This window comes from Mustela putorius, unplaced genomic scaffold (assembly GCF_011764305.1).
Source record: "Mustela putorius furo isolate JIRA1106 unplaced genomic scaffold, ASM1176430v1.1 tig00003867_pilon_pilon_pilon, whole genome shotgun sequence".
Taxonomy (NCBI): Eukaryota; Metazoa; Chordata; class Mammalia; order Carnivora; family Mustelidae; genus Mustela; species Mustela putorius.
In genome coordinates, this window is record NW_025422019.1 from 10388836 (window position 1) to 10460924 (window position 72089).

A 72089-nucleotide genomic window follows, 5' to 3' on the forward strand; every position below is an offset into this window, starting at 1 on the left:
TCCCCTGGCTGCCCCCAGAGCCAACCAGAGCATTCATGCAGGCCCATTCCTACAGACATCAGAGCCTAATAATACATTCAGCTCTAGGATTCCTCATTGGTCTGGTTGAGACTTTCTGAGGATGGCCCTGGGGCCTGACACTCTTCCTACCCACTCTCCCTTCCTCCTACCTCGTTTCAGGGCTGTCAGACCTGCATCTCTGTCTGAAGACTCTGGCTTCCTGCCTTTTCTTTTCCTTCACAGGCATCCCCCCCAATCCCCAGTAAATCCCTTTCATGCATGTGTAATACTGTGTAGTGTCTACTTCATAGAGGACCTGAACCAACATAAGAGCTGAATCTTGAGTAGTATCTCAGAGATGTGGGAACACATAGAAACAATTCAAGGCAGAGCTCAGTAACATGGACAGCTCTCAGATACATATTTTTTGGCAGGCCAGTCAAGGCTCAAAAGATTAGTGAATAAACTTCCCAACCTGCTTAAAATCATCTGTCCTTTCACAGTGGTTAGCCCTGAAAACTGAACTCTTCACCCCAGTATCCATTGCTAACATGCTCTGACCATTTCAGTAAAAGCCAGTGCCTTGGCCATGGTCCACAGCCTTGCCACGTATCTTCCTCATGATTGGATAGGGTGAGCAGCTCCTGACTGAGGTCAATGAGACTGGTACTCTGTGGAGGGCCAGATTTTGAGGAGAAGAAATGAATATTTTGAATGAGAAGAAATGAATATTTTTGAATACAAGGCACTGATCTTGCCTTGTATTCAATACCAATAACTACCATTGAGTTTAGGGTATACACTTATATGAAGGCTCAAAAAGTGGCCTTTAAAAAGGGAAAAACAAGTGTCCTTTTCCTTTTTTTTTTTCCTCCCGGGAAGATACTGAGATGGATGGTTAGTGGCCCTTGCCTCTAGAGAGCACACAGAGTAGAGGAGATGCCAGACAAAGGGAGAAACACTGAGAGAAGTGCCACATGGTGGCATAGAGATGAGGTGTCCCAAGAGGGCCAGCGAGGCTCCTCAGGGGCAGTGACTTTGCGTCTGCGAGTTAAGTACAAGCAGGAGTTTGCCAGACAAAATCTGGATGAACAGAAGATGCTGACCCAGTCTCAGTGACTGAAGTCCCCAAATTCCAAACGCATGCTTACTGACGTCGGACTGGCTGGTCTGAATACTATCTGTAAGGTTTGGTTCCCCAACAGACTGGACCATTCCAGCACTCTCTGTGTCTCAGCCCCTTCGCCCATGAGATGGGGCTAGTTGCAGGTATTCAACAGCCCGGTGCTGAGGACTAAATGAGATGCGGTATGTGTAGACATTTTCTAGGCTGTAGGCAGTGCTGTCTCTACAAACAGTCATTCCTCTGCTCATTGAGGTTAGTGCTATTATTATTCATTAATTCAGTGCCAGGGGCTCAGCAGGTGAATGAAAAAGAGCCCTGTCCTTAAGGTGATCTAATAATAATTCATGCTCATACAGGCCTTATAATGTGCCACCTCCATTCCCAGCACTCTGTGTGTGTGAATTGTTTTACCCTCACGACAACCTGAGAAGCAGGTGCCATGGTTCCTTCTCAGTTTGCAGGTGGAAGACTGAAGCACGGAGTGTGTGGTGGGGGGGGGGTGAAAAATTGTGCAAGACCCCACAGCTGATGGGTGGGAGTTCCCAGATGTGAACCCAGGTGAGTGGACTCCAGATGACCCACTCTTCAGCACCGTCCCCTACAGGGAGATGGACAGGTGTCAGGCAACCATGCTATGATGTCAGTACTGTGAATTTAAGTCGAGTGAGGACAGGGGATTGTCAGCGAAGGCTTCTTGGAGGAGATGGTGCCAGAGCTGAGTCCTGGGTTGGAGGTGGGGGAAGGTGTGCCCGGCAAGAGACATGTTCAGTGTGGGCCAGGACAGGGGTGGAGAGGTGGGCAGAGACAGGGCCTGAAGGCTTTGGGCACCATGCTAAGGAGACAGACTGTCCACAGGGCAGCAGTGACTGCACTGGAAGGCTTGCTCTGACTGCAAGGGAAGACATAACTGGGAGAGGTGAGTGTGGGCAACCACTGAGGGCAGAGAGGCCACCACCAAGGTCCAACTGCCATTCCTGGTGACTACACACCAAGCATGCCAGCGGGGATGGAAAACTCAAGGATCATTCACATACAGCAAACAAACAATGACTAAGCAGAAGAGAAAGTAGAAGAGAAATCAAGAGCAACTATAGAGTCCTGGTCTGCACAAAAGCGTGGGTCATGATGACACACAACAGGACCTGAGGAGGAAGACCCAGGACCTCCTCTGTAGGGAAGAGGACAGGAAGCAGAGCCCAGGGCAGAGGGAGGCGGGGTGGGGAATAGACAAAAAGTGAACCGAAGGGGCAGAGGGAAAGAAGTGAGCATCTGCCCAAGAATCCAGGAAAGCTGAGGGGCAAAGGAGTTAGGTCAGACACCAAGAATCTACCTCTGCAGTGTTCTGGGTATTTAAACCCAGGTTTTACTATATCTAAAGACCATGCTTGTCCCTGTGGTTCGAAAAGTCTTGTTTTCAGTCTTATTTGTCCCCTTGCCAAGATTTCACAATTCACTGCCCCACTCACGTAGAACTGTTTAATGACTTTCTCAATATCTTCGTCTGCTCGTCACTGTTCCCTGCACACACACGCATAATAGGATAAGGAGCAGGCTCTGCTGATGGGTATTTGTGATGTGCCAGGTGGATAAATAAACCGATAAACCCACAGTTGCCGTCACCAATAATAATAGCCACTGTTCTCTGCTCCCGTTTGTTGAGAATCTATTGTGTCCCGGGTGTTCCACTGAGAGTTTCACAAACATGGCCAATGAACAGAGTAGGAATAACATTTCTCTTTTACAGGGGGAGAAACTAGGACTAGAAGTTAGGTGAGCAGCTGAGGGTCACACACTAAACAATAAGGAGCAGCAGGACGTCTGTGTATCACCCACAGGGGGCACAGCCCTTAGGCAGCCCTTTAAAGTGTATCTGTTTCTAACTGACATGATATCCTTGCTAAGATCCTGGGGAGAGAGGAGCTGTGCATTGGAAGTAGAAGGAGGAGTGCAGAGCACAGGGAACAGGGTTAAGTGGACTCAGGTCAAGGGATACTGTTTCCAAGTCCAGTATTACCAGCTGTCACCGGACCCTCAGTCGGTCAGTACCAGCAGCTCTTTCAGAAAAGAACAAGCACATGAATGGGTTTTCATGTTTGTCATAGAGGTTTACCCAGAGAAATGAATGGCTCAGTCAGTTAGGCGTCTCCCTTTGGCTCAGGTCATGATCTCCAGGTCCTGGGATGGAGCCCCACATCCGGCTCCCTGCTGAGTGGGGAGTCTGCTTCTCCCTCTGCCTCTCCCCTGTGCTGCTGCTCTCACTCTCGCTCTCTCTCTCAAATGAATAAATAAAATATTAAAAAAAATAATAATAAAGAAATGGAACACATGACACAAAAATTCCTGGCCAGCTTTCCTTCAGGAACACAGCTTAGGAACCCTTTGCTTACTTGCCAAGTCTAGACCAAGCACCTATGGCACGCCAAGCATAAGCTAGTCCTCGGGGTACACTAGCAAGCATGATCAGCCACACCGGGTTGAGACGGAGGGCAACAGAGGGTGTCCTTGCCCCAGCTGTCTCTGTGGGGGTGCCTGGAACCATTGAGAGTGGTCCGAGGAGGAGACAGATGGTCTTTCCGGCTGAAGGGTGGTTTAAGCAAAGGTCTCTTGGCTCCATGCTGTTTTCACCACCTCTTGGGCACCTCTGTGTCTTGCAAACTCTGACACACCCCTGAAAACTTGGGCAGGCTTGCCTGGCCTGAAGGCCCCGGCTGGGTGACCGAGCTTCCGGTGGGCATCCTCTGAACCTGTCGCACATGCCTGGAGAAGCAGGTCCTAACGGGTGGCCCCAGCTCGTGTGTCCCTCTGCAGTCTGAGCCCTCTGGAAACGAGTGGGGAGATGTTGAGTTCTGTGTCCTGGAAGCTGGCACAGGGCAGGTCCTCAGTAAACGCAGCAGAGTCGATGTCTTAGGATGATGTCAGGATTCTTTCAGTAGTCCTGGCAGACGCTGCCCATGTAACCACTCCACTGCCACGGCCCAAGCTCTGCCGCCGTGACTGGAGCGTATCACTTCCGGTTTGCTTTCCTCCCATATCAAATGATGAAGTCCCATCAGCCCTGTGGGCTCGGGTTGTAATTTACAACTTATCAAAGTCCATAAGTAGGGTTGTTTGTGCTGGAGCAAGTCTGGGGTTTCCCTCCACCCTTTAGTCAAGGTGGAGCAAAGAGAGCTCTTCTAGAAGGGATGTAACCAGCACATTTGGTTTTTATTTTAGTGAACTCACTCATGATCATGTGACACAATGTTGCCCTTGTCTGTAATTCGCTTGAAGCTTAATTTTTTCAACAAGAGCACAGTTCAAAGTGCCTGGCACAGAATACAATGACAGCTAAATAATAATATTTAACATTCATGGAGAATTTTACTTTTTGAACAGGTAAAAGGATCACATGGTCTGAAAATGAAAAGGATATAAAAAGATGTACATTGAGAACCCTATCCCTGACTCACGCTTGTATCTGCCCCAATTTCTACCCCTATTCTCTGCCCCATGAGCCACCAATTTTAACAATTTCTGATCTTTCCAATGTTTTTTATGTCAACTTGGATTCTCAAAAATGCATCTTCAAGCATCTATAAAAATGATCACATAATTTTTCTTCTTAAACCCATTTTGGTGAACTGTCCTTGCATTTTTGGAATAAGCTACACTTGGTAGTGAAGAATTATTCTTTTCATATGCTGCTGAGTTCTGATTGTTAATATTTTATTTAGAATTTATGCATCAATATTCATGTATGAGATTCATTTATTGTTATTGTTGTTGTTTTTCTACAGCCTTTGTTATTGATGTTATCCTAGCAGGGTTAAAAAAAAGTTGCCCTTCCTTGTCTCTGCTCTGGAATAGTTTAAATGGTCTTGGAACTATCCATCCTTTAAAGGTTTGGCTAAATTTGCCAAGGAAACTTCTAGCTCTGGTGCTTTTTAAATATTAAGTTCTTTATAATACTACCTAACTTTTTCTATGAAAATTGGCTTATAGATGTTCTAGAGTTGGTTTCAGTAAATCATATTCTCCTGGAAAAGGATCCATTTCTTTTAAATTCACAAGTTTAGAAAAGTTGTATAAAATTGTTTTTAAAATTTTCTTGCTTTCTGCACTATTTTTACTTGCCCTTTTTGCGGGGGGCTCTCTTTGTTTGTTTTGCCTTTGTTTTTTCTTCCTTGATGTCTGAGAAGGTTTATCTGTTTTACTGATTTTCCCCCCAATGACCCAGCATATTCACTTATTCACTTAGTTCTCCCCCATTATCTACCTCATTAATTTTTCTTACTTTAATTCTTCTGCTTTCCTCTGGTTTATTTTGTTGTCATTTTTTTTTTTCTGACTTGTTTGAGTTGATTCTTAAATCCTTCTATTTCATCTCTTCTGTGTTTAAATAAATGTTCCTTTTTTAGGCTATGACATCTCCCATGTAATTCAATCCTTTAGATTCAAATTCTAGTAAGTAGTCATATTTTCATTATTACTGGTTTTTAGAAATTCTGTAGTTTGAATCTGTACTTTTCCTTTAACTCAAAATTTATTAAAATTACAATGTTCTTAAAACTCTGATTTTTGATCAATTTTAAATTTTACTGCATTGTAATGTCCACATTACCTCTACTTTTTGAAACTTACTCTGAATTCATTTGTGGTGATCAGTGGGTGTGGCCAATTATTGTGTCTGCCCCACAGACATGGTGGCAAAAATATGTTCTCTACCTTCAGGGCACGTAGTTTGATATATATTTATTATATCCACAGTTATGATTCTGTTACTTTGTATCTTTATTCATTTTTGGTCCAACTGATCTGAGACAATGTTGCTATTCCTGAGATGTGGAAAGGCTGGGGAGGAGCCAGTTCCAAGGGAAGAGTGGATATGGAAAAATCGTAAGGTCTGTCAGAGATGTCTGTTAGATCATCTCCAACCAAAAATCATTCTGTATACATATATCATATATATGCCTGACATAAACACACACACATATAATGGAATATTAGCCATAAAAAAGAATGAGATCTTGCCATTTACAATAACGTGGTTGGAGCTAGAGGGTATTCTACTAAGTGAAATAAGTCACACAGGGAAAGGTAAATACCACATAATTTCACTTATATGTGGAATCTTAAAAATAAAACAATGAACAAACAAACAAAAGCAGAAAAAGACCCATAAAGACAGAGAAACTGATGGTTTCCAGAGGGGAGAAGAAAAAATTCACTCTTGCCATAAAGAAAAGGGCCCTGCAAGACTGACCAAAGTCCATACTTCCTAATTTTTTTTCTTTAAGATTTTATTTATTTATTTGAGAGAGACAGAGAGAGCAGGAGTGAGGGGGAGGGTTAGAGGGAGAAGTAGACTCCCTGATGAGCAAGGAGCCTGATGCGGAGCTCAATCCCAGGACCGTGGGATCATGAGCTAAGCAGACAGACGCTCAACTGACTGAGCCACTCAGGTGCCCCTGTATTTCCTTTTATTGGTACTACTTGACAGGACAGTCAATCTTTCATTTAATCAGATAATTTTGTACTGTTTCCTAATTTCTTTTAAGCCCTACTTAAAAAAATGCAGGGCTTGAACTCATGACTATGAGATCAAGACCTGAGTCAAGATCAAGAGTCAGACACATGGGGCACCTGGATGGCTCAGTCGGTTAAGCATCTCTCTATTTCAGCTTAGGTCATGATCTCAGGGTCATGTGATGGAGCCCCTCGACCAGCTCCATGCTCAGTGGATTCTCTCCCTCACCCTATGCTCATGTTCTCTCTAAATAAATAAATAAAATATTAAAAAAAAAAAAAGAATTGGAAACTCAACTGAGCCACTCAGGCGCCCCTCCTTATTTTTTCATATATAGACTTTTCTTTCCCTACATCAAGTTAAAAAAATCAAATCCTCTTTTGCATTTCTATGGTGGGTAGGACAAGGTCCTATTGGTGGCTTGAAGGGATTTTAGATGGTGATGTACCTGATAATACCATTTGAGCACTGACTCTGAGCCAAGCTCTCTTCTAGGCACTGTGTATGTCTGAGGCTAATTAATCTTCACATCAATTCAAGGCATCCATGTTTTACAGATTCAACAAGGCAAGTGGAGGTAAAATAACTTCCTCAAATTGAAACCATGAGTGAGGGCAGAGCCAGGACCCCAATACCAGTCACTCTATTGTGTTGCCTCTTTCAGAGACCAGCTCACCCAGTGGCTTCATTCTATTGGTGAGGAAACAGATTCAAAGTTGTTGTGTCAGACAACAAACTATTAGCAGAGCTAAAACTAGATCCATGAGGTTTGGACCCTCATCCAGAGCCTTCCAACCATGCAGCACTAACCCTCACATACAGAGAAGCAGTATTTCATCATAGAAAGAAGATTCAATTTGCTAATCCTTCAAAAGAAGACTAATCCTTCAAAAGCAACTCCTGCCTGCCTCACGTCATGGAACTGCAGAGGCAAAGAAAGAGGTTTTCAATTGAAAGCTACTGAATGATGTACACTTTTGCTTTTTGTACAAGTAATTCAGTATGAAATAAATTCACTTTTAAGATGATAAGGATATGTAAAATAGCAGAAAGCTAAGGTTCTACAAGCTATAGATTATCTAGGTGAGAGGACTTGTGTTTTTGATAGGCATCTCTTGCACTCTGCAACTCCCATGCACGTGACCTTCCTTCTTCATTTATGGGTTGTGGGGATGAGGCTTGGAAACAGGTACTTTCCCAGGACAAGAACTAAAGACAGCCCTTGAAAAGACACACTAATCAACCCATTGGGGAGAGGAGGATCATTAAAAAAACAACACAGAAACGGTGAGCTTCTTGTGTTACCTTTGAGTCCACCTCTCAGTTGCCAAGAGTAACCTAACATTTCCCTAAATAGCTTGGTTTCAGAGGGCAAGATTTGTTTGTTTTGTTTTGCTCCATTCTATACTTAATCCAATAATAATGAAGAGAGAAAGGGGTTTAGGACATGTGGGGAGCGGAGACTGACCCAGCATATCAACTTTATTAAGAAAAGGACATAATGGTTTGGCAAAATAAGATAATTTCATTTGGAATGTGTAAAGACATCCTATACTAGTGGAATTATTTAAAAATCAAAGTAGTTTAGCTGAATATGGCAGGGACCTAAGCCAAATGACTACAGGTGGTACCCCTGTACAACTCCATAGAGTGTTCTAGAGATAGGCTAGGGAACTTAATTCCAGTGCTGGAGCTGGTGGTATTCCACTTTCATGGTGAGCCAGCAAGATGGGATGGACAACAAGCCCGAGAAACCTGTCCTCTACTAGCACAGAATCTCTGGGAAACTGTGATCTTTCTCTTGAATCATGACATCATGAAAAGATTTGTCCAAAGGTAGTCCCACAACCTGCCTGCTTTGGGGCTTGCAGCAGAAACTGAATAAATGCATTCCTCTCTTCTGCAAGTGCAGATCAATCTCTCAAGCCTTGTAACCTCACATTTGGTAGATGCCAAATGAAGAGGTGAGCAGCTAAAAATGTAGGATGGATTCCTTGGGAGAGGTTTTGGACTCTCTTTTCTCAGTTTGCCTTTCAGACAAGAGACTGAAATGGTTGAGTTGTGGTCTGACTCAGATTCTAGTCACTAGAATCTCTTCAGTGGGGGTCTCCAGCCTCACTGACCTAAACGTCCTTGTTTGCAAAAGAACACCCCTATCTAAAGGAAGTAAAAAGTAAACTAATTCATGATTTACCACGTGGATTACCAGGAGTCTTCCTCTCTTGCTCCAAGTGAGAAAGCTGAGCTGGGAACTTTCTCAGTTGCTTCAAATTCAGGTCATAAATTAAGATGTATCTGGCAAAAGCGGGAAAGGGTTTGGAAAAGGGTAGTTTTGCATGAACTGAGTGTAGGTGTTTTCTGAGTACCTCAGAACTTCAGGTTCCATGGCGGGGCGGGGGGGGGGGCGGTCCAAGTTCATTTAGCTCAAACCATACCTCTGATGGTTTCCAGTAATCTGGGTAATGTTTGGTGGGTGCTCTTCTCTTCCCACGAAGGACACAAGTTCTCTGCAGGGCATCTACAGTTTATGTATTACCTGGAATCCAGCCTTTATCAGTGAAGGAAACAGTAGCAAACTATCTTAGTCATGGTCACTTGGTTACAAAGAACAGAAAACCACTCAATTGAAATTCTTTTTGTTTATTGGAAGGAACATGTAAGTTTCATGAGGTGTAGAAAGTTAGCAAATGGTTTTCCTCTCTTCTCTTTTCTCATTTCCTATTGTCTTTTTCTCTTGACAACTAGCTCCTTTCTCTTGCTTTTCCAGCTTCTTGCTTCATTATGACTTTTTGGCTCTGATACAGGATACCCATTTTTGGTTTTGGTTATTGCTGGTTTTTGGGGTTTTGTCTTTGTTTTTGTTCTTGTTTTTTTACATTTACCTTATTTTTATCATCATGTCCTATTTTTTTTCTGTGGAGAGCCAGCTGTAGGAATTAGTCTGGCAGTGGACGCTTGACTTGACCAGAGCCAACAAGATATGTTGAGACCTCTGCTGAGGTTCCTGAGAGATGGCTTGTGAGCAGGAGAGGAAACAAGACTGGCACTGCAAACACCATCCCGCCTCTGGGAAGTCCAAGACTAATGGCGACACAGCAGATCGAAGGGATAGAAGCAGCTGCATCCTGATGCCAGTTTTGGAAAGCTTAATCTCAATTATATGTGAAGCCAGTTTCATGAGCCAATAACTATTTTGCTTGCTTAAGTCATTCTGGATCACGTATTCTGTCAAGAATAACCCCCAAAGTCCCAAATGATATAGCCATCAACCCTGGATCCCCACCCAGCCAACCCCATTCATCACCATGACCTTGCAGTTCTAGCTTCCTCATTGGCTTAGTTGGGAAAGGCATGATCAGGAAGGAGTAGTTTAATGTGGTATGTAGGGCTATCCTTTGCAAAGCTAAAGGTGGGGTCGAGGGAGAGGAAGTAATTACCTTCTTGCATTTAAAGTAATTAGAGTCCTTGATCTGACAATTAGCCTCATCATATTTTTTTTCCCTGTCTTCATTAAGGTCAGAAATATCAAAATATAGGGGATAATGTGCAAAAAATCACTTCCAACTTCACAAATAAAGCTTGTAATGCTTTTTCATATGCAAGTCTGATGGAAATTTAGATGATGGGTCCATTTTGTCATTGTTCTCTTGTGGATATGCCAGCAACTTCGAAAATGTTTTCAATATGTCAACTTTAATTTTAAAATTGAAGACAATTGAGTAGCTTGGAAGCTCAGATTTAAGTCATAAATGAAAATGTATCTGGTAAGAAGTGCATTACATTCTATTTCTTCATTATGAGACTATTTAACCTAATTCTTTGACTTAAAAATATCTCCATTTTACAGGTCATGATCCCAGGGTTCTGGGATCGAGCTCCCCATGTAGGGCTCTCTGCTCAGCAGGGATCCTGCTTCCCCACCTCTCTCTGTCTGCCTCTCTGCCTACTTGTGATCTCTGTCTGTCAATAATAAATAAAATAAATAAAATCTTTTTAAAAATCTCCACTTTAACACGTCAAGATTCAAATAATCTTTTCCCATACCTCTTAAGACATCTAACTTATTTCATCAAAAAATAATAAGTCACAGGCTCAGATATAATTTCTTAGCCAAGAACTATACCAGTGACGTTGTTCATTGTTCCAACTAAAATTTAAATTTCTTTAGGAAGGGCAAGGACGTGACTTCCATATACATGTCTAAGTTCCACATATAACCATTTCATTTTCACCAACATATATACACCTGCGATTGTATACACACAAGCAGTCCAGACACAGCCTGAGAAGAATGAGCACTTGGGCTCTATCTCCGGACATTGAGTCTACTTGAGCGACGTGGGCAGATTATGACCTCTGTAAGCCTCTATTGCTTCCTGTAAAGGACTGAGCTTACCTCTTTATAGAAAATACTACCAACCTCATAGTTTTAATGGAGTAAAGGTAGAGCATATACTTGATACTTGGTCTTATTTACCAGCTATTACTTAAGGTAACAAATACTTGCCCTTCATAATGAAAACACTCACAATTCATGAATGCCCACTTCCTACCAGCTGTCAACACCACCATAAATCTCCAGAGTTATAGAATCCTATCTCCGCTTCTCATGAATTAAATGTTACTGCCTTCTTAATGCTACTGAAATGTCTCATTCTGTTACTAGCTGGCCTTGTGACCTGGGACAAGCACTTAGGCAATGTGAGTTGTGCTTCTGTGTTTGCAAAACGCCAAGAGCAGACTGTCCTACTCATATTTGTCCTAGATGAATGTTAGGGTCCCCTCCCACTATACCATTCTTCCCTGTGCCTCTTAGAATTCAGTTCAGCGGCCACGTGATGTACCTGAGTCATCATGGGACAATTACATCCTGATTTCAAGTGAATCCATATTATTCTTAGAGGAAAAGCCACTACCATTTAAACCTAGTCTCCCAGACAAATATCAGCATCAGGATAAAGGGAAAGAGAGAGGGAGGTGATATAATGGTATGATAATTCACAGTCTCAGAGTTTGTCATTTTGGAAATCTCTAAAACTTATTTCTCAAAATTTGAGGATGAATTTTGAGACAGAGGTCATCAAAGAGAGGTGTGCCACAGAGCATGAAGGATACCTCTCCATGGGCTTTCAGTCTACTGTTCCACATAACAGCCCCAAACCCAAGCTGCCTTACTTATTGGAAATGCTAACCTCTTAAATCCTTGTATTTTTCTGAAACTGCAAAATAGAACTGTCTAATTAGCCATTCCTTTGGTATTTACTTCGAAACCAACTGTGCATTTCTTGGCCTCTTCACATAGAATTGATGCCAACTGCCACGCAATTCCACAGAGTTCTTGTACAATTTTCACTTGCTCTGCCCTTTTTTTTTTTTCTTTTTTTGGTCTTAGCCTCCCCTCTATTACCTCACAAAAATGGTGAATATTTCAGAAATTTCAATGCCTTTAGAAGGTCTCTACACATGTGTCTAGAAGACATTCAGGGAAAAATGCAAAGGATGCCTTCTCACGGAAGTGGGGAAGAGAGCATAAATTAAATTTCTAATGGACATCGCCAGGGAAGAAAGTGCTACATGTGAAAAGCCCGGATTCTCTCTGACAGATGGCACGCAGTGAATGCTGTTAACTGGGCAGTGCTCAAGGGCTTGTGCCATTGCAAACACAGAAACAATAAAACTGCTTATTGATTTTAAAGAGATCTGTAATTAAGTATGACATCCTAACAGATAAAGGTTTACCACGGCAGAACAGCCAGGATTTAAGGGGTCTTAAAGTGAGATACTATTTAATGGATTTAAATGTCACTCCTAGGATGGCAAAACTTTAAGAACTGCAGTGTGTGTGTGTGTGTGTGTGTGTGTGTGTGTGTGTCTGTGTGAGTGTTTATGTCTGAGGGCAACAGCATGCATACAATTCAAGTTTGAAGTGGTGCATATGCCCATTTGAAATTTTCTTGAGGTTAGAAAAGCAAAGGTTGCAACCCTTATGTTCAGTTGCCTTGGGCAAGCAAAAAATAAAAAAATAAAAAAATAAATCTGTCAAGCCCCAGGTCTTTCTGTTAAGGCTGGAGTTGAGAAATGCCCTCCAAATGCCTTCAAGTCAACATTAGCTATGACAGAAGCAAGACTATTATTTAACAGTAGCAGCAAATGTCAAAAACAAACTGTGCCTGGCGTTTTGACAAGACTCTGTTGAAAGAGAACCACTTTTTCAGCACTTGTGTAACCGTGGGGGAGAACTCGACAATTAATATCCTGAGGTCTGGTAATAGGATTTCCAGGCTGCTTGGTGGTTTCCTTCTGATACGCATAAAAGGAGTAGCAAGTGGTGGACATGAGCAAAAAGAACCCGAAACAGGGAGGCCTGGAGAAAAGGACTGATGAATCAGAAATCGGGTACCTAGAGCTAATTAAAATGTAACTTCTTCTTGGGGAAACTGCAGTCTCACCGTGGTGACACTGTAAAGTATGAGGACAGAGCCATCATCCCTAGGCAAAAATAAGATGCTGACAAAACCTATCTCCGATTTCCCACATTCTTCCTTCCCTTTGGTGCCCTCATGCCGTCCTGTGACACCTGCTCTGAGCTTCTTTCCATGGATGACACGGTCTGGCCTAAGCCGGCCAGACCTCCAGCCCAACAATCAATTACTCAGTATAATCACAATGAGCCAGGTCCCTGAAAAGTGACCTAACAAGTGAAGCTGTAGCTGGTGGTCGGTTGGCATAGTGGATTTGTGCATTCTGTGCCCTTTCATTTTGACAGAAACATTAGAGAGTGTCTTGATGCACAGGAAATGCCCATGTGCTGGCTCAGTACCCAAACTCAGAAGTGGGAACAAGAAGAAAAGAGAAAGGAACAAATATTTAACTGGTTGACTGTTCACATTACCTATCATTGCTTTGATGTTCAGAGGCCTCAAAAGAAGATGGCAGTGTATCTCCATTTCACAGATGAGGAAACTGAGGTTTAGAAAGCTCAGGGGACTCGCCCGGGGTCCCAGTCTATAAGGAAGTCATGCGGCGTTCCAGCTTAGCAGTTTGTCAGATTCCCAAGGCTGGCTCTTTCCCCAATTCACTCTGCCAAACCTCAGGATCACACCTGGATCAGCCTCAGAATGTTCTTTTCCAAGAAAAACCTGATAACAATAGTGACTGATCAATAATGCGGATGCTATGAACTGTGACAGATGGGGCAGTGTCAACTTGTAAGCCTTCTAGAATAACCCCCACAGGCAGCTGTGGACTCTTCCCAAGAAGCATGCCCAGCTTGAGGCTCTACAGGAGTCATTTAAGCCCTCAAAGAGAAGTCAGTCCCCATGTTTGACGTCCTCCCCCACCACTTCTTCTACCTGCCATCTTCACTGCTTTGGATTCCCCAGAGTACACTCGCCGGTCTGCTCATATTGTTTTCCTGCCCATCCCATGCCACCAAAAATTGTCCTCCCTTCCTCGAGCTGAGTTCGGTCCTTCCTTCACACCTCATCAGTACCTGTGTCCCCACCCTTCGGAGGCCTTTCCTGACCAGCAGACTAACATCAGGTTCTTACTCTCACAGAACATATCCTCTGTACAACCCATTTGTGTGGATGCCCCAAGGCATGGACTCACGTATTATGGGGCACATAAAAAATGATACCACCCAGCATTAATAATTCACATAGATGTCTCCCAAACTGAGCTTTTTAAAAGGTCAGAAGTCAAAACCTGTTAAAAAAAAATTTCATCATCTTTCTATTCTGTCAGAAGGAGAATAGATGAAATGAAAGCAGTAGAACATCTATTATCAAGAGAGGCTCAAGGTCTACTTCTAAGCATTCATGGAGAGCTGAAGCTGTTAGGCTCTCTAAGAATTGCTCTATTAGCTTTATAAATAAAATAAGCCAGGCTCTGGAGCCAAGTACTGTATTAAACACGAGCTGTGTCTGTGACAAGGCTGCACCTGAGTCAGAAATGATGACGAAGCCAAGTCACTCACTCTAAGGGGACAGCCAGAGAAATCTGCTGGAAATACTTAGGGGAAACCACTTGCAGGGACTGGTAGGGACAGCACCATGTGGTGATGAGGAGGACCCTTGGTCACTAGAGCTAAGTCACACCAGAGTTGGAAACCCTGCTCTGCCTTTAGGAAACACATAGATGTTGGCAGCTGTCTGTATATCCGGAGGGGGGGGCAGGGATGTTTAGAGGAGTCACAAAGCAAACACCTGATTCATTTTCTTCCCTTCCCTTCACTTTTTTTTTTTTTTTTTTAGGATTTTATTTATTTATTTGAGAGAAAAAGCATGATACAGAGTTGAGAACACAAGCACAGATGGGGGGAAAGAGGCAGAGGGAGGGGAAGAAGCAGACTCCCCACTGAGCAGGGAGCCCGATGTGGGGCTTGATTCCAGGATGTCTGCATCATGACCTCAGCAGACGCCAAACCGACTGAGCAGGTCCCCCCCCGCCAACCAAGCCCTGGACGTTCTTCTTTTAGATGACAGGAAAAGGCAAAGGTGAGCCCCTTCCTTCTTTCCCACCATTCTAGAACTTGGATACTAAGTTTATATATTATGTATTTTAAAGATAATAATTTTAATTTTACCACCAAAAAAAGTATTTTATTTTCTCCTAGTTGTGTTCACTATGAATCACTTAGGACAGAAAATATGCTAGCAGGCAGAGAGTGTCACAAAATGCTTTATGCCAACAGTAGCAGACACTATTAGTGATCACCCATATGTAGTTCTTCTCTCCTCCGGGGGAGGGATTACACATCCCAGTTCCTTTATAGTTAGTTGGGACCCAGAACCAGAACTAATACTATCAAACATTGAAGGATCACAGACTTATTCTTTCAGGGCGGGGGGGAGCTGAACTTGACTCAACCTTATTATGAATTTTACCATATATTCTGGAAAGATGTGCTTCAAGGTAGACTGACTTGCTTTCTCTTAGACAGGCATGACACGGACATACACTGGGTCTGAGGCATAGGAAATTCCAAACATCTTTAAGTGACATGGTCAAATTGTCAGTCTACGGGCTCCCCAAGCCAATATGCGGAGATGCCACACGGCAGCTGCATCTGGCTGATCCCAAAATGATGGGGTAGCACTTCGTTTTTCTGTAATGTCCTGCTGGAAAATCACAGACTTTTGTAAAAGCAGAAAGGATTTTTTTCAAAACAGAACTGCCACTGTCATACTTTGGTTGGATAGACATTCCCAGAAGATCTAGGAGTGACATGTGATGACTACAAAGGGAATAGAAATGAGTTTCATTCAGTGGCAGAAATTCCCAGGAAATGCATTTTAGAAACTTTTCTTCTAAAACAAACAGATTCAGCACTTGGGTTCTTTCTTCCCTTTGTTTCCTCAATTGCTCATCACAATGAATTGGTCCATGATCACATCCCGTACAAGTATCCTCAAAAAGTGTTTCCAAGAAAGAGACAAATCTTGCAAAGGCAACAGTCATATGGAAACACAGTAGCTCGGAGTGGATTTATTGTTTTCAAAGCAGTGATGAAAAAAAAAAGCTTATTTTAAGTGGCAGTATATTTCCTAAGTGCTCATTACTTTCAAAGCCCACCTCTGGGAATACCATAGGAATTAGCAATTGCAAACCCTGCCATGAAAAGAACAGAAGGACACCAGGGCATGGTTTCGATTTGGAATCAAAACTGCCCCTTGTTCATGAAATCCTCATGGAGACCGCAGCCAGGGAAATGGTGAAAGGGAAAAATTGCCCATATATGGCAATCCGTTCTGACACAAGGCTCATCAATAGCCCATTCTTTCCAAGGCACATCATTATCTATCTGATCTGCCAAATCTGATACTTAACAACATTGTCTTCAGAACAGCTGACAAACCCTGGAAAAGTCTGTCTTGTAAATCACAAAGAAAGATGACAGGTTTCACAGGTTTCATCAGTGGTAAAAAGAAGGGAGGCATAAAGGAAGAGATACTGGTATACTTAACCCTCTGGCACAATGAACTCAATGAACTGAATGTATTTTGAAAGGAAAAAAATAATCTCCATACCTCAATTTTTATTGAGGCCAAAAAAGAAGCCATTGACTTAACCTATTTTTCTCAGCTCCTAACTAAATGGAGTTTTTGAAACATAAAGACAAATGGACAGGCAGAAGGCATGATTTCATGGTATCAAAAAGGAGTGGAGAAAGTTGAATCAGGAAAACAGACTACTTAAGCTATAGCTTCTCTCTCCTACCTCAGGTCGATAGAAACAACAAAAAATTAAAAAGAAAAGAAATCCACAACTATACTGCCAAATGAGATGTATCCTTCATGGACCAGATACTACAAGGAACTCCAGAAAGTGAGAAAACAACTGAGACCAGATAGATGGAGAGAAACCACAGCTCACAAACCCTAAAGGAGGGGACTTGCTAAAAATGAAACCACAGATTCTAAGCTCAGAGGTGGCTGACGCTCAGAGATGAAAACACCCAACCGACCTGATGGGTTCAAATAGGCTCTTGTGGAAGCAGCCATTGGGCTGATGCAACACTTCAACTCCCCCATCTTGGACTGGGATGGAGACAACACGGTATCCACCCCAGATGAAAGTGGTAAGAGTGAGGACTATGTTCAGAGAGGCGTGGTAGTACTCCCAAAGCCAACAAGGGAGCACTCATATCTACAGATAGGCTCATCCTGCCCTTCCCTACATTGGCTATGTAGAAAAGTTATGACCTTTAAAAGTAGAAAAATTAATATCCCCAGAAGATACAAGAATGACAACACACTTCCATAAAATACAATACATACAATGCAATGCAATACAATACAATACAATAAAGATCTTAGAAAACTCAATATGTGATCACTGAAATTAAAAACCCAGTGACGAGTGGATATAGCTAAGTGGATATAGCTGAAGAGCAGCTCATTGAGCTGGAAGATCCAGTTAACTAACTGAATGAGTGCAGCACAGCAGAGAAAAGCTAAGGGATATCCAGAAAACAGAAACAAAAGGTCAAAGATCTTTTGGATAGAAGCATTTGAGAAGGAAAGGAGAGAAGAAAAACAGAGAACAAATAATAAGAACAAAGACCAAAAAGAAAAGAAAAAAAAAAAAACCCTAGAGTAAAGAGGAAATGTCTCTGACTGCTGAGCAGGATTTACTACAACCTGTGCTGAAATTTCAGATGATGTGGCGGGAGGTAGGGGTACTAAACTACAAAATAAGTAAAAGAAGGGAGAAGGGACTCTAATTAAAACCCCAATCCAGTCAAGGCATCTGGTAAGTATTTCCTTCAAATGGTTGGGAGGATTACAGATAAGACCGTCCTTTGCACCTGACCTCTGAGATCATTCCAGGTAACACCACTACTGCTCTAATAGCTGGTTACGCGGGCCTTGAGTCCACTCCACTGCGGTGTGTCTCCACCTACGTTGGTGAACTATGTAAACAAAGTTGTTTAGATCACACCTTGGACCTCTCAACCTGGAAATGTTCCACTAAATTCTTGACTACAAACCCTAAGCCTATCACCCTTTTTGTGGAAAAGGGCTTTTTACCTCAGGGCATTCAGTCCTTTTAGCGCAACTCATTCTTTCTTTCTTTCTTTCTTTTTAATATTTTATTTATTTATTTGACAGAGAGATCACACGCAGACAGAGAGGTAGGCAGAGAGAGGGAGGAAGCAGGCTCTCTGCCGAGCAGAGAACCCAATGCGGGGCTCAATTCCAGGACTCTGAGACCATGACCTGAACGGAAGGCAGAGGCTTTAACCCACTGAGCCACTCAGGCGCCCCCCACTTTTTTTTAAATTAACATATAATGTATTGTTTCTTTCAGGGGTACAGGTCTGTGAATCACCAGGCTTTCATAATTTACAGCACACACTGTAGCACAAACCCTCCCCAATGTCCATCACCCAGCCAACCCATCCCTACCCTCCACCCCCCAGCAACACTCAGTTTGTTTCCTGAGAATAAGAGCCTCTTACCGTTTGTCTCCCTCCCCCATCCCATCTTGTTTCATTTTTCCCTCCCTTCTCCCCAGTGACCCCCCCCCATCCTGCCTTTCAAATTTCTTATATCAGGGAGATCATATAATTGTCTTCCTCTGAGTGACTTGTTTCGCATAATACCCTGTTAGGTCAGCACTGCTGATTCAACTTCCCTTCCCAATTTGCCTGGATCCCGTGATAAAAGATCCCTTGATCTTTTGTTAGAAGCCTCCACTCATTTTTCACATAGCCTTTGTGCCATGTCTTCCAATAAATTCCCAATGAGAATCAATCTATCCCATCACAATTGCCCTAAACTCCTGGACTACTGAGCCCCCCTAGACATGGCACTACCATGTTGACTGGCTCCGCTGTAAGAATCTTATCTCTGGCCTTGAGTCCTTGATGGCCTCAAATGATCTAGAAACTCTTTCTTTATCTCCAGTCAGTCCCTGTGTCTATTCTTTGTAGAGGCTGTCCAAATCTCCACCATTCCCTCAAAGTTCTCTAGCTAATCCCAGCTGCCCTCACTTGTAATATACACCTCAGTATATGATCAGACTTGTCCCAAATATGTTTTGTAAGCTATTGGTATACAATGAAAGACTTCAAATGTTAAGATAAAAAGGTTAGGAAAAGCACTTTCCAACATAAAACAGTCACATCCCCTTTACCTATAAGGTTAATACTTCCTTCCAACTGCACTTCAAACTTCTAGCTCCCTTCTGCCAGGAACTGCCTTCTGCTCTGGTTTCAAGCACATCGCTCTTTTATTTCTTCTCCCACTTCTGACCACAGCCCCTCCACCTCCTTCACCAGCTCTTCTGCACACACCACTAGGCCTCAGATCTCATCTCTGTTTGTTCTAACATGCTCCTTGGAGATCTCATCCACCTCCACAGTGTCAAAGATCATGGACACATGCCAACGACAAGCTCCCTCACTTCCATCCAATAACCCAGACTGCTATATCCAATTGCTTATGATGCATCTTTACCAGATGTTCCAGACATAGCTGAGCTGATCAAACTCATTAACTTTACCCACCCACCTGCTTCTCTGCATTCCTCTTTGGTTTATAGGAATACCATCCACCTAGTTTCCCAAGAAAGAAATGTTAAGTCCCACTTCTCTTCCTTATCCTTCACACTCAAGTCATCAGGTTCAGATGTTAGTCTAAAATGTATCTCAATGTGTCCCTCACTCTTCGTTCCCAAAGTTAGGATTTCTCTCTCGCCTCAAACATTCCCCTCATCTTACATGCATCTACACCAACCAATAGCAATCTGGGCTGCACATCAAAACTGGCTGGGGAATTTATGAAAATCTTCATGTTCAGCGCACACCCCAGGCCAATTATTTTAGAGTCTCTGGGAGTGGGAACAAGGCATCAGCATACTTACAAGTTCCCATATGATTCCAATATGCAGCCAGCTTGAAAATTTTCCCAGAATTGAAGACATGAGCACACAGAATGAAAGTGCATACTGAATAACAAGCAAGAAAAGTAAAAACAAATCTAAAGCTAAACAGGTCAAAGTGAAACTGAGTTAACTGTGAAGATAAAGAAAATTCTGTGTAAAAGCTCCTGGAGAGAAAAACCAAAATTACCTACAAAGGAAAGAAAATCACACTAATAGATTTATCATCTCCAACACTAGATGGCATAAACAATGAGTTAAAAGTCTTCAACATAATGGGAGTGATGGGGCAGGGGGCAGTGGGTTAGCCTATGAACCTAGAATTCTAAGGCCTGCTAAATGTTCTAGGAGAGTGAAGCACATTCTTCCACATGCGCAAACCTAGGACTTTACACACACAGACCATTAATAGAATTGAATTGAATTACCTTACAAACAACACACAGTTGACCTTTGAACAACCTGGGTTTGAACCACACAGGTCCACTTATATGTGGATTTTTTTCGATAAATGTGGTACAGTACTGTAAATGTATTTTCTCTTCCTTATGATTTTCTTAAGAACACTTTTTCTCCATCTTTATTATAAGAATACAAAATACAATACATACACAAAATATGTTATCAGTAAGGCTACAAGTAGTTAAGTTTTGGGGAGAGTCAAAAGTTGTATGCAGACCTTGGACTGTGCAGGAGTCAGTGCCTGTTGTTCAAGGGTTAGCTGTACTTCACTGTGCAGACAAGTGAGCCAAGAAAATTAGAGAACTATTTAATAATGACCAAGTCCGGATTCCACCTAGAAAATACAAGACGTGTGAATGTATGTGCCACTAAGAGGTTCCACCGCCCTTGATCAACGTAAAATGGCTCAGTGCAAACAAATAAATTTTATAACAAAAGTATCAGCAGGATTCTGGATAGTTAATTTCAATTGTTTTCCTGTGCTTTTGTAGAATTAAGTTTCAGTTTTCAAGTGTTTGCTTTCCAGAACTTTAATAAGAGGAAGTGCTGCCAATGTAGCAATGTTGAAAGATGTCTACTTTCTTTCACTGCAAAAAACTGGATGTAATATATTTACATGTTTATCAAAATATCAAAACAATTTTATTTTTGCCACTAATATCTTGTTTTCTAAATGATCTGAAAATAATCTTGAGAATTCCCAAGTGATAACCATTCAATTCCTGTAATATTAGACTTGGTTTCCTTTCATTATTTCTTAGGAAATTCAATCATACATGTTAATTTTATTAAATTAACTCTCAGTATTAGATTCTAAGATTTAGCACGAGGAAGAAAAAAATGACTCTTAACCAAGATGATAATTATGTATTTAATACATCTTGCTTTTAACAGCAATTTTCAAAGTAAACACATCATAGACCTTATAACTTATTAAAGATTTATAGTGCTTACAAAGTTGATTCTAAAAATATACCTTATTTGTTCTAAATGAATAACATTATCTGGAAGATAGAATAATAAATTATAGTAGTATGTTTACCACCACTATAGTTAAGATTGTATACATATATTCAATATGAAATCCTTTTAGGATCTTCATACTTTCAGCCATAAAATGTAAAAGCAGATTAAAGTTTGGCATATGAGATCTCAGTCTGACAGCAATGGTTTTAAACCCCAAAATTACAGTATCTAGTTGACACATTACGAGAGCATGGGCACATGCACATACATTTCTACATGTACATTCTCTCTCACTCACTCAATCACACACACACACACACACACACACACACACGGACACACACACAAACCCAAAGTAGGGAGAAAGTTCCACCCCTGTGTATCAGACAATTGTCATCAATTTCAAAAATAAAAACTGAGGAAAAAGTTAACTAAAAATATGTTTAAACCACACTTAAATGGTTCCCATTGTTGGAAAGATATGCACAAAACTGCTATTGAAATCTTTAACATGCATGGTATATGCCATCTCAGGACATTCTGGAACAGGCTTGAACTGTTCACTCATGGACATATGAATATAAAAAAAGTGATATGCTCATCCATTCCCCAGATGGCATTCCACTGACCGTCAGTCATGTGACCCAGACAGGCTAATGTGGTTTGCTTCACAGAACCCAACAGATTACAGAACCCAAGAGAATTAGAAACTTCATTTTGATCTGTTTAGGGTTTCTTAGGTGTTCCATGTGCAAAAGCAGTGAGTTACTGTACTGCAAAAGACAACATCATTTCACACTTTGTGGCACTGCAAAAGGTCATTTTGGTATTTCTATAACATATTTATTCTAGCTAAATTTCCCAATGGTGCCTTCTTTTAATTACATATAGCCTTGCAGACTTAGACTTAAAACAATTTAATGCTGATAACCCTCTCCTGCTCATCACTTTTACCTCCAGCAGAATTCCTTTTTGGATGCTCTCCAGTAATGCAGGTTTTAAAATGTTCTATGGAAGTTCATTTTCATTACCAATTAAAACACCCAAGCTCTCTGAGACAACATTAAAATAGAAACTAACCATTCGTCAGGGCACCCATAACTCATACTGCTGCGATTAGAAAAATGAAAAGGCACAACATAAGCAGAAGAGAATATACCAGCTTTCCATTTTTCTTTTTCTTTCTCTTTTTTTGGCTTTCCTCTTATTTTATTTCACTAAGTTTATAAACTGTTCAAGCATTCTTATACTCTGCATGACAATAACAGAATATTTTGGCACATCAACATTGTGATACAATATATGGTATGTTTAAAAAATTAATTAAAAAATTTCATCTATTAATGAACACGCTGTTTAACGTAGTGCATATATTTTATAGTTATTTAAGTCAAATACATCAAGGTTTGTAACTGATTTACAGATGAAGCAATCACAGATTGCAGAAATACATGCGTATGTGCATGTATATGTGTGGAAGTGTGTGTATGTGTGTGTGTAGATATATACATATCTACACACACACACACACACACATACACACATACACACAAATATATACACCAATCAAGGGAAAAACTGCATCCTGGCAATTTTACAGTCCGAAGCTTTGTTGATATAGCGATCATTTACGTGCCCTTTTCATCCTGTTTTTCTGTATAGAAGATATTTTTGCCTTCTTCATTCCTGATGAGATTTTTCTGCAATAACTTTACATTCATACTGTAAAAATTAAAAGGTTAACAGATTAAGGTGTATTTTGAATAGCAATTTCCATACAGACTAGAAATTAATACTTTATTAACATATGCCCACTTTATTTGTCAAAGAATCTGAGAGTTATGCAAGGATTAGAAGCAAATGACAAATGTGATGGGAAAAAGAAAGCTCACAGTCAAGAAGTGAAAGAGACATAGCAAACACAGGCAAAAAACAAGGTTTCTGCATCATACGTAAATGATAACAGTATGATTCAGATCAATCCTATAACACGAAGGGAGGCAAACGGGTTTCTCTGAGTGCTTGGTAAGGCGAATCAGCAAAGGAAGGTCATGAACTTAAGAGCAGGACTATACAGTGAATTCAGGTAATATTTTTTTCAAATCACTTTATAAAATCAAGGGGGAGAAGACTATTACATTAGCAAAATCTTCTGGTCAAGACAGTATTTTAGAAGTACAGCTACAAATGTTCACCCACAATTCAAGATAAAGGAAACTAATGGGCTTGAGATAATTGGATGGCCAGACTATCAAAAAGACAGCCACCCAAGCCACTCAGTTCTCCTAGCAGCTACAATGACAGAGCACTTATCTAACTACTCTGGCCTCCAAATGCAGCTCCCTGACTCCTCCCATTCACGACAGGCATGACCAACAGCGTCCTTTTTCTTTTTAACTAAAATGTTCAAACATCTTGATTTGCCAGAGATAGTCCTAATCTATATCTATTGAAGCAACATAGTTATTAGTAAGGATGCTTTTCACTTTTAAAAACTGTCTCTCTGTGATAGACTATAGACTAGTTAAAAAAAAATTAGAGGTTAAATCCTATCACCTTATCCATAACACCTTTTAGCCTTTCTATCCAGGGGTTCCTTTGACTCTCAGTATGCTTGGCTTGGAGAAAACTTGTTTTACAACTCAATAACGGATGAAATAATAAGCATCAGCTTACCATTGCCAGTTGTCGACCAATGTTTCCCATTGTTATGCCTCCAGCAAAAAATATACATGGTAACCAAGAACGAACATAGAGAAAATCTGGAGATGTATATCTAGAATAACAGAAATGTTTTTAACAACCCAACCAGGAAGTACAATGATACATATAAAGAAAATTACAATGGAAATAAGTTACTCTGTACATTAAAATGGCTAACCCAATTCCAAAATCTCAATTCTGAAATCAATTGTTTATTTCTTTTAGCAAACAAGCACCAAAAAGAATACTTACTGATAAACACCATTATAGACTAGCAGTTGAGTGACCAAGGTTGCCAAGAAAGCAATTCCTACTCCAAGGCCAAAACCACTTCTAGATCTATCAAACGTCCACCATAGTCCAATGGAGAGTGCAGCCAGTGTGAGAGACAACTGTATGTTGTTATCAAAATCCACTTTCTGAGATCAGTGTTAAAGAGTCATCTTCTTAAAACTTGTCACCAAATAATACCAACTGTTCATTTTTCTAAAATAAGATGTTACTGCTGAGACAGGAACTGATTGCTTATTCGAGAGTGAGTTCAGTCTTTCCATACAATGCAGGACAACGGGTGAGATTAAAATTGTCTGCGATATTTACTAAAGATACACAGAGAGCATGATATTTCATTAACAGATCCCACCTACTTGTATTTCCCCCACAACCCACCCCAAAAAAAACTTCTGTCTACATTCACAATTATAAGATCAGACCCATTACATGAGAAATGCTTTCTTTGCTAAAAATGTAACCAGAGGTCTCGGAACACAAGTACTGCTAAAGGAACACATTTTTGCTAAAAAAGAAACCAATATTACTTCTCAAACAGGTTCAGAATTACTTGTGAATCATACAAGAACTTGAAAATAGAAGAGTTGACAGCTATTTAACAGGGTACCACATTCTTTATATGATTTACTGACAGACACATTTTATAATAATGCAGTTCAGAAACAAGAGGACCAAGGACACAGTATCCCTTTCTATTATGTCAACTGTTCTAGTTTTAATTTGTTGAGGATAAAGCCTTGAAGTGAACATTATCTTGCAACCTGCCAAGCTATTTTGGTGCCTGAGACTTTCTGGTATAGGACAGTTTGCTCAAATGATATTTTATTTCCGTCACTTACTTAAGCATCTATTCACAAATGTGCAGCCCTTTTCTACTCCAAAATCTCTGGGCAAAACGAAGCTTTACAAATTCAATTTTCTCATTTCTTTGCTAGAGGATTACACTAAAGGAATTAATTTCAAGTATCATTAAAAGGGCATTATCTATGTCCCAAAGGCCACATCTTGGCTCTATATCCGGCTCCCCAGGGGGGGCTAGATAGCTCAACCAAACTAACTGGCCATGCTGCCACTACAGAGAAGAGAGGAGAAGTTCAAAAAATGCATATAAAACTACTTCCCACTTCCTTTAACATCCTGTACTTACCACCCACCCCCACCCCTACTACACCGGCTGGTATCTCCAACACCCACTTCATGTACTTCTTAGCATCTGAGGGCCATCTTTGGCCATTTTCTCAAAGTCATTTCCTGATTAGGTTGATTTACCAAAATAAAAAAATAAAAAAACCCTACAGTTTATGGTATGCTTTCTGCAAAAGCTTTTCTTATTCTTTTGCAGGCATTATACCTAACACTCCAAAGGAAAGGTTATATGCTCTGATTTTTCTATGCAATAAACATTCTTATAAAGAGTGGAATTTGATATTCACTGAGTTCTATCTTTGATAACTAAACAAACTTTATTAAGAATCAAAGGAAAATAAGGGTAAATAGGTAAAATACTTCTACCTGGAAAATAGTACCATGGGATTTTCTCTAGTCTAAGGAACCTAATATTATTAAGTCTATGTGATAAATTTTGCAGACATTTTGGATTTTGCTTCAATGGTGAACAGAACAGTAAAAAAGAAATCACTATATTCAAGTATTTCATTGCCAGAGAAAAAAAGAATGACCTAAGCAAAAAACTTAAATTAGATATATAAAGGTTTTTAAATTCCAGAAAAGACTATCTAAACTTGTCTATTTAAAAACACCTGAAACATCTGTGATAGAATGGTCTAATCCACCAGTTGGGAGGGATTTACATGCTTAGGGGGCTCCTGAATGAGGGAAGGAGCCCTTTCTAGACTCAAGCCAGGATCTCTGTGGTCTGATCTCACCTCTGTCCCAGCCTTGCAGGACGAGCACCTTGGCAAAGTACCTAACTCTTAGCTTTCATTTGTCTTGTTATCTTTATAAAGAAAATGTATAACTGGGTGATTTCTAAGTTTTCCTTTAGATACAGTATTTTATGAGTCTATCTTTTTAAGCACTCCCCACCACTAGATCTGTTTGTTATAAAATCCTAAATCTCAAAGATTCCTCCAAGCAAAACTTGTTGGGAAATTCTTTAATACAAATGGAAATGGAAAACCAAACTAGTAACCACCACTGAGGGGCTTCCAAATTTACAAATCCCCAAGGGCTAGCACAACTGGAGAAAAGAAAGGCAAATGTGTTTGCAGAATGGAGGACCTTGCCACCTGCCCTTGTTCCCCTTCTCAAGCTTCTCCAAAACAGCTCAGTATTTCCTATGAAAGACACAGGAATCCATCCACCGTGTACCCCACCCTCTCACCAGCTAACCACCAGCCGCCAGCCCAGTGCAGAGCCACACAAGGGAACCCTAGGCAGCCTGACCTGCACTGCATGCTCTTCCCAGCATCAAAGCTCCTGCCCCTTCCACTCTCTAAGCCACATCTTCTAGAAGAGGGAAGACTGCACTAGCCAGTCCCAGGCTCTCTTCTTCCACAAAGGAAAGTCAGGGGCGGGAGAGGAGAGGAGAGGCAGTCGGGAGGATGACAGGATGAAAGTCTTATAAGAGCAAAAACTTTTATTCTGGGGTGGACTTTTTTTTCTCTGTGCTATCAGGGAAAAGATGGGGAAGAAGGGAAATAGAGGCTACTTTACCTTTCCAGCTGGGATTCTCAAAAAAACACTCTGATCATGAAATAAAATGTCAGAATCCATAAATGATCAGACTTTAAATATATGTACCTTAGGGACAAATGTTTTTTTGGCCAGTATCTAAGCTAAACATTTCCACTTACTACACCTTTAAGAACATTTATGTGGTTTGCTGGCATTGATTAAAACCAGTGGATGAATCTTTTCTTGGAAAAAATTACAGATTCCATACATTAAAAACAAATTAAAAAACCAGCCAGCATCCTGAAGCCACCACACGTCCTCACTGGCAAGTCTTAAACGAAAAGAGAGAGGGAAGAAATCCTTTGAAAATGTATTTGTTTCAATCAAAGAGTTAGCAAAACTACACAGAATTATGTAACCTAGTTCAAGAAGAACACGCAAAATGTTTAAACGTGCCAAGTTGTTCAGTGGTCCTGAAACACGGGGGTTTAAATAAAAGGCCATACCCAAAGCATTAACTGCACGGCTGCTACCGTGATATTTCAACAACATAGCACATGTTCTTTTTATGACAAAGGGGACATATCACAACTTGACAATGGTGAAGTTGCAAGGGACTGTTTAACCTTTGGTTTGTTGGAACTGCTTTGTGATTATGCATTTCGTTACAGCGGAAAGGATACAGCGCTGGCATGATTTATACCAACAAAGACGGCTACGCACCGCATCACACTGGACCACTCTCTTTTAAATTTATGTGGTTCTCCTAGATGTCTGTCAATGCAGGGGTATAATAACCCAATCACAGCTGTGGAAAGAAGGAGAAAAAAATTAAGTCATCTCCAATGCTATACTGGCAAAACTTAAGCTAAAAGAGTCACTACAACCCCCACAAGCATTTGAAAGATTGTTTCAAAAGCTCTCCAAGTTGCTTAACATCAATCACTGATATTTTTAAACTTACCTCCCCAAAGGGGGGTTGGGAGATAACACCACTGCAGAAAGCACTGTAAATGATTACAACAGTATTCCAAATTATAATTGCAGAGCACTACTTCACTGTATGAGTCATGATTTAGCAGTTTGCACTAGATGCTGCATGCTTCTTCTCTACTACTCCTATCTCTGAGATCTGAAAACATCAGACCAGCTGGCAGCTAAGCAATGTTCTCTCTGAAGTACATAACCATGAAGCATGTTATAAAATGCCGCATAAACTGTCCAAAGAAAAGCTGGAAGCATAAATGAATACAGTAAGGTCACCCCACACATAGTGTTTGTTCCAATGGCTACGGATGTCCTGGTCTACAGATTACTCTAGTGCCTCCAGCTTGTCTCCTGTGCCCAGGGCTGTGTCCTGATGTTCCCCTCTATAGAGTTCTCTATAAGAACTGTACATTTTCAGTTAAAATTTAAATTCCTTCTTAAAAGTGAGAAGTCATTTTAGTACATTTCTCAGTTTTGGAAAGAACATCTTGAAGGTTAACCATATAATTATGAAAAACTGTATACAAAATGTCTATGATTGAGACTCCAAATATTCACGCCCAATTTTTAAATAAAGTACTTGTCAAACGTCAACATTTTATTCATTTATGGAAAGAGATTTTAAATGTATAGTTAGTCACTAAAAAAAGGCCTTAATGAACCAAAACATTCTTCAACAAGTTATAAGGAAAATGTACTTCTACAGATTAAATTTAATGGGAAATAGCTAATCAGCCTTGACTTGCTCATTTCCCTAAAAACAGAATAGTCATGTTGCCATCAAGTAATAAAGACACAACTGATGTCCAGTGCTACCTATGATGTATCTTGAAATTACTGTACCAAAATCTTAAGTGCCTGAGGATCAGGAACCGCCCCCCCTGCCTGGCCTGGTATTGGCTAGATCTTACAAAAGACACATTCAATCTTTATGGAAAAAGAGAAATCAATTAATATCAAAAACCACAGGCTATCAGACCAATGGAGCAGTATTAAAAAGAGGTCACACAGTCACCCCTCCATCTGGGGGTGAGCAGCTGCAATGGTATATGTGTGCTCTAATCCACAAATCTGAAAGTGCTCTTCTGAGTTAGGCTTTTGCTGAGTAGAGATGGTTCATAGACCATCAAGAGATTAACAACAAATTTCAGCAATGTGGACCTCCAACAACTATTAGTAAATTTAAAACTTTCAAATCATATTCCTATTTAAAAGGCTTGACTCTAAAATCCTGGGAGATTAACTGACAGCATTTCCAAATTTCTACAAAATTAAAATGGCAACAAGCATGCCTAACAGTTGAAATACATCATAATGAGTATTACCTCCTTTTTTTTTTTTTTTCCTCTCAAGGGGTCATGAAACTAACAGCTCATGTCATTCCTCACTCTCTCTCTCCCTCTCTCTCCTCTCTTTGCCTGTTGCTGACTAAAATCAACTAAGATCAGGCATTCCAAGTCAATTTTCCTCAGCAGCTGATGCCATAGGTAAAGAATTATCACATAGAGAATACTGACGTGTGTGCAAAGATATAAATAAGTAAAATTGACTAGATTTGTATGCATGTGATGTCAGACTCACAAGTGAGAGACAACTGAGGAGAGAAAGCAAAAACACAAAAAGGAATTTAAACTGCCACGCTGCCAACCTTGGGATTTGCCAATAAAAATCAAATCCATTGAGTATGCATGGTTCTCGGTTGCTCACTGAGAAGAAGAATTCGAGGAAGCTTGTCACTTTCCATTAAATGTCTTCTTCCTTCCCTTTAAATAAAGGCATGGCAGAGTCTGATAGCAGTGTCTACAGCACAGTGAGACTCCACTGTTTGTGAGTTCAGCAGAAGGATGTCTGGGCTTCTTTTCTCTTCCTTCTGACTTTATTTTAACAAGAGATTGTTAAAATCATGCCTGTATAACATTATATGCAAACACTGTCCTGCTTAATTGAAGGGCTCTCTGATGCAAAATAACATCTCTTGGGATAGATTTACTTCTCTTGGTTACAGCGTACCAAGACAAAAGCAGAAGAAGTTTGCAAAACATCAATATTAAGTCATCACATTTTGGGGTATTGTGTTTAATTCAGTGATGCACTAAGAGGAACAGTTAAATCAAATGTTTTTCAAGAAAGGGTGGGGAAAAACGAAGCCACTGAAAGAGATAGACTTTCATGGAAAACTACGACAAGTTACACAATGTTTCATTCAATAAATTCCCATAATATATCCAGTTCTTGCTATTTGCCAGGGATTTTAAAAGAAAAAAAGAGTAAGACATGATCCCAGTCCCAAAGTGAGCACAGAAACAATGCAATACAGTAATATGTTAGGGGTGTTACTGACAGGGCCTAGTGGGGGCCCAGACTTCTGGCATGTGCTGAGGGGAGGCAGGGTGCTGGAGTGTTGGGAAAGCTTCACAGAAAAGGGGGCCCCTGAGGGAGGAGCTGAGTGTAGCACGTCAGTGGCGTGGAAAGAGCTTTCTAATCCAAGGCGAAAGTCTGGGGAAAAGTATGGACAATGAAAATACCCACTGTCGGGGGTGGGGGGAGGAGTCAAGATGGCGGAGAAGTAGCAGGCTGAGACTACTTCAGCTAGCAGGAGATCAGCTAGATAGCTTATCTAAAGATTGGAAACACCTTCAAATCCATCGGCAGATTGAAGAGAAGAACAGCAATTCTAGAAACAGAAAACCAACCACTTTCTGAAAGGTAGCACCGGCGGAGACGGGAAGGCGACGGGAAGATAAACCCCGGGGGGAGGGGCTGGCTCCCGGCAAGCGGCGGAGCAACGGAGCACAAAATCAGGACTTTTAAAAGTCTGTTCCGCTGAGGGACATCGCTCCAGAGGCTAAACCGGGGCAAAGCCCACACGGGATCAGCGTGGCCTCAGGTCCCGCAGGGTCACAGAAGGATCGGGGGTGTCTGAGTGTCGCAGAGCTTGCGGGTATTGGAACGGGAAAGCCGGCTACAGAGACAGAGCTGACAGTAAGCTCACAGCTCGGTGTTGCCTTGAACCAGCCACAGGCTCGGTGAGCTCGGACCGCGGCCGGAGGTCAGGCAGACGGGAGTAACTGGGCGCTGTTCTCTGAGGGTGCACTGAGGAGTGGGGCCCCGGGCTCTCGGCTCCTCCAGGCCAGAAACCAGGAGGCCGCCATTTGTATTCCCGTCCTCCGGAACTCTACGGAAAGCGCTCAGGGAACAAAAGCTCCTGAAAGCAAACCTGAGCGGATTACTCAGCCCAGCCCCTGGTAAGGGCGGTGCAATTCCGCCTGGGACAAAGACACTTGAGAATCACTACACCAGGCCCCTCACTCAGAAGATCAACAAGAAATCCAGCCAAGAACAAGTTCACCTACCAAGGAGTGCGGTTTCAATACCAAGGAAAGCAGCAGAATTCCAGAGGAGGGGAAGGCAAAGCACGGAACTCATGGCTTTCTCCCTGTGATTTTTTTTTAGTCTTAAAGATAATTTAATTTTTTTCTTTTTCATTTTTTTTTCTCGCCTTCTGGTAAAATTTTTTTTAACTTTTACCCTTTTCTTTTTTAACGTTTTTTAACTATTTTATCTAATATATATATTTTTCTTTTTTATATTTTTCTTTATTCGTTTTCTTTTTTAAAATTCTTTTCTTTTCTTTTTTTTTCTATTTTTCCTTAATTCTTCCTTTTTGAACCTCTTTTTATCCCCTTTCTCCCCCCTCATGATTTGGGATCTCTTCTGATTTGGTTAAAGCATATTATCCTGGGGTTGTTGCCACCCTTTTAGTATTTTACTTGCTCCTTCATATACTCTTATCTGGACAAAATGACAAGACGGAAAAATTCACCACAAAAAAAAGAACAAGAGGCAGTACCAAAGGCTAGGGACCTAATCAATACAGACATTGGTAATATGTCAGATCTAGAGTTCAGAATGACAATTCTCAAGGTTCTAGCCGGGCTTGAAAAAGGCATGGAAGATATTAGAGAAATCCTCTCGGGAGATAAAAAAAAAAAGCCCTTTCTGGAGAAATAAAAGAACTAAAATCTAACCAAGTTGAAATCAAAAAAGCTATTAATGAGGTGCAATCAAAAATGGAGGCTCTCACTGCTAGGATAAATGAGGCAGAAGAAAGAATTAGTGATATAGAAGACCAAATGACAGAGAATAAAGAAGCTGAGCAAAAGAGGGACAAACAGCTACTGGACAATGAGGGGAGAATTCGAGATAAGTGACAACATAAGACGAAACAACATTAGAATAATTGGGATTCCAGAAGAAGAAGAAAGAGAGAGGGGAACAGAAGGTATACTGGAGAGAATTATTGGGGAGAATTTCCCCAATATGGCAAAGGGAAACGAGCATCAAAATTCAGGAGGTTCAGAGAACGCCCCTCAAAATCAATAAGAATAGGCCCACACCCTGTCACCTAATAGTAAAATTTACAAGTCTCAGTGACAAAGAGAAAATCCTGAAAGCAGCCCGGGAAAAGAAGTCTGTAACATACAATGGTAAAAATATTAGATTGGCAGCTGACTTATCCACAGAGACCTGGCAGGCCAGAAAGAGCTGGTATGATATTTTCAGAGCACTAAACGAGAAAAACATGCAGCCAAGAATACTATATCCAGCTAGGCTATCATTGAAAATAGAAGGAGAGATTAAAATCTTCCAGGACAAACAAAAACTGAAAGAATTTGCAAACACCAAACCAGCTCTACAGGAAATATTGAAAGGGGTCCTCTAAGCAAAGAGACAGCCTACAAGTGGTAGATCAGAAAGGAACAGAGACCATATACAGTAACAGTCACCTTACAGGCAATACAATGGCACTAAATTCATATCTCTCAATAGTTACCCTAAATGTTAATGGGCTAAATGCCCCTGTCAAAAGACACAGGGTATCAGAATGGATAAAAAAACAAAACACATCTATATGTTGCCTCCAAGAAACTCATTTTAAGCCCGAAGACACCTCCAGATTTAAAGTGAGGGGGTGGAAAAGAATTTACCATGCTAATGGACATCAGAAGAAAGCAGGAGTGGCAATCCTTATATCAGATCAACTAGATTTTAAGCCAAAGACTATAATAAGAGATGAGGAAGGACACTATATCATACTCAAAGGGTCTGTCCAACAAGAAGATCTAATAATTTTAAATATCTATGCCCCCAACGTGGGAGCAGCCGACTATATAAACCAATTAATAACAAAATCAAAGAAACACATCAACAATAATACAATAATAGCAGGGGACTTTAACACTCCCCTCACTGAAATAGACAGATCATCCAAGCAAAAGATCAGCAAGGAAAAAAAGGCCTTAAACGACACACTGGACCAGATGGACATCACAGATATATTCAGAACATTTCACCCCAAAGCAACAGAATACACATTCTTCTCTAGTGCACATGGAACATTCTCCAGAATAGATCACATCCTCGGTCCTAAATCAGGACTCAACCGGTATCAAAAGATTGGGATCATTCCCTGCATATTTTCAGACAACAATGCTCTAAAGCTAGAACTCAACCACAAAAGGAAGTTTGGAAAGAACCCAAATACATGGAGACTAAACAGTATCCTTCTAAAGAATGAATGGGTCAACCGGGAAATTAAAGAAGAATTGAAAAAAATCATGGAAACAAATGATAATGAAAATACAACAGTTCAAAATCTGTGGGACACAACAAAGGCAGTCCTGAGAGGAAAATATATAGCGGTACAAGCCTTTCTCAAGAAACAAGAAAGGTCTCAGGTACACAACCTAACCCTACAGCTAAAGGAGCTGGAGAAAGAACAAGAAAGAAACCCTAAGCCCAGCAGGAGAAGAGAAATCATAAAGATCAGAGCAGAAATCAATGAAATAGAAACCAAAAAAACAATAGAACAAATCAACGAAACTAGGAGCTGGTTCTTTGAAAGAATTAATAAAATTGATAAACCCCTGGCCAGACTTCTCAAAAAGAAAAGAGAAAGGACGCAAATAAATAAAATCATGAATGAAAGAGGAGAGATCACAACTAACACCAAAGAAATACAAACTATTATAAGAACATACTATGAGCAACTCTACGCCAACAAATTTGACAATCTGGAAGAAATGGATGCATTCCTAGAAACAAATAAACTACCACAACTGAATCAGGAAGAAATAAAAAGCCTGAAAAGACCCATAACCAGTAAGGAGATTGAAACAGTCATTAAAAATCTCCAAACAAACAAAAGCCCAGGGCCAGATGGCTTCCCGGGGGAATTCTACCAAACATTTAAAGAACTAATTACTATTCTCCTGAAACTGTTCCAAAAAATAGAAATGGAAGGAAAACTTCCAAACTCATTTTATGAGGCTAGCATCACCTTGATCCCAAAACCAGACAAGGATCCCATCAAAAAAGAGAGCTATAGACCAATATCCTTGATGAACACAGATGCGAAAATTCTCACCAAAATACTAGCCAATAGGATTCAACAGTACATTAAAAGGATTATTCACCACGACCAAGTGGGATTTATTCCAGGGCTGCAAGGTTGGTTCAATATCCGCAAATCAGTCAATGTGATACAACACATCAATAAGAGAAAGAACAAGAACCATATGATACTCTCAATAGATGCTAAAAAAGCATTTGACAAAGTACAGCATCCCTTCCTGACCAAAACTCTTCAAAGTGTAGGGATAGAGGGCACATACCTCAATATCATCAAAGCCATCTATTAAAAACCCACTGCAAATATCATTCTCAATGGAGAAAAACTGAAAGCTTTTCCGCTAAGGTCAGGAACACGGCAGGGATGTCCATTATCGCCACTGCTATTCAACATAGTACTAGAGGTCCTAGCCTCAGCAATCAGACAACAAAAGGAAATTAAAGGCATCCAAATCGGCAAAGAAGAAGTCAAATTATCACTCTTCACAGATGATATGATACTATATGTGGAAAACCCAAAAGACTCCACTCCAAAACTGCTAGAACTTGTACAGGAATTCAGTAAAGTGTCAGGATATAAAATCTATGCCCAGAAGTCAGTTGTATTTCTCTACACCAACAACAAGACAGACGAAAGAGAAATTAAGGAGTCCATCCCATTTACAATTGTACCCAAAACCATAAGATACCTAGGAACAAACCTAACCAAAGAGGCACAGAATCTATACTCAAAAAACTATAAAGTACTCATGAAAGAAATTGAGGAAGACACAAAGAAATGGAAAAATGTTCCATGCTCCTGGACTGGAAGAATAAATATTGTGAAAATGTCTATGCTACCTAAAGCAATCTACACATTTAATGCAATTCCTATCAAAGTACCATCCATCTTTTTCAAAGAAATGGAACAAATAATTCTAAAATTTATATGGAACCAGAAAAGACCTCGAATAGCCAAAGGGATATTGAAAAAGAAAGCCAACGTTGGTGGCATCACAATTCCGGACTTCAAGCTCTATTACAAAGCTGTCATCATCAAGACAGCATGGTACTGGCACAAAAACAGACACATAGATCAATGGAACAGAATAGAGAGCCCAGAAATAGACCCTCAACTCTATGGTCAACTCATCTTCGACAAAGCAGGAAAGAATGTCCAATGGAAAAAAGACAGCTTCTTTAATAAATGGTGCTGGGAAAATTGGACAGCCACATGGAGAAAAATGAAATTGGACCATTTCCTTACACCACACATGAAAATAGACTCAAAATGGATGAAGGACCTCAATGTGAGAAAGGAATCCATCAAAATCCTTGAGGAGAACACAGGCAGCAACCTCTTCGACCTCAGCCGCAGCAACATCTTCCTGGGAACATCGCCAAAGGCAAGGGAAGCAAGGGCAAAAATGAATTATTGGGATTTCATCAAGATCAAAAGCTTTTGCACAGCAAAGGAAATAGTTAACAAAATCAAAAGACAACTGACAGAATGGGAGAAGATATTTGCAAACGACATATCAGATAAAGGACTAGTGTCCAAGATCTATAAAGAACTTAGCAAACTCAACACCCAAAGAACAAATAATCCAATCAAGAAATGGGCAGAGGACATGAACAGACATTTCTGCAAAGAAGACATCCAGATGGCCAACAGACACATGAAAAAGTGTTCCATATCACTCGGCATCAGGGAATTACAAATCAAAACCACAATGAGATATCACCTCACACCAGTTGGAATGGCTAAAATCAACAAGTCAGGAAATGACAGATGCTGGCGAGGATGCGAAGAAAGGGGAACCCTCCTATACTGTTGGTGGGAATGCAAGCTGGTGCAACCACTCTGGAAAACAGCATGGAGGTTCCTCAAAATGTTGAAAATAGAACTGCCCTATGACCCAGCAATTGCACTACTGAGTATTTACCCTAAAGATACAAACATAGTGATCCAAAGGGGCACGTGCACCCGAATATTTATAGCAGCAATGTCCACAATAGCCAAACTATGGAAAGAACCTAGATGTCCATCAACAGATGAATGGATCAAGAAGATGTGGTATATATACACAATGGAATACTATGTAGCCATCAAAAGAAAAGAAATCGTGCCATTTGCGACAACATGGATGGAACTAGAGTGTATCATGCTTAGCGAAATAAGTCAAGCAGAGAAAGACAACTATCATATGATCTCCCTGATATGAGGAAGTGGTGATGCAACATGGGGGCTTAAGTGAGTAGAAGAAGAATCAATGAAACAAGATGGGATTGGGAGGGAGACAAACCATAAGTGACTCTTAATCTCACAAAACAGACTGAGGGTTGCTGGGGGGAGGGGAGTTGGGAGAAGGGGGGTGGGGTTATGGACATTGAAGAGGGTATGTGCTTTGGTGAGTGCTGTGAAGTGTGTAAACCTGGTGATTCACAGACCTGTACCCCTGGGGATAAAAATATATGTTTATAAAAAATTAAAAATTAAAAATTAAAAAAAAAATACCCACTGTCACCTGAAAATTGTTAAGCTTTAGGCAAAAAGGGAGCTTCAGAAAGACTCTGAAGAAGACAAAGTTGGCAAGGGTCGTATCATAGAGACTACCCTGTACACACTGGGGAATCAAGAAATAATGCCATTGCATTTGTAGCAAACTAAAGGCTGCTCACTCTTACAGTCCTAAGTGTACCACACATGATGGAGAGAAGGGATTGGCGGGTGGTCAGAGTGAAAAATTAGAAGAAGAAAAAGAATAACTGAAAATTCCCATCAGAGCAGTAGAGGGTCTGGACCAAGAGACAAAGGAACATAGAAACTTGGAAACCTGGAGAAGTGAGAGCAGGAGGAAACTTTCAGGGCTCTCCAGGAACTGGGTAGATGACTGCTGGGCTAAACTGAAAAGATCTGTTTTTTCTTTGTTAGATATTAGCTTCACAGGTATGAATATAATTTGGTTACTTGCAATTTTCAAATCAATCTCCCTAGTTATTTTACCCACACAACGATAGTTATCTTTTCCCTCTATTCTTTCCTCGGAAAGATTCCTTTGCAGGCCCCCATAACGTTCAAGAGGTTTCTAACTCTGATTCTAATCACTGCACATATTGAGAAGTTAATCAACTTGAAACACCAACCATTATTAAATTAAAAATAGAGAACTAAGAAAAAGAAAATGAAATCAAAAGAAATATACCAGAGTTCTCTACTGGGTACCCCTCCAGAAGCACCGCTAATTTTCCAGCAGTAGGTGCTATAGGGGAAGATAGCAGATAGCCAGGGACCCTTCTGTTTGCATGTAGAAAGTGGTGATTCTGGAGAATCTCCAGAAGGTAGCTAGCTGCTCTATGAATATTAGTTGGACAGGAAAAACAAAGGACAATTATCAGTTTTTCTGACTTAAGATGGTAAAAGCCTAGAAATTTTTGAAAATGCATACTAGCACATATACACAAAAACATATATTCATTGACTTCTTATTTCCTTGATGTTTTCCCCAAAACTAGGGGCAGGAGGTGCAAGAATCCATTTTCTACCTTCAGTAATGTTCACAAAACTGGTATCTTCACTCTCATCTACTAAATGCCATGACTCACCCAACAAAATCAGTAGCAGAGTTAACTGGAATCTAGATTTCCAAATGCCTCTGTACCTCCGTGTACCACATACCTCATGGAATGCACTGCTTTCGGGATAAACACTTAAGTGTAAATCCCCTAAGTGGGGAAGTAGGAAGTTAGGTTTGTAAGTGTGACAAACCTAGTGGCTGGGCAAAGGAAGGAAAGCAGGGACAAAGTAACTGAAATGTGGCATTAACATTTGTAATTGTCCCTCTTAAATAGGAGTTTGTGGCAAAAGTGCCCATGTCACAGGGACAGACACAACCCCTGGTCCTCTCCTTAATGGTGGTACAAAGAAACCTCCTGGTACAAAGAAACCTGTTCTCCTGCCCCAGCCACAAAAGTCCAACACACAACAGCAGGTTCCATCAAAGCCTGGCACTTGGTCTGCAAGCTTACCCTGAGTCCAGAGGAAGTGTGAGTAGCTTCCTCTTTCCCCTCCTCCAGCCTGGAATGCTGGAGCCAGCTGCACTATTCACTAGCTCTGAGACCCTGGGCTCAATGACATCCTCTCTTCCTATCAGGTTCCTCATTCCCCAAAGTAGGCACAATGTCAAAATCTCACTCCCAAAGTTGCCCTACAGATCCCTGGGGTTAAGGGATGTGCCTAGCACATTACGAGGCAGTCAGTAAGTAACAGTTTCCCTCCCTTGACCGTCCTTTGTCTATTCTGAAAAGTCATGTTCTTCCAAATCCCAACAAGCTTCAATTGGTAGCCAGATAGCAGCTATACCATGCGAGAAAATAAACAAACTAGAAAAAGACGATGGGTGGGCCACCTGGGTGGCTCAGTGGGCTAAAGCCTCTGCCTTCAGCTCAGGTCATGACTGTAAGCAAAGAGAATCCACCTCAGTCCAAAGACTGAGCCCTGCATCAGGCTCTCTGCTCAGCAGGAAACCTGCTTCCCCTTCTCTCTCTACCTGCCTCTCTGCCTACTTGTGATCTCTGTAAAATAAATAAATAAAATCTTTAAAAAAAAAGAAAGGAAGAAAGAAAGAAAGAAAAAGACGATGGGAAAACTTAGTTTTTCTCTTTTTAGTTTAGCTGAAATAAAAGAAAATACATGAGGACTAGTAGACACAGCAGAGAATGATAAAATATAATTTATGCTTTCTATTCTATTTGGATGAGTTTGTTTAGTGTCTCAGAAAATGTACTAACCCTGGGGAAATTACGAATCACTGCCTTTATAAACTTTTAATGTGAATATTGTAATAGAGACACTGACACATAAACTGACACATAAACCACACTGAAACCTTACCACAACATGCCTCTCCATCCATGCAACTGTCCAGCAGATTCCACAAGTCATTCTAAAACATCTCACACCTAACTCCCCCCCTTCAACCTCCAGCTCAAGGACGGAAGTCAAGAGTACATTTTACTGCAAGGTATTGGTGTATTTTAAGTATGAGACACGAAATGGACATTCCAAAAAGCAATTTTCTCCCTCAATCAGCTTTTTCTTCTACCACACAATGATGGTGTCCTCTAATACTTTCTTTTATAAAATGTTATTAATCTATTGGTCTCAGTCAGTAGAAAAAGCTAAAAAGCATCAATTATGGAAGCTCTGCATGAAGTAGGCTTTCTGAAATGCTCCACTTTATCCCTCACACACTGTCCACCAAAAAAGAACTAAAGTAACTACTGAAATAGGCTAATGACTGTAAGCAAAGAGAATCCACCTTATTAATCTCTTTAAGTATTCATTATCCTTAAACCATATCTAAAAACAAGATACCAAGAAAAAAAACAGGTACAAAAATCTAAAAAATAACAACATGAAGCTTTAAACTTGCATAACACTACTCCATCTCTCAAGTTGTCATGTACTTCAAAAACAAGGCCATAACACACACAGGTCTAAGCCTTAAAACCACAGTGACAATGATCATCAAAATAACTCAGAGTAAGAACTGGAGTGCCTGGGTGGCTCAGTGGGTGAAGCCTCTGCCTTTGGCTCAGGTCATGATCTCAGGGCCCTGGGATGGAGCCCCACATCAGACTCTCTGCTCAGCAGGGAGCCTGCTTTCCCCCTCTCTCTGCCTACTTGTGATCTCTGTCAAATAAATAAATAAAATCTTTTTTAAAAAATTATTTTAAAAAAAGGATTAATATGAGGTGGGTTGAAGAAAAGACAAAATTAAGAATTAAAAGCCTCACCCCAAAGGGAAGTAAGATTCTTTTAAGATTAAATTGTTAAAGTTCATAGGTCAGACAGAAATCAGACACAAGAGTATCTACACTGTGATTCCATTTATATTACATGGCGAACGGGCAAAAATAACCTAGGGACAGAAACAGAAAGATAAGTGGAAGCCTGAGGCTGGGGGTAGGGAATGGACAGCAAGAGAGCACAAGAGAATCTGTGGGTCATGGAAATGTACTAAAGCAGGACTGTGGTGATTGGTAACACCATGTGTGAATTTGCTTCAACACATCAAACTGCTCATTTAAAACAGGCCCACTGGGGCGCCTGGGTGGCTCAGTGGGTTAAGCCGCTGCCTTCGGCTCAGGTCATGATCTCAGGGTCCTGGGATCGAGTCCCGCATCGGGCTCTCTGCTCAGCAGGGAGCCTGCTTCCTCCTCTCTCTCTGCCTGCCTCTCTGCCTACTTGTGATCTCTCTCTGTCAAATAAATAAATAAAATCTTTAAAAAAATAAATAAATAAAAAAATTTAAAAAAAAAAAAATAAATAAAACAGGCCCACTGTCCCGCATTGAAATCAAAGCTGAAAAACAAGTACTGCCCAGACAACATCCACATGCATGCGGCCTCCTTTCTTTCTAAGCATTACAGAAGCAGCCTACACATACCTGAGGCTGTGCCACAGCACGGCGGTACCCACCACGCTGAAGAAAAGATGCTGGCGATCACGTCAGGTGGAAAGAGCGTCACATTTCTCTGAATCTGAAGTAAATTTAACACTAGGGCAAGAAATACTCCAATAAAAAATAGTACCACTCCACGAATCATCAAGTTCACACTCCTACTAGTGACAGATGAAATGTAGGGGCCGCGCTTTTTGGGCCCAGGTGATTCTGTCTCTCCTTCTGCCATGGTTTCATCAGTTCAGTAAACCAGCAAGGTGGGGAGAAAAAGGCTTCCCAGCTGAAAAGCCAACTGTCTGTGAATCAGTGCAGAATGGTGTTTCAACAGTTACAGCATCTTATCCTAAAAGAGGACCTACCAGAAATCCTGCAAGAGATAAGAAGAAAAGAAATCAATGTTTATCTAATAAATGATCATACAATTTTTCTGATTTCAATACTAATTAATTTCAAAGTACAAATAATGAAATGACAAGCTTACGTATTTATTTAAATTAGTATTTATTGAATAAGAAGTGGTTTAAAAAGCATTCTTATAGGCATGGTATAATAAAAAGTGTTATAGTTATATATACTAAGACAGAATGAGTGACCTGCGAAGCTCAAAGGTTAGAATAATAATAAAAACAGCTTGTTCTGCTTCAGAGAAATGCAGAACAGGTTATCTGTGATAGTTATGCCAGAATCTGGAAGATTAAAATCCAAGTTTCTATTTCTTCTACCTAAATCTCCAACCCAGAACAGATGGGCCTGCAGATTTTAAAATCTTTATGCTTTATAAAAAAAAAAAAATAAATGAATTTATACAGAAAATCAACATATTCTAACGAAAATTCTGTACTGCTCACAATAAAATGTGACTTGCTCATAAGGATGACCCTCCATAGAGGAACGCACTGTTTTCATGTTTACAGGCTGTATATTTGATTTTTGCACAAAAGCATCTTAGAAAACACAGACTGCCGCCCACTTACCTATACATAAACCAAGCACAGAAAGCAGACCTTCTCTCTGCAGGGCCACAGCTGTGTCCCACCCCTGCCTGGACCCAGCAGCCCTCTGTTGCAACCACAAAGCTACTGTGGAGGAGTTGCACTAGGAAGCAGAAGAAAGGAAGCTAAGAAAATAGAGAGTAACCTCATGCTCAGACTGTAAGGAGTTTTGGCCACATGGCTCCTAAAAGCCAGGGAAAGTGGTCTCTTGTGTGCATCTGGTTAAGACAAAGAACATCTGATGCTTTCTGTGAACACAAGACCCATGTGTAAACTGAGGGTTGGGGAGAGGGGTGCTGACTTTAGAAATAATCTGTATGAAAATGAGAACATTTGCGAGTACTAGTAAGCCATGTCACAGCCAATCAGTTCCATGTGCTAAACACAGACAACAGACTGGGTTTTTTGTTTGTTTTGTTTTGTTCTGTTTTACTGAACCTCTGTCACATCCAAAGCTCTGTGCCCAACACTCACAGTGGGATGTCTGTCCTCAAGCTAGTCCTCACAAACCTACCTTAGTCTACAGCATGACTGAGCTCTACAGCTTAGAGGACTACAGAAAACAGTACATCTTATGGCTGATTCATGGACAAATACATTCTACACACCAACTGAAAACGTCTAGAACCCATCTCTTCCTGATCTGGTCCTGCAGACTCTTCCTTGCTGTGCAATCCAGCAAATAAGCATGCCAGGTGTTCAGCTGCTACAGAACTTTTCATCATCACCATAATCATGACTATTGATACAGCTCCCTGGACATACAGTTAGCCCTAATCTTCAAAATCATCCAAAGGTAAGTATTATCATCCTCATTTTACAAATGAAATTAAAGTCAAAGAGATTTAGCAACTTGCTTATCATCACATGACACATAGTAACAGTACTGGAATCTTACCTTAGGTCTGAGTCCAAAACCCACCTCTTCCCTCTAAACCTGAGTCCTATTCCGGCCTAACTCCTCAGACCTCTTCTTTGGCACATGGATTTGTGGAAGGGGATTTGGTTACTGAAAAGATGGCAGACATGGAAAATCTAACTCAACTGTAATATATCCTCAGTGTAAGTAGGCAACCATATAATATCACAGAGATCATGACAGTAAATGCAAAAATGCTTTAAAATTTTCCTCAAAATTACTAGATCAAGGTGTGAAAAGGTATTTTAAAGAAAAAAAAATCATATGGCCAATTTACAGACTCGTATGCCACCATACTGCCTAAGACCCTTCACTTCCCAGATGTCCAGTAGACACAGCAAGGTGCCCCAACTTCTGCTCTTAAAATGGCTACTCGAGAACAAAAAGTATACATACATTTTAAGTAGCCCCAATTCCTCTAGTAAATCCTTCTTTTATGTCTGTGATTTTTTTCCAAGCGGGAATTAATGGCAAAGGATATGGTGTGTTGAAATTATGTTTCTGTAAGAGCTTAATAACTTCAACTTAAAAAGCTTTTTCCAGTTGTGCCAGGCCCCAGCTCACAATCACCAGTGTTTGTCAGAGGGCAATGGCATTTTTGGCAGGACAATTCCTTGCTGAGTGAAACTGCCCTAGGCATTGCAAAATACTTAACGTCCCTGACTCGTGCCCACTGAATGCCAGTGTGTGCCCCCTCACCCATCTGAGACAACCAAAAATGTTTCTACAATATTTCCAAACACCACCAGATTAGCAATGTCCTCCCACTCAGGGCCACAGATTGCCACAGACTATTTCCTCAAGCTAGAGACTTTCTAAGTTGTTTGTTTATGTTATTCTACAATAGCTCTTTATTCAACCTTTCCTAGCAGTGCTTGTTTATAGATTCCTACTTCACCCCAAAAGTTTTCTTTAAAAGTAACAAAATGTTGTTTTGGTGACTGTTTATTTGAATGAGTTCTCTTTTTAAAGATAATATTTTAAAAATCCAAAAAGCTGACTTTTATGACTATGTAATAATATAATAGCATATAATTACTAGAGACAAAAATAAAAGAATGCTTTAGAATTACAGTATCCTAAAATTTAAGAAAGAAAAGAGAACTGAGAGATCATCTGTTCCAGGGGGACTTGAGCCTGATGCAAAACAAAACAAAAAAGTTGTATATATATGCACTTTCCTGGACAGTTGCACAGTTTATACCAAGTACTTACAAAGTCCATAATCCAAAAGAAGTTAACCAGTGATCTAACAGTTTTATCATTTTACTAGATAAGAAATTCCACAAGACCACTCACTCCCTACTCCCACATCCCTACTATGCAACAACAGTTCAGTTCCTTAAAAAAGCATGCTGTTGAATCGAGTCAAGATGGCGGAGAAGTAGCAAGCTGAGACTGCTTCAGCTAGCCGGAGATCAGCTAGATAGCTTATCTAAAGATTGCAAACACCTGAAAATCCATCGGCAGATCGAAGAGAAGAAGAACAGCAATTCTGGAAACAGAAAAACAACCACTTTCTGAAAGGTAGGACTGGCGGAGAAGTGAATCCAAAGCGACGGGAAGATAGACCCCGGGGGGAGGGGCCGGCTCCCGGCAAGCAGCGGAGCAACCGCGCACAAAATCAGGACTTTTAAAAGTCTGTTCCGCTGAGGGACATCGCTCCAGAGGCTAAACCGGGGCGAAGCCCACGCGGGGTCAGCGTGGCCTCAGGTCCCGCAGGGTCACAGAAGGATCGGGGGTGTCTGAGTGTCGCAGAGCTTGCGGGTATTGGAACGGGAAAGCCGGCTACAGAGACAGAGCCGACAGTAAGCTCGCAGCTCGGTGTTACCTTGAACCGGTCGCAAGCTCGGTGAGCTCGGAGCGCGGCCGGAGGTCAGGCAGACGGGAGTAACTGGGCGCGGTTCTCTGAGGGCGCACTGAGGAGTGGGGCCCTGGGCTCTCGGCTCCTCCGGGCCGGAGACCAGGAGGCCGCCATTTGTATTCCCGTCCTCTGGAACTCTACGGAAAGCGCTCAGGGAACAAAAGCTCCTGAAAGCAAACCCGAGCGGATTACTCACCCCGGCCCCGGGTAAGGGCGGTGTAATTCCACCTGGGGCAAAGACACTTGAGAATCACTACAACAGGCCCCTCCCCCAGAAGATCAACAAGAAATCCAGCCGAGACCAAGTTCACCTACCAAGAAGTGCGGTTTCAATACCAAGGAGAGCAGCAGAATTCCAGAGGAGGAGAAAGCCAAGCACGGAACTCATGGCTTTTTTCCTGTGATTTTTTTTAGTCTTGCAGTTAATTTAATTTTTTCTTTTTCATTTTTTTTTTTCTCGCCTTCGGGTAAAATTTTTTTTTAACTGTTACCTTTTTCTTTTTCTTTTTTAACGATTTTTTACTAGTTTATCTAATATATATATATATTTTTTTACATTTTTCTTAGGTGTTTTCTTTTTTTAAAAATTCTTTTCTTTTCTTTTCTTTTCTTTTTCTTTTTTTTTTTTTTTTTTTTCTTTCTTCCTTTTTGAACCTCTTTTTATCCCCTTTCTCCCCACTCACGATTTTGGATCTCTTCTAATTTGGTTAAAGCATATTTTCCGGGGGTTGTTGCCACCCTTTTAGTATTTTACTTGCCACTTCATTTACTCTTATCTGGACAAAATGACAAGACGTAAAAATTCAACACAAAAAAAAGAACAAGAGGCAGTACCGAAGGCTAGGGACCTAATCAATACAGACATCGGTAATATGTCAGATCTAGAGTTCAGAATGACAATTCTCAAGGTTCTAGCTGGGCTCGAAAAAGGCATGGAAGATATTAGAGAAACCCCCTCTCGAGAGATATAAAAGCCCTTTCTGGAGAAATAAAAGAACTAAAATCTAACCAAGGTGAAATCAAAAAAAGCTATTAATGAGGTGCAATCAAAAATGGAGGCTCTAACTGCTAGGATAAATGAGGCAGAAGAAAGAATTAGTGATATAGAAGACCAAATGACAGAGAATAAAGAAGCTGAGCAAAAGAGGGACAAACAGCTACTGGACCACGAGGGGAGAATTCGAGAGATAAGTGACACCATAAAGACGAAACAACATTAGAATAATTGGGATTCCAGAAGAAGAAGAAAGTGAGAGGGGAGCAGAAGGTATACTGGAGAGAATTATTGGGGAGAATTTCCCCAATATGGCAAAGGGAACGAGCATCAAAATTCAGGAAGTTCAGAGAATGCCCCTCAAAATCAATAAGAATAGGCCCACACCCCGTCACCTAATAGTAAAATTTACAAGTCTCAATGACAAAGAGAAAATCCTGAAAGCAGCCCGGGAAAAGAAGTCTGTAACATACAATGGTAAAAATATTAGATTGGCAGCTGACTTATCCACAGAGACCTGGCAGGCCAGAAAGAGCTGGCATGATATTTTCAGAGCACTAAATGAGAAAAACATGCAGCCAAGAATACTATATCCAGCTAGGCTATCATTGAAAATAGAAGGAGAGATTAAAAGCTTCCAGGACAAACAACAACTGAAAGAATTTGCAAATACCAAACCAGCTCTACAGGAAATATTGAAAGGGGTCCTCTAAGCAAAGAGAGAGCCTACAAGTGGTAGATCAGAAAGGAACAGAGACCATATACAGTAACAGTCACCTTACAGGCAATACAATGGCACTAAATTCATATCTCTCAATAGTTACCCTGAATGTGAATGGGCTAAATGCCCCTGTCAAAAGACACAGGGTATCAGAATGGATAAAAAAACAAAACCCATCTATATGTTGCCTCCAAGAAACACATTTTAAGCCCGAAGACACCTCCAGATTTAAAGTGAGGGGGTGGAAAAGAAATTTACCATGCTAATGGACATCAGAAGAAAGCAGGAGTGGCAATCCTTATATCAGATCAATTAGATTTTAAGCCAAAGACTATAATAAGAGATGAGGAAGGACACTATATCATACTCAAAGGGTCTGTCCAACAAGAAGATTTAACAATTTTAAATATCTATGCCCCCAATATGGGAGCAGCCAACTATATAAACCAATTAATAACAAAAATCAAAGAAACACATCAACAAAAATACAATAATAGTAGGGGACTTTAATACTCCCCTCACTGAAATGGACAGGTCATCCAAGCAAAAGATCAGCAAGGAAATAAAGGCCTTAAATGACACACTGGACCAGATGGACATCACAGATATATTCAGAATATTTCATCCCAAAGCAACAGAATACACATTCTTCTCTAGTGCACATGGAACATTCTCCAGAATAGATCACATCCTCGGTCCTAAATCAGGACTCAACCGGTATCAAAAGATTGGAATCATTCCCTGCATATTTTCAGACCACAATGCTCTAAAGCTAGAACTCAACCACAAAAGGAAGTTTGGAAAGAACCCAAATACATGGAGACTAAACAGTATCCTTCTAAAGAATGAATGGGTCAACCGGGAAATTAAAGAAGAATTGAAAAAAATCATGGAAACAAATGATAATGAAAATACAACGGTTTCAAAATCTGTGGGACACAACAAAGGCAGTCCTGAGAGGAAAATATATAGCGGTACAAGCCTTTCTCAAGAAACAAGAAAGGTCTCAGGTACACAACCTAACCCTACACCTAAAGGAGCTGGAGAAAGAACAAGAAAGAAACCCTAAGCCCAGCAGGAGAAGAGAAATCATAAAGATCAGAGCAGAAATCAATGAAATAGAAACCAAAAAAACAATAGAACAAATCAACGAAACTAGGAGCTGGTTCTTTGAAAGAATTAATAAAATTGATAAACCCCTGGCCCGACTTATCAAAAAGAAAAGAGAAAGGACCCAAATAAATAAAATCATGAATGAAAGAGGAGACATCACAACGAACACCAAAGAAATACAAACTATTATAAGAACATACTATGAGCAACTCTACGGCAATAAATTTGACAATCTGGAAGAAATGGATGCATTCCTAGAAACATATAAACTACCACAACTGAACCAGGAAGAAATAGAAAGCCTGAACAGACCCATAACCAGTAAGGAGATTGAAACAGTCATTAAAAATCTCCAAACAAACAAAAGCCCAGGGCCAGACGGCTTCCCGGGGGAATTCTACCAAACATTTAAAGAAGAACTAATTCCTATTCTCCTGAAACTGTTCCAAAAAATAGAAATGGAAGGAAAACTTCCAAACTCATTTTATGAGGCCAGCATCACCTTGATCCCAAAACCAGACAAGGATCCCACCAAAAAAGAGAGCTATAGACCGATATCTTTGATGAACACAGATGCGAAAATACTCAACAAAATACTAGCCAATAGGATTCAACAGTACATTAAAAAGATTATTCACCACGACCAAGTGGGATTTATTCCAGGGCTGCAAGGTTGGTTCAACATCCGCAAATCAGTCAATGTGATACAACACATCAATAAAAGAAAGAACAAGAACCATATGATACTCTCAATAGATGCTGAAAAAGCATTTGACAAAGTACAGCATCCCTTCCTGATCAAAACTCTTCAAAGTGTAGGGATAGAGGGCACATACCTCAATATCATCAAAGCCATCTATGAAAAACCCACCGCAAATATCATTCTCAATGGAGAAAAACTGAAAGCTTTTCCGCTAAGGTCAGGAACACGGCAGGGATGTCCATTATCACCACTGCTATTCAACATAGTACTAGAGGTCCTAGCCTCAGCAATCAGACAACAAAAGGAAATTAAAGGCATCCAAATCGGCAAAGAAGAAGTCAAATTATCACTCTTCGCAGATGATATGATACTATATGTGGAAAACCCAAAAGACTCCACTCCAAAACTGCTAGAACTTATACAGGAATTCAGTAAAGTGTCAGGATATAAAATCAATGCACAGAAATCAGTTGCATTTCTCTACACCAACAGCAAGACAGAAGAAAGAGATATTAAGGAGTCAATCCCATTTACAATTGCATCCAAAACCATAAGATACCTAGGAATAAACCTAACCAAAGAGACACAGAATCTATACTCAGAAAACTATAAAGCACTCATGAAAGAAATTGAGGAAGACACAAAGAAATGGAAAAATGTTCCATGCTCTTGGATTGGAAGAATAAATATTGTGAAAATGTCTATGCTACCTAAAGCAATCTACACATTTAATGCAATTCCTATCAAAGTACCATCCATCTTTTTCAAAGAAATGGAACAAATAATTCTCAAATTTATATGGAACCAGAAAAGACCTCGAATAGCCAAAGGGATATTGAAAAAGAAAGCCAACGTTGGTGGCATCACAATTCCGGACTTCAAGCTCTATTACAAAGCTGTCATCATCAAGACAGCATGGTACTGGCACAAAAACAGACACATAGATCAATGGAACAGAATAGAGAGCCCAGAAATAGACCCTCAAATCTATGGTCAACTAATCTTCGACAAAGCAGGAAAGAATGTCCAATGGAAAAAAGACAGCCTCTTCAATAAATGGTGCTGGGAAAATTGGACAGCCACATGCAGAAAAATGAAATTGGACCATTTCCTTACACCACACACAAAAATAGACTCAAAATGGATGAAGGACCTCAATGTACGAAAGGAATCCATCAAAATCCTTGAGGAGAACATGGGCAGCAACCTCTTCGACCTCTGCCGCAGCAACATCTTCCTAGGAACAACGCAAAAGGCAAGGGAAGCAAGGGAAAAAATGAACTATTGGGATTTCATCAAGATCAAAAGCTTTTGCACAGCAAAGGAAACAGTTAACAAAATCAAAAGACAACTGACAGAATGGGAGAAGATATTTGCAAACGACATATCAGATAAAGGACTAGTGTCCAGAATCTATAAAGAACTTAGCAAACTCAACACCCAAAGAACAAATAATCCAATCAAGAAATGGGCAGAAGACATGAACAGACATTTCTGCAAAGAAGACATCCAGATGGCGAACAGACACATGAAAAAGTGCTCCATATCACTCGGCATCAGGGAAATACAAATCAAAACCACAATGAGATATCACCTCACACCAGTCAGAATGGCTAAAATCAACAAGTCAGGAAATGACAGATGCTGGCGAGGATGCGGAGAAAGGGGAACCCTCCTACACTGTTGGTGGGAATGCAAGCTGGTGCAGCCACTCTGGAAAACAGCATGGAGGTTCCTCAAAATGTTGAAAATAGAACTGCCCTATGACCCAGCAATTGCACTATTGGGTATTTACCCTAAAGATACAAATGTAGTGGTCCAAAGGGACACATGCACCCGAATGTTTATAGCAGCAATGTCCACAATAGCCAAACTATGGAAAGAACCTAGATGTCCATCAACAGATGAATGGATCAAGAAGATGTGGTATATATACACAATGGAATACTATGCAGCCATCAAAAGAAATGAAATCTTGCCATTTGCAACAACATGGATGGAACTAGAGCGTATCATGCTTAGCGAAATAAGTCAAGCAGAGAAAGACAACTATCATATGATCTCCCTGATATGAGGAAGTGGTGATGCAACATGGAGGCTTAAGTGGGTAGAAGAAGAATAAATGAAACAAGATGGGATTGGGAGGGAGACAAACCATAAGTGACTCTTGATCTCACAAAACAAACTGAGGTTGCCGGGGGGACGGGGTTTGGGAGAGGGGGGTGGGATTATGGACATTGGGGAGGGTATGTGATTTGGTGAGTGCTGTGAAGTGTGTAAGCCTGGTGATTCACAGACCTGTACCCCAGGGGATAAAAATATATGTTTATAAAAAAATAAAAAAAAAAAAAAAAAAAAAAAAAAAAAAAAAAAAAAAAAAAGCATGCTGTTTATAGTAACAGAACAGGGAAGTAGGTTATTTAAATGAAAGCTTTTGGGATTAAGTATGCCCTTAATCTGTTTATTGTAAAGTTTGGTTTTCTGATTAAGTATTGATTTTTTTTTCTTAAAATAAAATGTACCTATACCTTTAAACATTATTCTTATATCAATGATAAATTTGATTCTTCTCCAAAATTAAAAAAAATCTGTATTTGAAAAATTTAGATTATTCAAGAAATAATTTGTTGATTAGGGAAAAAATCTTTGGTATAAAGATATTATTTAGAGAGAACAATACCTCAACAGACCTTCAATGATAATCCTGGTAGGGAGGTAAGTGTTTTTTCCCCATTTTTACAAAACAGAGTAAGTTAAGTAACTTCCTGAAATGATAACACTGTTATCAGGTAGCACCAGGACTGGCATTCTCCCCCACATCCCCAACACTCTGGTTCCTTCTAGAGTTCCTTCACATTTCATCACACTGTCCCAACTACAAACACCATCCAAAAACAATTCACGAATCACACAAGTGGCAACTTTTAAGTCATACTGATCAACTAATGTTAATACAAAAATAATGGTTTTGTTTTTTTTTCAAAAACTGACAAAGAAAAATCTCCCACTGTATATAAGAAATCCTTATTCTTCCTTGAGCTCTGACCTGTAACTTCTATAAAGTACATTACTAAACAAAGAGAAAAATAGTTTAGACAGGTCTATAACAAATCATCAAAAATGAAAAAATACTAGGCCAGCTATAGGACCGCCTGTTAATGGGTGATATTATTCCTTTAAAAAAAAAAAAAAGTGGTAAGTGATTCCAGACTATTGGAATGAAAATCAAAGTTCATGTCTTCCACTGAAACAACTTTTAGGCAACAGGCATTTGAAAACAAACAAAAAATTTTCTATAACCTTAAGAACCGGTTGTATTTGATCAATTCCAACACCCTCTCAAATCACACAAGATCATTCATCCTCCAAAGATTAACAGTCACAGAAGTATATTTCCTTCCTTATAGAACCCTATCTCTTCAGGTGTTTAGGTCAGATAGGCTATAAATAATAAAACTAAATTACTACCTCACATCTTTCATTAGATGCTCTCTTAATTATAATGGTATTCTCAAAACAGAATAAGCATAAACATTAGGAAAAACACATCAATGAAAAATAGCACACAAATGTGAATCATAGACTTTGCACACTAAAACTTCTAGAAAGACAAATATGTTTGTCTTGAAGACAATGACATTTATCTTTCCTTTCTACATTAAAACCCAAGCACAGAAACCATTAAACAAGAAGCATTTACATCCCATTACTACTTTTAAATGTCAAACCTCATTCACTAAAAAGGTTACTCTATCATTTGAATAGTTTTTTGATAACAATGAAAATATGTCTCTAAACTGCATTTTCTCCTTTCCTTTGAAGCGGACCATTCGAAAAAGCAACAGTTGTCAGTTTATAAAAAATCAACCTCTTTCCCAAATGTACATGATTCACTGCATGGTCACTTTGTATCAGATATGTACTTACAACTACAACAAATCACACTAGTCAACATAATGTGCAGTGAAAGAATGAAAATGGAAAACAGGCTAATATATTTTTCCCTGGAGACCCTATTAGTTAGGCATCCCTTCATTTTCACTCAGTGGTAGGCAACCAGGGATAAGCCCCAAAGTTGGAAAACACAATCTAGCCACTGTTTGGCTGCCTTCCCCTGCAATCCTCTGTTCCATTGCAATACTGGTATGGGCCAGCTCCAGTGGCCCACGACTCAAGTCTACCCATTCCTTCTTAAAGCTCTCCTCATTAATCCTACAAAACAGGAAGCCCTTCATGACATATTTTCCATATTTTCCTAGACTATCAAGCTTATCCCATACTTTTAAAACTTTTTTCCAACACTAACAGGGCATGGGTTATGATCACTTGTTTTAGCACACTTCCCCCACTCCCCATTCCAGTCCCCTATTATCCACACCGCTTTGCTTTTCCAAATTTCCAATCCCCACTGAGCAACCCCCAAATCCCAGTAACTATCACCAACTGACTTCTAGGTCCCGGCAAGTGTTCCCTTTGGACTGACCCACACACCTACTCCAAAGGTGTCCAATTCCAATCCAAATGCCAAAGTCCCACTCCTCAACCTAATAATCAACATACCTTTTTGTGGATTCCAAACTTACTACAAAAGCTACGCTTTTGGATCCATCCACCTCCCCAACCTGAGTCTCCCTGGCTACAAGCCTCCCAAATCCTGACAGCTCTATGGTTGACAGCTCGCCGACCTCCAGCTTCATCAGATCTCCAGGGTCGCCCTTCCCGCCGTCCTCCAGTCTTCTTTCCGCTCGGACACTCTTCCACTGTCCGGGGAGACTCGGCCTCTCCTATGACCTCCGCCCGACCCCGCTGTCCGCCTCCGGACCTCGCCGACCCTTCACCAGGTAAGCGGGAGCCCTTGCCCTTCAGGCCCCATCTGTGGTCCTGGCTACCCGCTGCCAGCAGGGTTCCTAGCCTGCAAAAACACAAGCGGCTCCTCTTCCCGAAGGCCATCCCCCTCTTCAGGCCTCTTCCCTCAGCACCATAGCTCCCGAGCTTCGCAGGGGGACCCCCAACTCACCCCCGCCTCCGCCATCTTCTGGGACCTGCTCCCGCCCCCCTCCAGCTCTTCCTCCTCCCCTCCCACAACTCCGCCGAAGCCCCACTGCGCCTGTGCAGTCCACGAGGAGGCGCTCTGACGATCGGGGCAGAGGAACTTCCGGTTAGTACCAGCGCTTCGTTGTTGAGCCTGCGAGACGGGGCAAAGGAGCTTCCGGTTTGCCCGAAATCAGCTCCTGCTTGTAGGCGTGGACTGTTTTGAGAGTGGGAGGTGGTTAGGTCAGCTGTTGTTTGCTGACCAGGCAATCTTGGGTTGTGACGAGTATCCAGGCCCAGTGGGCGGTGTGAGAGAATCGCGCACTGACACACGCACACTCTCTGGGAGGCGTGACGCTCAGCGTGTGCCTCTGCTCCAGGAGGAATTGGCTCTGGACCACAGGCCGCCCAGATCCCCCGCCAGGGACGCTGACTCTCAGTATCTGTGCTTTCGCTGGGCTTTACTCTTTACGTTTTCACGTCCTGTACTAAATCCTAAAAGCGTAACTGATATTTCGCTCATCTCCATCCCACACCACTTCATAAGGTCTTTATTAATAATGGTTCCACAAGTTCGACCAGGTAGCACAGTTTGAGGACAGATGTTTTCCCAGGAAGAGCTTTGGAGGTCGATAGCAAAGTAGAGAAAATAGAGAATCTTATAACCCCCTCTTTGTTGGGAGGTGTACTATGTATGAATGTGATCAGATTATAGTGGTCTTGAGGAAAGTTTTAGGTGAAATTTAGGCCTACCATAATTGTTTAAGAGCTTCCCATAAAAGTGTCAGTGAAATACTTTCCCCCCCTTCCTTTGAGTGGTTAACAGTAAGATGGATTTTTATATTTCTAACCTTTATATCAATACACTTATTTCTCAAAATTAAAGGCTAAATTAAATCTGCAGCAAAATATATCTAGGCAAGTCTTTATATGCTCTTTCTTGTTTTCTCTAATGTTTCCTATAGCTTATGAATGTCTCTCTTTTTAAAAGATTTTATTTATTTGAGAGAGGGAGAGCGGGAGAGAGCACAGCAGGGGAAAGAGGTAGAGGGAGAGGGAGAAGCAGTAAAATAAGATTTGGGCAGATTATATGGATGGGTGAAGAATTTTAAAAGGAAAAGGGAAGAGCACCTACAAAAGAGACAACAACCTCAAAAATGTCCCTCAAAAATGTCCTGACATTAAGGCTTTCTATGAGTTCTATTTGTCCAGTTTATGTCTCCCCTAAGCCGTCTTTTTCAAACACGAGAATTCGCTTTTAAGAAAATCCTTATGGAAAATTTTAGCCTATAGAGGCATTTATTTTAGTTTAAATATTTATTTAAAGCTGAAAAATGTTGGTATATTCCAGGAATTCAAAAGAAGGTGGAATCGCTGGGGGGTAGCAATTGAGAAGGAAGAGGTCACACATTGAGGTTGTGTATTAATATCATGATTGAGCACATTCTCAATCAGTGTGTCAGACACTGCACTAAATTTAATTTCATTTCACCTGCTCAAAAACCCCTTTAAAATAGATATTATGTAGTAGAGGAGGAATTAAGACCAAGAGCTGTGATACTCAATCTTGGCTGTGTATTAGGATTGCCCAAGGATCTATCAAAATTTATTTTTTTTAAGATTTTATTTATTTATTTGACAGACAGAGATCACAAGTAGGCAGAGAGGCAGACAGAGAGGGAAGCAGGCTCCCCGCTGAGCAGAGAGCCCAATGCAGGGCTTGATCCCAGGACCCAGGGATCATGATCTGAGCCGAAGGCAGAGGCTTTAACCCACTGAGCCACCCAAGCACCCCTCTATTGAAATTTCTTGAGTCTGAGCCTCATCCTCCATGTATTCTGATTTAATTGGACTGAGGAGAGGACCTGAACCATTTTAATAGATTCCTTGTATAATCCCAATGTGCATCCAGAGCTGAGAATCACTGTCTTAGGGTTAATTTGCCCAGGGTCACTTAGCAACTAAGTAAGCGGCAGAGGAGGCAGAAATTTAATTTAGATCTATCTGATTCCAAAACCTGTGCTCTCAGCTGCTCACTAGCACCATCAACATTCAGCAACATGTAGCACACACCACTTGCATGCTTGGAATTTTGTTAAACACTGGCACGCAAAGACAAATGAGACAGAGGCTTTGCCTTCAATAAATTCAAGCCTGGTAAGGCAGAAGTCTCAGGAAATGAAACTAGGCCAGCTCATACAAGGTAGAAGCAAGTCAACTGGAAATTCTGTGATATTTCCTTCCAATTTTGAGCTAAATTGGCATGGAAGGGAACTGGTAGTGGGGAATCTAGGTAGGTGGCTATTGAACTAAGACAATGGCAGAGGTACAAAGAATTGGCAGGACTTACTGGCCATTGATGAGAGGATGAAGGAAAGAAAGAAGCAGAAGATGACTTCAGAGTTTTGAGTTTGAGTGGAAGTAACACCATTGATTCAAATCAAGAGCACAAGTATGGGGTTGAATGAGATTGAAATACTTGTTGAACACTCAGATGGAAATATCTAGTAGAGCACTGGAAGTGTGCATCTGGAATTCAAATGAGCAAATAGTCTGGAAATAAAGATCTGGAGTCACTGACTTATAAGTGGTAGCTGCAACCAAGCTTTGCATAATGTGTACTCTATGTATGGATTTTTTTTTAAGACAACAGAGATCAGGGAGGGGAGAAAAACCACCAAATTTGACATTACCATATTTGAATAGTTCAATAAAGCTATTTTTGTCTACAGTGATATTAAAGACAGTCAACTCATGATCATCTATGATGAGTTTTTAATACTTTCCAGACCTTCTCTAGCCTCACAGCAAATTTAACAGATGATGCATGGCCATGGAATGCAAACCAATTTTAAATATTGGCTAAATATTTAAGAGCACAATATGATACATTCAGAAATGTAATAGAAATATCCTAGAGCAGTGTTTCCACACATAAATAACTTTTATGCACCCCTAGTTTTGAGTTCAATTATTTTATCCTGATATTACTTTAAACTGACAAAAATTACAGTATTCTAAACATAAATCTAGAAATAAAATCCTTAGGCTTAAGCCATATACCTCTATAAACCAAAAGACTTGCAAAATAAATAGGAACAAAAGTATAAAATAAGTAAGTTTCAAATTGTAATGTGAAAGGTGTTTTTTTTTAACTTGAAGAATTTCAGTAAATATTTAAATCTTTGCTCCAGAATGGATTATTTTAAGATAAAATGTGATTTTAATACTGTATGTCATGTGATGGTTCAAATCTCTCACCACTTCTCTTTATTAAACCTTTGTTTTTACAATGAACCCTACCATTACTGGCCCTTTATCTGGGGCAAATGGTCATTTAAATCCACCTCTTTTTTTTTTTTTTTTCAAATCAATGTAAAACAATTACAGGCCAATCTTAAGAGAAATCATGTAAGAGTACCCTGTTAGAACATGTTCATCAACATAATCCAGAACAGGCTTGCAGTAATATTTGAAGTTTATCATGTAAGTAAGATTGTATCATTTCAAAATTCTTCAGAGGAATTATAGAATACTGAGAATATATTCATGTCCCTTAAAGATCTGCAAATGCCACTTTGAAAAACAAAACAAAACAAAAACCTAACTTAGATTATTCAGTGTTTTTGATTATTTATGCTTTATAAAATTCCTTAGCATAGATCTCCAATTCTCAAAATACATTCCATAGAATCAATATTAACAGGTAGTTTGTGCGAGGAGAGGGATGAGGTTCTACATTTGTATTTGGTAAGCATTGGATTAGAAAAAAATGAAACACATTTTCAATATGGGGATTCTGAGATCCTTTAACATGCTAGGACATGGTGGTCCCAGGGAACCTGTGATTCTTTCCCTTCTCCAGGGCATCTCACAGTATTTGACTATATTTCCATATTGTTAAACATTTCAGGCTAGTATATGTAAAGAAAGTTGACGGAATGAAATTGTATTTTACAGTGAAGGCTGTTTATAAAATCCTCTGTCATCTGTCAATCAATGACATCTACTTAGAAAGCAGAAGCATCATCAGGCATATGGCACACTTTTCAATGCCTAGTGTGGTGCCTATTTAATAATACAAACTCAAGAAGTATTTTGGGGGTTAATTAGTATTTTGCTGCATTTGTTATTTGTTTTATGTCAATAGCAATTGCTGCTGTTTTGATTTAATGAACACATATCTTCTGGAGAGAAGACCATGGTCACAAAAGTGTTTTGATGAAGCCCGTCATTTAACCAATATTTATCCTGAAGTATCATAAAGAAATTTGTCTTAGAATCTACAGTGTCCATTACAGCAGGCACTAGCCATATACTGCTATTTGATTAATTTAAGATTTTACTCATGCTGAGCATGGAACCCAACACAGGTCCATCTCACGACCCTGAGGTTATGACCTGAGCCAAAACCAAGAGTCAGACATTTAACTGACTGAGCCACTCAGGCACCCTAAATTAATTAAAATGAAATAAATTTTAAAATTTAGCAGGCACACATTTCACGTGTGCAATAACCCCATGTAAACAGGACAGATTACAGAATATTTCTATCATCACATGAAATTTTATTGGAAAGCCCTGTATTAGATTTCCCCAGAATACTAACATGGTAGGGAAAAAATCAAGAAATGGAGGTGAAATTAAATTATTGCCCACCATCAATTTGTCCACCTAAAATTTATAACCTCTTTGAGCCCATGGGAGAAAGACTTGTATAATACAAAGCAACCCAGTGGTTCTAGTTTTATTTTAGGAAAAAGTTTGAATTATGGCACTCTCCACTTTCAAACCTGGCACCAACATCTTCTAGAGGGATTGCCAATTCCAAGAGAGTTTGGTTTCTCGGTAAAAGCCATGAGCAGACGGCCAGTAGAAAGTCTATACCATGTAATGTAGATCAGGTGCTTAAAGAAAAGCCCTCCCACTGAAACCAAAAGTGTTTCTTGGAATATATTTTAAGTATCACAAAGGAGCTGAGAAGATAAAGGAGGATTACCAGGCCAACATCTAAGGGAAGGTAGGACCTTAAAGAAGTAAGCAAAGAAGGAAAGCAACTTGCCCTGAAACATTTTCCTAGTTGGAAAAAAAATTGAAATTCTGTTTTGACAGACTTTTCAGATGAGAACAAATGTAAAATCTTGAGGCCTGCTAATCTGGGGACTCAGACCTCAAGTTTAAAAGTTGGGACAGCCAAGGACAACACCTTGGTGTAAAGGTGATAGGAAGTAAAGCCACTCCCCACCCACACAGGGCAGAATGGGCAGAAATGAGGAGAGCAGAAGGAAATAAAAACATAAATGAGTACCTGTGGAAATGTAGGTACAAGCTGACCCTCAGGCAAATTTGCATTCCAAATTCACTCCACCTCAGTAAATTCAAAAATTTCATGTTTTTAATTTTGTTTAAAGTGTTCTTAGATGGATGGAATCCAAAATACCTGTGAATTGAACACTTCTTCTACATGTCTTTCCATTCTTTTACAAATGTCTAGCCTGCATTTCAATACAGCTACAAATGTTTTTGTAACACTCACCTTAACCAAGTATCTGTAGCTTTTGACTTATTTGTCCTAGAAACAAAACCTGCCCTTTTAATATTTCCATTTCATCGATTTAAAAATTTTTTAAAGGATTATTTATTTGAGAAAGAGACAGAGTTTGCATAGGTAAGATGAGGGGCAGTGGAAGAGAATCTTCAAGCAGACTCCATACTGACTGGTGGGCCCCATGCAGGACTCGGTCCCATGACCCATGAAATCATGATCTGCACCAAAACCAGGAGTGGGATGCTCAACTGACTGAGCCACCCAGATGCCTCCATCAGTTTCCCAATTTTAAATTACATTATGCAATCACAATGACATAATTCACAACAATCACAATGGACTCTGAGTGGACATATAACCCAATTGCTGGAGCTGGAAGTGCTGTGGGTAACTAGACCCAGGAATGGAGCATGCTTTATCAGGGAAAAGAGACTTGCATTTTACTTTCAGTGTAAGATCTTACATCCTTTCTCAGTGATGTGAGGTAGACAGGGGAGGCTCTTGAGAGGTATATCTCACCCAAGGTATATTAGCAGTTGGGTTGGAATAGAAATCAGATCTACTGATTCCTAATTCAGTGATTTTTTTTTAATAGAATTCATCTTGATTTAAGAACCATGCTTGAAATCTTTTAGATCATGTAAAAAGAAATTTTTTCTACTGTATTCATCTAACACAAACTGAGGTGATAATAGATAATTCTTGGTCTATCTGTAGGTAAAGTTTTTGTATGTTTCCTTGATAATATGCCCAGAATATTCAATCTATCTTTTTGTAACTCTAGACTGAAAATATACTGAAATTACCCACCATTCAGTTGTAGTTACAAATGTGAGGTGATTTTATAATAATGATGTTTATCTTCTTGGATATAAACTCATTAAATGTTTTCTGCAATTACTGACTTTTAGCCTGATTTTACCATTTTTTGTTTTATGGCAAACTCTATAGCACATTCAAACAAACTGGGGGTTGGGGTGGGGGAGGAAGTGACAGAGGTGCTTACGAATCAATCTAATCACAAGCGGGCAAACTCACCTGAATTCTCAAGGTTGCACTGCATCAATCTGTGATTATTAGGAAGACTGGTACTGATTACAGAGGAAAAAAACAATGACAACATGTTGCCAGAGAGGGGAGGAGGATGGCGAACAGGGGCACGGTGATCCCCCAAAGCTCTGAAGGGAGAGGTCAGTAAGAAGAGCAGTCACCTTTTAGTAGTGACCTTGATGTAACGCTGTTGGGTGTTTTGGGGTCTGTTAGGAAGTAGTGGCAACTAAAGTCAATAAATTGAATGTATATAAAGTCCAATGGTCCCTGTAAGGCTGGGTATGTATCATCAGGCAACAAATAAACTAAACAAAGCCCCAACAAGGTCATCGCGGATGAGCAGGCAAATGCAGAACACAACTCTAAGACAAAATCACTGGGGTGTAAAACATCACAGTGAGAAGACAACTGGAAAGACTATAGACTATAAACTATTTGTCAGAGAGGCAATGATAGAGACCAAGAACCAAGAGGCAACACTAGCTATTAATTATTACAAGGGCCTATGCAATTTGAGGTCAAAAAACATAACAATGTGTTCTCTAAGAGATTTCTCTCTTGCTAATTCACCGCACTGTTATTTCTGTTGTGTGACACTCTTGCCTTCGAATTGAATTCACACACTGAGGGCTTTAATACTATTCAGTCTCTCCCAAAGGCGGAATGTGTACTCCAATCTCTAATTGAACTTAAGCTAGACTCATAGTTGTCTAAGTTTATTGTTTATTATATAAGTTTATTATATCCAATATATCCATATATTGTGGATATCCAATATATCCATGTATTGTTTATTATAAGTATATTATATCCAAAAAGATAAACATCATTATTGTAAAATCACCTCACATTTGTAACTACAATGGAATGGTGGGTAACTTCATGTATTTTCAGTCTAGAGTTATGAAAAGATAGATTGAATATTCTGGGCACAGTTTATTGTTTTTATAAGAGACTGAAAAAAGTAGCAGAGAATCTCCTCTGGCTTGCCAATTATAAATGCATGTGTATACACATTGATTCACAAAAGCAGAGGATTTCATCTGATAACAGATGGAAGACACAAACAGTCAAATTTTTGAAAATTTCCCAAAAGGAATATGTATACGGCTAGGTGATGTAACAGACATAAAACATACTTACAGAAACTCAATGGTTTGGATTTAGATTTCTTCTGGGACTCAGATTTGCCAAAAACAGAAACTTCCAGAAGAATTTTTCATAACAATAAAGACATTGCTTGAAGTGATTTTAAATTTATTTCCTTTGGAATTTGAGAATCATTGCCTTTTTTTTTTTTAAAGACTAGCAATCAATGTATTAATAGCGATTAAAGAGAATTAAATGAACTTAGACTTTTCAGAAGCATATCTTAGATTCATAAAATTAATGTTAGTACTGAAGTATGATAAAACCATTAGTTGAAAAGGCATTCCAACCTGGAACATAATATGTGTAGCTCATTGATGGTCTGGAGAGTCCCGATGATGCTCACTATTTTCAGAGACTTTATTAAACACTTGAGCTCCAGTAGGTCCCACCGCTCTTCTGTTATTTGAAAAATTGCCGTGTGTCCACTCCTAGAGCTCAGTCTTATTTAAGGGAGCCTGAGGTAAACGAAAAGCATGTGCCCTGTGTAGAAGGAGGAGTATCTTGGTTCCAGTCTCTGCTCTCTATTACCATCTGGTTATTCTTGGGCAAGTGACTTGCCTTCTCTGATCCTCCATTTTCTCATCATTGAAGTGCTTCTTATCATAAGGAATATGTGTAATAAAGTAGTCATACAACGTCATGGTTTTGTGGATATTACCATTGATCACTTTGATATTTGCCTTGACAAATGGCATTCCTATTTCTGTTGAATGCCTCCAGGATCAAAAATTCCTCACCTCAGGGCACCTGAGTGGCTCAGTGGTTTAAAGCCTCTGCCTTCAGCTCAGGTCATGACCTCAGGGTCCAGGGATCAAGGACTGCATTGGGCTCTCTGCTCAGCAGGGAACCTGCTTCCTGCCCTCCACCTCTCGGCCTGCCTCTCTGCCTACTTGTGAGCTCTGCCTGTCAAACAAATAAATAAAATCTTTTTTTAAAAGTATTAAAAAAAAATTCCTCACCTCTTACGGAAACCTGTTTCATCTCTTCAGAGCTCGAGGTGCGAGAAAGTTCTACTTGGAGTTCAACTATATCCGGCTTCTTGCTGACTTCCCACCCACTGACACCACTTCATGTGACAGCCTTGAGATTGTGAACATCTCCTGCTCTGCACCCCCCACAGGCTCTTGTCCCCGTTAAATATACTGTTTGTTTAACCATTTTCCACATGACACGTTCTCCATCCTCTTACCATAATTGTTGCTTTCTTTTGGGCATGCTTCAGACTACCAACATCCCCTCCATAGGGTTACTTCCAGAACAAACACCAAAGCTGCATCACCACGTCCCTCATTTTCGATCCCTCCTTGAACACAACGCCTCACTACAGTAGCGTTTTTGGCAGCCATATCCTACTATTAAGTTGTATTGAGTTGTTAAATTTAAACAGCTCTTAAATCCTTTCCATGTGCACAAACCACATTTTCTCTATCCTGTTCCGGTAAAGTTGTGGGTCGAATTTGAGAGTGTTTAGATTTTTCCATGTTTTCCACTGAGGACGATGGGTGGATGCCTAAACAAAAGGGATTGTGATTTTTCTGTTGAATTTCTTTCCCATGCAAATTCCATGGTTCAACATAATGATGAGCCCCCGTAAGGCTTGTGTTACCTGCAGACTGCCTCTGCAGGCCATCAGGATCTTATCCAAGTCCTTAATCAACACTTTGGGTAGTGCTGCACCAGGCACAGAAGCCTGTGGTAGGCTCCAGAGAGAGCCCTGCTATTTGGTTTGACATAAATCCACTCATCAAAAAAGAATTCTGTTCACTATCGGCCCAGCTTACATTCAGAGTGGGGTCATTACAGACTGGTAAATATGTTTCGAAAGCCGGACTAACCATTTCAGCTTCACTGACTGATGCTGATTCATTTGTTGAGAGCTTGCAAGTCATCTCTTTAATGCTTTGTTCTAGAAAATTCCCCAGCTGTCAAGGACGTCTCCCAGAATTCACAGGATTCACCTCTGCTTTGAGAATAAGACATTTGTCTATTTTCAGTTTTCCCTAATTCTTAAGGGTCTTCAGAAATTATCTACAGGAGTTCCTCGTTTTTATCCTAAGATCCTTGTAGCCTCTAGGAAATGTGACTCATTCAAGCCATGAAACTTAAATGCATTTTGAGTGGCTAGTGCTTTCTTAGAGGTTTCTCCCCTACCTTCCTTTTACAAACTAGTATTAGGGCTGCTTTTCTTTCTCTGAAAATCTTTCAGCTGGAAAAAACATAGGAATTAAAGCAGTGAAGTGGTTCTACTCTTCCTCTTCTCTTTCAACACTGCAAGTAGCAGGCTCCTTAAACTTGGGGCACACATCTGTCCCATCTATGAAAACGTGCCTTGTGTGACTCATCACCTCAGGCCTGAACCACTTACATGTGGATTATTCACAACTCCAGTCCTAAATGCTGGCACTCCACAGTCTAATCTGTTTCCAGTTTGACCCTAGGACTTATTTTTTATCTTTCACTTCTGCTTCTCTCCTGAGACCTAATGCTTTTCCATACTTCAATTTTCCTTTTGCTTTTAAGTATCAGGCTCCTGCTATGGTTCCCCACAGGTAAATGCCCACCCCCCCCCCCCCCCGCAGATGGATTCTTGCCCTTTGGCTGATTTCCTTGGTGCTAACATTCCCACCAGGTGTTCCAGCCACCAGTTGCTGTGGATCAAACCAGGAAGCAGCTTTATTGCCTTTAAGTCACACGGTGTCACTTCCGCCATCCTCTTTTGGTCAGCCAATCACTAAGTTTTGTCCAGATTCAGAGACAGGAGATGTGGACTCCAGCTCTTAATGAGAGGAGTGTCAGAAAATTTGTGCACAGGTATTTAAAATGCCACCAGGTTAGTGGAGCCCAGCAAACAGAGCCCTGGCACCACACAACAAAGCCATCCTTTACTTAAGTAAAGTGTATATGACCTAAGCATGCATGACCTCAAATCCTTAGCATGTTTCATAAACCTCCCTCTATCCTGGTCATTAGGGTCTAATATTCTTACAGGCTTACACTGCTGTCTTCCCTTTGACCATGATTGTTTGTCTCTTTCCTGTTTGAATTCATCAGAGAAGAGCCCATGGAGTCCTATCAGTTTATTAGGGGCTCTTCCATTATTTCCATTCCACGGTAATGCCAAAAGTTAAGCTTTGAAAATATTTTATTCTTTTTCTCAGAGTCCCTATAAATGGAATGCTGGCAGTCCCTTTCCTCTGTCTGCATAACCCTGCTTAACATTAACACGCTCAATACTGGCCCCTTGTTAATGCTTCTTATCCCCTTCTTAGGATGGAGAAGGTTTATGGGGAAGAGTCAGACAGACCTGAGAGTCCATTTCTGCTCTCCCTCACTAGCTAGCTGGGTAATCTGGACAACATGATTTTACTTCATTAGGAGAATAAATTTCATATGATAATAGTGATGGCAGTAGGATTAACTGACAGTGGAATTAATTTTTTAAGATTTTTTACTTATTCGAGAGAGAGAGAGCGCGCGGAGCAGCGGGAGGGACAGAGGGAGAGGGAGAAGCAGATTCTCTGCTGAGCAGGGAGCCTGAAGTAGGGCTTGATCCCAGGACCCTGAGATGATGGCCTCAGCCAAAGTCAGATGCTTAACCAATTGAGCCACCCATGTGTCCCTAACTGACAGTGGGATTAAATGGAAGACTATATGGAGAGGATTTAGCACATTAGTAGGCACTCACTAAGCAGTAACTGTTACTCTTCTTCATCTCTTACCCATATATTTTTTAAAGGTTTTATTTATTTATTTGAGAGACAGAGAGAGAGAACATGAGCAGAGGGAGGTGCAAAGGGAGAGGAGAAGCAGACTCCCCACGTGCAGGGAGCCCGACATGAGGCTCAATTCCAGGACCCCGAGATCATGACCTGAACCAAAGGCAGACGCTGAACTGACTGAGCCACCCAGGTGCCCCAATCTCTTACCCTTATTATCTTTTCACTGAAAATGGCAACCATCTCTCTATTCTGGACTCCGGGTGTGAGTAGAATAGTCACTCACTATATATCTGTACCAAACACCCTGGCCGGTGACTTGTTCTTTATGAGTAGTTGTCTGTGCTTTTGCCTGGTTTTGTCAGCAACTTCAGCAAGATCTGCTAGGGTCATGGTGACCCATTCCTTCCTTTCTTTTGTAACCCTTGCAGCACAGACCTCCATCCTAAGCTACCGAGTCCAGAGGCGCAACCCATGTTGAGCTGTCCCTATGTCCCTATGTTGAGCTGTCCCTATGTTGAGCTCTGAATGTCAGAGCCAAGACTGTTGCCCCAAGTTCCTCTCTGCAAATAACTATAGGACACTTTCCTACAGAGAGCCTAATGTAGGGGAATGCTGCTTGTCCAGGGTGTACACTTGTGGGTGTAAAAATTGTCATGAGTCACTGTGTAAATACTATGGAAATTGCTTTGTTTGTTAATGTGAAAAGCTCTGCAGAAATACAAGGTATTATAGGAACCAGGGCTGAACATGAGAGATAAGGTACTGTGGGGAGAGAACCAGTGAGTGAAGCATCGGTGTGTGTCACGTATCCCTCTGAGGGGACGAAGCCCACAGGTTCTCCTCCCTCACTTTCTAAGAACACCGACTCCCCTGGGTGAATAATTTAAAGGACAAATTACCACTCTTCTGGGTACCAAAGCCAGCCATAAGCTAAAATTAAATTAAATCATAAAGCCCTATAAGAAACTGAGGGAAGAGTCAGAAATATAAAACCAAGGGAATCCAGGGCTAAGCATGAAATATTAGAGGCAGTGCAATGTCCTTGCCTTCCCCTGCTGATGAAGGGAAAAAGTGAAAACCACCCTGGCACAGACTGAAAGGACCACCATCAAATATCCATTGTTAAGTACTTGGTAGTGGCTATTGCAATGATTTCAATTCCGGTGGGGTATTGGAGGGAGGTAGGAGAGACACCACTAGATCAACCTGGAGTGCTTGCACCTTGGCTAACTAGCTGGGTGACCTTGAGCTTCTCACTGTCTAACTTGGCCTCTGTTTCCTTTACCTTTGAGTTGAAAAGATGAAATCAGAGTTTGTGTTTCTAAAGTTTTTTTTTTTTTTTTCCCCATATCAGCTCAAAGATAGTGAGCTATAAAAGCATGTATAAGGGTGCCTGGGTGGCTCAGTGGATTAAGCCACTGCCTTCAGCTCAGGTCATGATCCCAGGGTCCTGGGATCGAGCCCTGCATCAGGCTCTCTGCTCAGCAGGGAGCCTGCTTCCTCCTCTCTCTGCCTGCCTCTCTGCCTGCTTGTGATCTCTCTCTGTCAAATAAATAAGTAAAATCTTAAAAAAAAAAAAAAGCATGTATAAAATTTGCCTATGGAAATATAGAAAGCTCATTTTTCACAGCACCAGCCCTAGCACCACCTTTAAAATTTCCTTCTATCCTGGGGCGCCTGGGTGGCTCAGTCATTAAGCCTTTGGCTCAGGTCATAACCCTGGGGTCCTAGGATAGAGCCCCGCCTTGGGCTCTCTGCTCCTCCAGAAACCTGCTTCTCCCTCTCTCTCTCTCCCCTTGCCCTTGTTCCCTCTCTCACTGTCTGTCTGTCTCTCTCTCTTTCTCTCTGTCAAATAAACAAATAATATCTTTAAAGAAAAAAATTTCCTTCTACTCTTTAGTATACTCCTTAGTATTAGACCAGGAGATCAGGTGGGGGAGAAGGGGGCAATTTTGGAAACAGAAAACTATGAAGTGTGTCCCCACACTTCTTTCCTCCAGATGGAAATGATTTGTTTACATGTGGCCTAGAGGTAAGATCCCACCCAGAATGCAGGAGCGAAGGAGCCCTTAAACATCCCAGGTTGGCTTCCGTGAGAGGAACCCAGCATGCATGAACTAAAGTAAAAATCCAGCCATCTAGCAATCTACAACCGCGGAATGAGGAAGGATTGTGAAGGAGTTCCTTTATTTAATCAATACAAAGCAGGGACTTTGGTAAGCAGACTGGCAGATCTCCAGCTGCCAACGCGGCATGAAACTCTAAAATAAATTAAAGGCTACAAAGCATATGGTATTTTCCAGGGGGCTATATAGTTGAAAAACCTGGGACGTGCCCTACGTCCAGCATTTTAAGCTTAACTCTAGCAACATCACAGCTGAGCCTGGTCAGCATCTCCTGCTATGACATATCACAGGAACGGGTAAATAAAATCCTCACACATACCAGTATGTGTTAGGATTTCCTTGTTAGAAAGCTGTACTCAACCTCTTGGCCCACGTGAGTGAGGGCAGCAGTCAAGGCCACATATCAGGAATACTCCCTTAACCGGTGGTGCCCAGGTCTTTGGATTTTAGGGACCAGTAAAATTTCAAAGGGAAAGAGAGAGACCAATCCCATGGAGGCCAAATTCAAAGCCATTATTTCCTCAAGTAAAAACACCTAGCCACCGATCCTTCTCATGTCATAAAAGGAGGTTTTAACACTAAACCAAAGGAAGGACATTGTCTCAAATAAAGGATGGTCCTTTAAATTGCTTGTGTTTAGTTTTCGGACATATTTAACGACATTGCTCTTTACTTTTCTGAGCGGTCATGAATCAGTGAAAATTTCCTTCTGGGCCAGAATGATTCGTAAATAGGCATACGGGAAGTCCTGCTCTTCCTTAAGATACTCTAAGAACTAGAAATCCTCTTTCTCCAATAATCCCATTCCCACCTTTCCGGGCTGAACTTTAAGCCTGTTTCTACTTTGAAGCTTTTTTTTTCCCTGAATACCAATGACCTTTTATGATCTTGATAGTCCCTGAACTGTTACATCACTTAGAATATTATTTTAACATATAATCTACCACTGTCTCTCTCTCTCTCTCTTTTTAAGATTTTATTTATTCCTTTGAGAGCGAGAGAGCGCAGGCGCACACCCGAGCGCAGGAAAAGGGGAAAGGGCAGGGGGAGAAGCAGACTCCCTACTGCACAGAGAGCCCCACTTCAGGGCTCATTCTGGTGTCCTGGGATCATGACTTGAGTCAAAGGCAGACGCTTAACCAACTGAGCCACCCCAGGCGCCCCATAATCTAGCAGTCTTGCTTTGTGGGAAAAGGTTTTGAAATTGAGAATGTTTTATAGAAAATAGTTTCATTTTAAATGAAAAACTTCAAAAGTTTTCTTATTGACTAAGAGAACCAGAAGTTAGACATCTTAGAATAAGAGCTCAGCTTTAGAAAGATAAAAAAATACAGAGAAATCTACCAAGGAGATGAAACATCCATTATTTAAAATGCATCTGAATCTGGCTGAGGTCTTTTAAAGTTGAAAGTACAGAATTCAACACAGTTTGATAATAGGCTGTTGTGTAGAAAATGCTTTGGTAGTACATCAAGAAAGGGTTACAAGACCTTGGATTTTAATATTGTCCCTTCTCTTTACCGAGCTAAGTAAGCATCAGGACAATGACTCCCCTACTTTTTGTTCCAAATGGCCCATATTCCCATTTAAATAGAATAACAGACTTCTGCATAATTCAAAAAAATTGTCTTAGAGATCATCTAGTCTACCCTGTTGTTTAACAGATAGGATATCTAAGGCCTGGGTAAGTGAGATGACTCACCCCACATCCCAAGAGATCAGTATTAACAATGGAATTTCTACCATGTTGTATGATCTTTTAAAGATTTTTTTTTAAGATTTTATTTATTTATTTGACAGAGAGAGACACAGCAAGAGCAGGAACACAAACAGGGGGAGTGGGAAAGGGAGAAGCTGACTCCCCACTGAGCAGGGAGCCCAACCTGGGGCTCAAACACTGGACCCTGGGATCATGACCTGAGCTGAAGGCAGATGCTTAACGATGGAGCCACCCAGGCACCCTATCTTGTAGGTATTTTAAATATAATAGTCTTATATCCCGATATTTCTAGGTATATAGTATGCTCCACGTGAGTATAGTCCCTACAGGGTTTATAAAGAAAACAAAATTTTCCCAGCCCTGTAAGTTCTCCTTTTGGCTTTCTTTTTACCCTGGACTATTCCTTCTTCCCTTCTTTAGTCTACTACCCCTACCCTCTCCCCTCTCCTCCGTACTCCCTGTCCAAACTCCTTAAAACCTAAGCTCTCGAGAAAGGCTCTGCTAGATGTATCTAGCCAATATAACATCCTCCTAATCTTTATGGACTAAAGGTCCATATGCCCAAACATCATGCTGGGCATCGCTAAGTGAGTTTTTTCTACCAGGGGTCCTTACGATTTTACAAGATAGAGAGATAAAACACCACATTAAATCTTTATTCAAAAGGCAAGTGCAGTTTTCTCTTGCCTTGAAGCCACCACATGTAAGCAATAGTTTACTTTCAAAGTCATCCATACTCGTCTTTGGTGCCCTCATCGCAATTACCACAGTCCTAGATATTTTAGCAATCTGTATGAATCTATATTGACAACTTAAAGGACTCTTCTTCATTTTCCTTCTTTAGGGTCTGATCTTTTCTTCCTTAACTAAAAGCAAATCCTTACGCTTTCCACTTAAATGCGATTTTGAAATATTTGAAACATTTCATGATGTCAGTATCCAAATCAATTACTCATACCCAAACCCAGAAACAAGGACTCCCATTTCTGGAACAGATATAGTACAGGACACATGCCAATTCTCTAACTTCTCTGGCCACAAGTTTTCACTTTTCTGAAACAGAAAGATAGTTCTTAACAAAGACTGAGGTATTGGAGGGTTGGGACCACACCTTTTAATCTTCCGTATGTTACCATATAGAGCCTCGTCTCGGGCTCTGCCCACGCAGATGCTCAGGAAATGCTTGCTAACTGAAGATTTTTATGATCACTGATAGAAAGCATAAATGCAAAACACGATTTTTCCCTTGCCCCGAGTTACCCAGGAGCATCATTCTCATTCAGAGATGACCACGTTTCAGAAAGTGGGTCTCATAAAACATACAATTTAATGAAGCCATCTGGGAAGATGATCGTCATATAAATGCAAGATATTGATATTATCTGGCTACTTGGGGAAATACCATGTAAATGAAGGTACAACCCAGCTCCATAATTCAAATCAAGTATTTATGTACAAGGTCTTTGGATAATGGACTTCGAAGATTGATATTTCTCACAAATCTGAGGCTACTTTTCTCTCCTCCTTTGCAATTTTGCTATTTTTGCAATAAGATTTTATTTTACTTTTTTTTTTTTTTTAAGCAGAATCTATCAGTGTCAGTTGGGAGTCCTGAAACAGAAAATTTACATCTGTCTTTATCAGAGTTTTTAACTTCTCTTTTTTGAAGCAAGAAATGATGCAAACAACCAGGCGTTTCTTTCCTGCTCCAGTAATTATGCCGAATGTTGTTCAGTTATTCAGCCTCCCTACTGACCCAGCTGCTTCCTTTTCTGTTTCACACACCTAGCAGGAAGGTGTGTTCTGCCCCCAATATTATCCTGAAGGCCGTTCTGGATGAAACCACCCAAGGATCTGGACGCTCTTTTTGCCAGTGTTACCCCCTTTCTCGAGTGACCATCACTAAAACAATACCAAGTTCATTCATGCTGGTAATCACAAAGTGAACATTCAGCTAGCTGTGGTACTCTCCATCTTCTATGTGGTTGGAAAAGGGGATGGAGCATTTCCTCTGCACTTAGGATTCTGCCTTACTCCCTCTGCTGAGGTAATTACCTCTCGAATGGAGGCAGCACCTGTCCCCACAGGGTGATCCGAAGGTCCTCTGGGCTCCTTAATGTCTTTGCTGGAAAAAGTGCCATCCTGTGTTTGTGCCCACTTTCTAAAAACCCCTGAGTCCTTCACACACTCATCAAATATTGTATAAATACAGTCAATATCAACACTCTTCCTAGAAATTGTCTGCGTGGCGTGGGGGGTGTTCATGAACATTGTCTGTGGTGGGTTTGCTGGTCCCAGGCACCACACAGAGTATTCATGTAGGGAATGCACATGAAATGAGTTGGGGACATGGAAGCAGAGAGGCTGCTCCAAATGTTTTGCCTGGGTGACAACTGAGGTAGAATACAGGGGGGAACTGACAACATATCATTGATCCTTAATCCTTTTCATTAAGAAATGTTCACCGCAGACACTCCTCCTCCTATTGCTCATTGTCTTGCATCCCTAAATCACAGCTTAGAAGCAAGTGTGCCCAGAGCTGTGCCCTATATCTTAGGGACAAGTTTGCACACTGAGTTGCACACTGAGAAGCAGGGTCAGAAGAATCTGCTGGTCCTCTTTCTTCTCGGACTACAAGGCACTGTCACTGCCCATCCGTGGTGGGAAAATAATAGTCTGAGTGTCAGCCAAATAAGCTGAGGGGAGGTCTCATGTCCTGAAAGCCATGTAAGCAAGCCCATTTACTGAGTGCTGTAGGCCAGAGAGGGTAGTAGTCATGGGGGTACAGAAGGGAGAAAGCACAGTTTGTGCCCTCAGAGAGTTCTCAACCTGGCAGGATCATCATAGTAAATTTGACTATATGGATCTGTTAATGTTTTCAACATTACTTTCCATGTTTAGAACCTCTAAATGTATTTTTCATGAAAACAAATTACAAACATGATGACAAAATAGTGTGGACATCCCAAGGGACTAGAACTCAGACCACAGAGATAGAAAGTACAGAAACAATCCTACCCAAAGAACTGATAGTAACAGATCAACACACATGAGAGAAATAGATTTGCCACAAAGAAAAGGCATTGGTACTGGGGAAAGCCTTTCAACTTCTCATAAAACATCAGACCATTAGGAGAACTCAACACTTATTTTAAAAAAAGGTGTCTTTGTGTAGAAAAATTAGTCTCTCAGATAACCACATTTTCTCAGCATTCAGAGATAGGTTATCACAACAGGAGAAGGCAAAGAAGTAGGATGCGATCTAAACCTTAAGTCACAATACTGGTGGGAAGGTGAGTTTTTGCACATGGAAAAATTAAAGTGATATTGATTCACACTGTAAGCTACCTTTAAAACCCTTTGTCTAATATCTAAAGATTCTGTGGAGAAAGAAAGATGTATGGCCATAACCAAGAGGAAAAAATTGAGTTTACAGGGTTTTTGTAGTTAATGGGGGGGGCGGCAGTGACAAAGGACTTGAGGTTTGGAACCTGGGAAGAGCTGATAAAGTGT

General features: G+C 40.6%; 1 protein-coding gene across 5 annotated transcripts; it reads right to left on the reverse strand.

Annotated features, from left to right (window-relative positions):
* Positions 1-20573: 20573 nt before the first annotated feature.
* INSIG2 (insulin induced gene 2) lies at positions 20574-53332 on the reverse strand. 5 transcript variants are annotated; one of them, XM_013060090.2, is made up of 7 exons: positions 53248-53314; positions 41284-41291; positions 40910-41020; positions 27764-27888; positions 24405-24571; positions 24126-24225; positions 20574-23171 (listed from the first exon to the last, which is right to left on the reverse strand). In XM_013060090.2, exons 4-7 carry the CDS (start codon positions 27806-27808, stop codon positions 23130-23132), a joined length of 354 nt encoding a protein of 117 aa, XP_012915544.1. In that variant the 5' UTR covers positions 27809-27888; positions 40910-41020; positions 41284-41291; positions 53248-53314; the 3' UTR covers positions 20574-23129. The 5 variants fall into 5 exon arrangements, with proteins under 5 accessions (XP_012915544.1, XP_004759805.2, XP_012915543.1 ...); XM_004759748.3 differs by having other exon boundaries at positions 40910-41291; positions 53248-53332; XM_013060089.2 differs by lacking the exon at positions 53248-53314 and adding an exon at positions 52916-53228 and having other exon boundaries at positions 40910-41291.
* Positions 53333-72089: the final 18757 nt, after the last annotated feature.

Bases quoted from the DNA above. Each gene is read 5' to 3' on its own strand.
- INSIG2 (XM_004759748.3), bottom strand. From the start codon at position 41,153: ATGGCAGAAGGAGAGACAGAATCACCTGGGCCCAAAAAGCGCGGCCCC. The intron at 24,572-27,763 runs GTATCCTTTCCG...CACTGATCTCAG, and splicing joins GTATAAATCATGCCAGCGCT to AAAGTGGATTTTGATAACAA. The intron at 23,172-24,125 runs GTAAGCTGATGC...TAATTTTTACAG, and splicing joins TTGGTCGACAACTGGCAATG to TATGAATGTAAAGTTATTGC.